Raw genomic sequence first — 72,089 nt, 5'->3', positions numbered from 1 at the left:
TGTTAATCGTCATGTTGCGTCACCGTCCATCGTGTGTGTCAATTATCATGTTGCGTCACCGTCCATCGTGTGTGTCAATGGTCATGTCGCGTCACCGTCCATCGTGTGTCAATCGTCATGTTGCGTCACCGTCAATCGTCATGTTGCGTCACCATCCATCGTGTGTGTCAATCGTCATGTTGCGTCACCATCCATCGTGTGTGTCAATCGTCATGTTGCGTCACCGTCCATCGTGTGTCAATCGTCATGTTGCGTCACCGTCCATCGTGTGTGTCAATCATCATGTTGCGTCACCGTCCATCGTGTGTGTCAATCATCATGTTGCGTCACCGTCCATCGTGTGTGTCAATCATGTTGCGTCATCGTCCATCGTGTGTGTCAATCGTCATGTTGCGTCACCGTCCATCGTGTGTGTCAATCGTCATGTTGCGTCACAGTCCATCGTGTCTGTCAATCGTCATGTTGCGTCACCGTCCATCGTGTGTGTCAATCGTCATGTTGCGTCACCGTCCATCGTGTGTGTCAATCGTCATGTTGCGTCACAGTCCATCGTGTCTGTCAATCGTCATGTTGCGTCACCGTCCATCGTGTCTGTCAATCGTCATGTTGCGTCACCGTCCATCGTCTGTGTCAATCGTCATGTTGCATCACCGTCCATCGTGTCTGTCAATGGTCATGTTGCGTCATCGTCCATAGTCTGTGTCAATGGTCATGTTGCGTCACCGTCCATCGTGTGTGTCAATGGTCATGTTGCGTCACCGTCCATCGTGTGTGTCAATCGTCATGTTGCGTCATCGTCCATCGTCTGTGTCAATGGTCATGCTGCGTCACCGTCCATCGTGTGTGTCAATCGTCATGTTGCGTCACCATCCTTTGTGTCTGTCAATCGTCATGTTGCGTCATCGTCCATTGTGTCTGTCAATCGTCATGTTGCGTCATCGTCCATTGTGTCTGTCAATGGTCATGTTGCGTCACCGTCCATCGTCTGTGTCAATGGTCATGTTGCGTCACCGTCCATCGTCTGTGTCAATGGTCATGCTGCGTCACCGTCCATCGTGTGTGTCAATCGTCATGTTGCGTCACCATCCTTTGTGTCTGTCAATCGTCATGTTGCGTCATCGTCCATTGTGTCTGTCAATCGTCATGTTGCGTCACAGTCCATCGTGTCTGTCAATCGTCATGTTGCGTCATCGTCCATCGTGTGTGTCAATCGTCATGTTGCGTCACCGTCCATCGTGTGTGTCAATCGTCATGTTGCGTCACCGTCCATCGTCTGTGTCAATCGTCATGTTGCATCACCGTCCATCGTGTCTGTCAATGGTCATGTTGCGTCATCGTCCATAGTCTGTGTCAATGGTCATGTTGCGTCACCGTCCATCGTGTGTGTCAATGGTCATGTTGCGTCACCGTCCATCGTGTGTGTCAATCGTCATGTTGCGTCATCGTCCATCGTCTGTGTCAATGGTCATGCTGCGTCACCGTCCATCGTGTGTGTCAATCGTCATGTTGCGTCACCATCCTTTGTGTCTGTCAATCGTCATGTTGCGTCATCGTCCATTGTGTCTGTCAATCGTCATGTTGCGTCATCGTCCATTGTGTCTGTCAATGGTCATGTTGCGTCACCGTCCATCGTCTGTGTCAATGGTCATGTTGCGTCACCGTCCATCGTCTGTGTCAATGGTCATGCTGCGTCACCGTCCATCGTGTGTGTCAATCGTCATGTTGCGTCACCATCCTTTGTGTCTGTCAATCGTCATGTTGCGTCATCGTCCATTGTGTCTGTCAATCGTCATGTTGCGTCACAGTCCATCGTGTCTGTCAATCGTCATGTTGCGTCATCGTCCATCGTGTGTGTCAATCGTCATGTTGCGTCACCGTCCATCGTGTGTGTCAATCGTCATGTTGCGTCACAGTCCATCGTGTCTGTCAATCGTCATGTTGCGTCACCGTCCATCGTGTGTGTCAATCGTCATGTTGCGTCACCGTCCATCGTCTGTGTCAATCGTCATGTTGCGTCACCGTCCATCGTGTCTGTCAATCGTCATGTTGTGTCACCGTCCATCGTGTCTGTCAATCGTCATGTTGCGTCACTGTCCATCGTCTGTGTCAATCGTCATGTTGCATCACCGTCCATCGTGTCTGTCAATGGTCATGTTGCGTCATCGTCCATAGTCTGTGTCAATGGTCATGTTGCGTCACCGTCCATCGTGTGTGTCAATGGTCATGTTGCGTCACCGTCCATCGTGTGTGTCAATCGTCATGTTGCGTCATCGTCCATCGTCTGTGTCAATGGTCATGCTGCGTCACCGTCCATCGTGTGTGTCAATCGTCATGTTGCGTCACCATCCTTTGTGTCTGTCAATCGTCATGTTGCGTCATCGTCCATTGTGTCTGTCAATCGTCATGTTGCGTCATCGTCCATTGTGTCTGTCAATGGTCATGTTGCGTCACCGTCCATCGTCTGTGTCAATGGTCATGTTGCGTCACCGTCCATCGTGTGTGTCAATCGTCATGTTGCGTCATCGTCCATCGTGTCGGTCAATGGTCATGTTGCGTCACCGTCCATCGTGTCTGTCAATCGTCATGTTGCGTCACCGTCCATCGTGTGTGTCAATCGTCATGTTGCGTCACCGTCCATCGTGTCTGTCAATCGTCATGTTGCGTCACTGTCCATCGTCTGTGTCAATCGTCATGTTGTGTCACCGTCCATCGTGTCTGTCAATCGTCATGTTGCGTCACTGTCCATCGTCTGTGTCAATCGTCATGTTGCATCACCGTCCATCGTGTCTGTCAATGGTCATGTTGCGTCATCGTCCATAGTCTGTGTCAATGGTCATGTTGCGTCACCGTCCATCGTGTGTGTCAATCGTCATGTTGCGTCACCGTCCATCGTGTGTGTCAATGGTCATGTTGCGTCACCGTTCATCGTGTGTGTCAATGGTCATGTTGCGTCACCGTTCATCGTATGTGTCAATCGTCATGTTGCGTCACCGTCCATCGTGTGTGTCAATCGTCATGTTGCGTCACCATCCTTTGTGTCTGTCAATCGTCATGTTGCGTCATCGTCCATTGTGTCTGTCAATCGTCATGTTGCGTCATCGTCCATTGTGTCTGTCAATGGTCATGTTGCGTCACCGTCCATCGTCTGTGTCAATGGTCATGTTGCGTCACCGTCCATCGTCTGTGTCAATGGTCATGCTGCGTCACCGTCCATCGTGTGTGTCAATCGTCATGTTGCGTCACCATCCTTTGTGTCTGTCAATCGTCATGTTGCGTCATCGTCCATTGTGTCTGTCAATCGTCATGTTGCGTCACAGTCCATCGTGTCTGTCAATCGTCATGTTGCGTCATCGTCCATCGTGTGTGTCAATCGTCATGTTGCGTCACCGTCCATCGTGTGTGTCAATCGTCATGTTGCGTCACAGTCCATCGTGTCTGTCAATCGTCATGTTGCGTCACCGTCCATCGTGTGTGTCAATCGTCATGTTGCGTCACCGTCCATCGTCTGTGTCAATCGTCATGTTGAGTCACCGTCCATCGTGTCTGTCAATCGTCATGTTGTGTCACCGTCCATCGTGTCTGTCAATCGTCATGTTGCGTCACCGTCCATCGTCTGTGTCAATCGTCATGTTGCGTCACCATCCATCGTGTGTGTCAATCGTCATGTTGCGTCACCGTCCATCGTGTGTGTCAATCGTCATGTTGCGTCACCGTCCATCGTGTGTCAATCGTCATGTTGCGTCACCGTCCATCATGTGTGTCAATCGTCATGTTGCGTCACCGTCCATCGTGTGTGTCAATCATCATGTTGCGTCACCGTCCATCGTGTCTGTCAATCGTCATGTTGCGTCACCGTCCATCATGTGTGTCAATCATCATGTTGCGTCACCGTCCATCGTGTGTGTCAATAGTCATGTTGCGTCATCGTCCATCGTGTGTCAATGGTCATGCTGCGTCACCGTCCATCGTGTGTGTCAATCGTCATGTTGCGTCATCGTCCATCATGTGTGTCAATCATCATGTTGCGTCACCGTCCATCGTGTGTCAATCGTCATGTTGCGTCACCGTCCATCGTGTGTGTCAATCGTCATGTTGCGTCATCGTCCATCATGTGTGTCAATCATCATGTTGCGTCACCGTCCATCGTGTGTCAATCGTCATGTTGCGTCACCGTCCATCGTGTGTGTCAATCGTCACATTGCGTCACCGTCCATCGTGTGTGATAATCGTCATGTTGCGTCGCCGTCCATCGTGTGTGTCAATGGTCATGTTGCGTCGCCGTCCATCGTGTGTTAATCGTCATGTTGCGTCATCGTCCATCGTGTGTCAATGGTCATGCTGCGTCACCGTCCATCGTGTGTGTCAATCGTCATGTTGCGTCATCGTCCATCATGTGTGTCAATCATCATGTTGCGTCACCGTCCATCGTGTGTCAATCGTCATGTTGCGTCACCGTCCATCGTGTGTGTCAATCGTCATGTTGCGTCATCGTCCATCATGTGTGTCAATCATCATGTTGCGTCACCGTCCATCGTGTGTCAATCGTCATGTTGCGTCACCGTCCATCGTGTGTGTCAATCGTCACATTGCGTCACCGTCCATCGTGTGTGATAATCGTCATGTTGCGTCGCCGTCCATCGTGTGTGTCAATGGTCATGTTGCGTCGCCGTCCATCGTGTGTTAATCGTCATGTTGCGTCACCGTCCATCGTGTGTGTCAATTATCATGTTGCGTCACCGTCCATCGTGTGTGTCAATGGTCATGTCGCGTCACCGTCCATCGTGTGTCAATCGTCATGTTGCGTCACCGTCAATCGTCATGTTGCGTCACCATCCATCGTGTGTGTCAATCGTCATGTTGCGTCACCATCCATCGTGTGTGTCAATCGTCATGTTGCGTCACCGTCCATCGTGTGTCAATCGTCATGTTGCGTCACCGTCCATCGTGTGTGTCAATCATCATGTTGCGTCACCGTCCATCGTGTGTGTCAATCATCATGTTGCGTCACCGTCCATCGTGTGTGTCAATCATGTTGCGTCATCGTCCATCGTGTGTGTCAATCGTCATGTTGCGTCACCGTCCATCGTGTGTGTCAATCGTCATGTTGCGTCACAGTCCATCGTGTCTGTCAATCGTCATGTTGCGTCACCGTCCATCGTGTGTGTCAATCGTCATGTTGCGTCACCGTCCATCGTGTGTGTCAATCGTCATGTTGCGTCACAGTCCATCGTGTCTGTCAATCGTCATGTTGCGTCACCGTCCATCGTGTCTGTCAATCGTCATGTTGCGTCACCGTCCATCGTCTGTGTCAATCGTCATGTTGCATCACCGTCCATCGTGTCTGTCAATGGTCATGTTGCGTCATCGTCCATAGTCTGTGTCAATGGTCATGTTGCGTCACCGTCCATCGTGTGTGTCAATGGTCATGTTGCGTCACCGTCCATCGTGTGTGTCAATCGTCATGTTGCGTCATCGTCCATCGTCTGTGTCAATGGTCATGCTGCGTCACCGTCCATCGTGTGTGTCAATCGTCATGTTGCGTCACCATCCTTTGTGTCTGTCAATCGTCATGTTGCGTCATCGTCCATTGTGTCTGTCAATCGTCATGTTGCGTCATCGTCCATTGTGTCTGTCAATGGTCATGTTGCGTCACCGTCCATCGTCTGTGTCAATGGTCATGTTGCGTCACCGTCCATCGTCTGTGTCAATGGTCATGCTGCGTCACCGTCCATCGTGTGTGTCAATCGTCATGTTGCGTCACCATCCTTTGTGTCTGTCAATCGTCATGTTGCGTCATCGTCCATTGTGTCTGTCAATCGTCATGTTGCGTCACAGTCCATCGTGTCTGTCAATCGTCATGTTGCGTCATCGTCCATCGTGTGTGTCAATCGTCATGTTGCGTCACCGTCCATCGTGTGTGTCAATCGTCATGTTGCGTCACCGTCCATCGTCTGTGTCAATCGTCATGTTGCGTCACCGTCCATCGTGTCTGTCAATGGTCATGTTGCGTCATCGTCCATAGTCTGTGTCAATGGTCATGTTGCGTCACCGTCCATCGTGTGTGTCAATGGTCATGTTGCGTCACCGTCCATCGTGTGTGTCAATCGTCATGTTGCGTCATCGTCCATCGTCTGTGTCAATGGTCATGCTGCGTCACCGTCCATCGTGTGTGTCAATCGTCATGTTGCGTCACCATCCTTTGTGTCTGTCAATCGTCATGTTGCGTCATCGTCCATTGTGTCTGTCAATCGTCATGTTGCGTCATCGTCCATTGTGTCTGTCAATGGTCATGTTGCGTCACCGTCCATCGTCTGTGTCAATGGTCATGTTGCGTCACCGTCCATCGTCTGTGTCAATGGTCATGCTGCGTCACCGTCCATCGTGTGTGTCAATCGTCATGTTGCGTCACCATCCTTTGTGTCTGTCAATCGTCATGTTGCGTCATCGTCCATTGTGTCTGTCAATCGTCATGTTGCGTCACAGTCCATCGTGTCTGTCAATCGTCATGTTGCGTCATCGTCCATCGTGTGTGTCAATCGTCATGTTGCGTCACCGTCCATCGTGTGTGTCAATCGTCATGTTGCGTCACAGTCCATCGTGTCTGTCAATCGTCATGTTGCGTCACCGTCCATCGTGTGTGTCAATCGTCATGTTGCGTCACCGTCCATCGTCTGTGTCAATCGTCATGTTGCGTCACCGTCCATCGTGTCTGTCAATCGTCATGTTGTGTCACCGTCCATCGTGTCTGTCAATCGTCATGTTGCGTCACTGTCCATCGTCTGTGTCAATCGTCATGTTGCATCACCGTCCATCGTGTCTGTCAATGGTCATGTTGCGTCATCGTCCATAGTCTGTGTCAATGGTCATGTTGCGTCACCGTCCATCGTGTGTGTCAATGGTCATGTTGCGTCACCGTCCATCGTGTGTGTCAATCGTCATGTTGCGTCATCGTCCATCGTCTGTGTCAATGGTCATGCTGCGTCACCGTCCATCGTGTGTGTCAATCGTCATGTTGCGTCACCATCCTTTGTGTCTGTCAATCGTCATGTTGCGTCATCGTCCATTGTGTCTGTCAATCGTCATGTTGCGTCATCGTCCATTGTGTCTGTCAATGGTCATGTTGCGTCACCGTCCATCGTCTGTGTCAATGGTCATGTTGCGTCACCGTCCATCGTGTGTGTCAATCGTCATGTTGCGTCATCGTCCATCGTGTCGGTCAATGGTCATGTTGCGTCACCGTCCATCGTGTCTGTCAATCGTCATGTTGCGTCACCGTCCATCGTGTGTGTCAATCGTCATGTTGCGTCACCGTCCATCGTGTCTGTCAATCGTCATGTTGCGTCACTGTCCATCGTCTGTGTCAATCGTCATGTTGTGTCACCGTCCATCGTGTCTGTCAATCGTCATGTTGCGTCACTGTCCATCGTCTGTGTCAATCGTCATGTTGCATCACCGTCCATCGTGTCTGTCAATGGTCATGTTGCGTCATCGTCCATAGTCTGTGTCAATGGTCATGTTGCGTCACCGTCCATCGTGTGTGTCAATCGTCATGTTGCGTCACCGTCCATCGTGTGTGTCAATGGTCATGTTGCGTCACCGTTCATCGTGTGTGTCAATGGTCATGTTGCGTCACCGTTCATCGTATGTGTCAATCGTCATGTTGCGTCACCGTCCATCGTGTGTGTCAATCGTCATGTTGCGTCACCATCCTTTGTGTCTGTCAATCGTCATGTTGCGTCATCGTCCATTGTGTCTGTCAATCGTCATGTTGCGTCATCGTCCATTGTGTCTGTCAATGGTCATGTTGCGTCACCGTCCATCGTCTGTGTCAATGGTCATGTTGCGTCACCGTCCATCGTCTGTGTCAATGGTCATGCTGCGTCACCGTCCATCGTGTGTGTCAATCGTCATGTTGCGTCACCATCCTTTGTGTCTGTCAATCGTCATGTTGCGTCATCGTCCATTGTGTCTGTCAATCGTCATGTTGCGTCACAGTCCATCGTGTCTGTCAATCGTCATGTTGCGTCATCGTCCATCGTGTGTGTCAATCGTCATGTTGCGTCACCGTCCATCGTGTGTGTCAATCGTCATGTTGCGTCACAGTCCATCGTGTCTGTCAATCGTCATGTTGCGTCACCGTCCATCGTCTGTGTCAATCGTCATGTTGCGTCATCGTCCATCGTGTGTGTCAATCGTCATGTTGCGTCATCGTCCATAGTCTGTGTCAATGGTCATGTTGCGTCACCGTCCATCGTGTGTGTCAATGGTCATGTTGCGTCACCGTCCATCGTGTGTGTCAATCGTCATGTTGCGTCATCGTCCATCGTCTGTGTCAATGGTCATGCTGCGTCACCGTCCATCGTGTGTGTCAATCGTCATGTTGCGTCACCATCCTTTGTGTCTGTCAATCGTCATGTTGCGTCATCGTCCATTGTGTCTGTCAATCGTCATGTTGCGTCATCGTCCATTGTGTCTGTCAATGGTCATGTTGCGTCACCGTCCATCGTCTGTGTCAATGGTCATGTTGCGTCACCGTCCATCGTCTGTGTCAATGGTCATGCTGCGTCACCGTCCATCGTGTGTGTCAATCGTCATGTTGCGTCACCGTCCATCGTCTGTGTCAATCGTCATGTTGCGTCACCGTCCATCGTGTCTGTCAATCGTCATGTTGTGTCACCGTCCATCGTGTCTGTCAATCGTCATGTTGCGTCACCGTCCATCGTCTGTGTCAATCGTCATGTTGCATCACCGTCCATCGTGTCTGTCAATGGTCATGTTGCGTCATCGTCCATAGTCTGTGTCAATGGTCATGTTGCGTCACCGTCCATCGTGTGTGTCAATGGTCATGTTGCGTCACCGTCCATCGTGTGTGTCAATCGTCATGTTGCGTCATCGTCCATCGTCTGTGTCAATGGTCATGCTGCGTCACCGTCCATCGTGTGTGTCAATCGTCATGTTGCGTCACCATCCTTTGTGTCTGTCAATCGTCATGTTGCGTCATCGTCCATTGTGTCTGTCAATCGTCATGTTGCGTCATCGTCCATTGTGTCTGTCAATGGTCATGTTGCGTCACCGTCCATCGTCTGTGTCAATGGTCATGTTGCGTCACCGTCCATCGTGTGTGTCAATCGTCATGTTGCGTCATCGTCCATCGTGTCGGTCAATGGTCATGTTGCGTCACCGTCCATCGTGTCTGTCAATCGTCATGTTGCGTCACCGTCCATCGTGTGTGTCAATCGTCATGTTGCGTCACCGTCCATCGTGTCTGTCAATCGTCATGTTGCGTCACTGTCCATCGTCTGTGTCAATCGTCATGTTGTGTCACCGTCCATCGTGTCTGTCAATCGTCATGTTGCGTCACTGTCCATCGTCTGTGTCAATCGTCATGTTGCATCACCGTCCATCGTGTCTGTCAATGGTCATGTTGCGTCATCGTCCATAGTCTGTGTCAATGGTCATGTTGCGTCACCGTCCATCGTGTGTGTCAATCGTCATGTTGCGTCACCGTCCATCGTGTGTGTCAATGGTCATGTTGCGTCACCGTTCATCGTATGTGTCAATCGTCATGTTGCGTCACCGTCCATCGTGTGTGTCAATCGTCATGTTGCGTCACCGTTCATCGTATGTGTCAATCGTCATGTTGCGTCACCGTCCATCGTGTGTGTCAATGGTCATGTTGCGTCACCGTCCATCGTGTGTGTCAATGGTCATGTTGCGTCACCGTCCATCGTGTGTCAATGGTCATGTTGCGTCACCGTCCATCGTGTGTGTCAATGGTCATGTTGCGTCACCGTCCATCGTGTGTGTCAATCGTCATGTTGCGTCACCGTCCATCGTGTGTGTCAATGGTCATGTTGCGTCACCGTTCATCGTATGTGTCAATCGTCATGTTGTGTCACCGTCCATCGTGTGTGTCAATCGTCATGTTGCGTCACCGTCCATCGTGTGTGTCAATCGTCATGTTGCGTCACCGTCCATCGTGTGTGTCAATCGTCATGTTGTGTCACCGTCCATCGTGTCTGTCAATCGTCATGTTGCGTCACTGTCCATCGTCTGTGTCAATCGTCATGTTGCGTCACCGTCCATCGTGTCTGTCAATCGTCATGTTGCGTCACCGTCCATCGTCTGTGTCAATCGTCATGTTGCGTCATCGTCCATCGTGTGTGTCAATCGTCATGTTGTGTCACCGTCCATCGTGTGTGTCAATGGTCATGTTGCGTCATCGTCCATCGTGTGTGTCAATGGTCATGTTGCGTCACCGTCCATCGTGTCTGTCAATCGTCATGTTGCGTCACCGTCCATCGTCTGTGTCAGTCGTCATGTTGCGTCATCGTCCATCGTGTGTGTCAATGGTCATGTTGCGTCACCGTCCATCGTGTGTGTCAATCGTCATGTTGCGTCACCGTCCATCGTGTGTGTCAATGGTCATGTTGCGTCACCGTTCATCGTATGTGTCAATCGTCATGTTGTGTCACCGTCCATCGTGTGTGTCAATCGTCATGTTGCGTCACCGTCCATCGTGTGTGTCAATCGTCATGTTGCGTCACCGTCCATCGTGTGTGTCAATCGTCATGTTGTGTCACCGTCCATCGTGTCTGTCAATCGTCATGTTGCGTCACTGTCCATCGTCTGTGTCAATCGTCATGTTGCGTCACCGTCCATCGTGTCTGTCAATCGTCATGTTGCGTCACCGTCCATCGTCTGTGTCAATCGTCATGTTGCGTCATCGTCCATCGTGTGTGTCAATCGTCATGTTGTGTCACCGTCCATCGTGTGTGTCAATGGTCATGTTGCGTCATCGTCCATCGTGTGTGTCAATGGTCATGTTGCGTCACCGTCCATCGTGTCTGTCAATCGTCATGTTGCGTCACCGTCCATCGTCTGTGTCAGTCGTCATGTTGCGTCATCGTCCATCGTGTGTGTCAATCGTCATGTTGTGTCACTGTCCATCGTGTGTGTCAATGGTCATGTTGCGTCATCGTCCATCGTGTGTTTCAATGGTCATGTTGCGTCACCGTCCATCGTGTCTGTCAATCGTCATGTTGCGTCACCGTCCATCGTCTGTGTCAATCGTCATGTTGCGTCATCGTCCATCGTGTGTGTCAATGGTCATGTTGCGTCACCGTCCATCGTGTGTGTCAATCGTCATGTTGCGTCACCGTCCATCGTGTGTGTCAATGGTCATGTTGCGTCACCGTTCATCGTATGTGTCAATCGTCATGTTGCGTCACCGTCCATCGTGTGTGTCAATCGTCATGTTGCGTCACCGTTCATCGTATGTGTCAATCGTCATGTTGCGTCACCGTCCATCGTGTGTGTCAATGGTCATGTTGCGTCACCGTCCATCGTGTGTGTCAATGGTCATGTTGCGTCACCGTCCATCGTGTGTCAATGGTCATGTTGCGTCACCGTCCATCGTGTGTGTCAATGGTCATGTTGCGTCACCGTCCATCGTGTGTGTCAATCGTCATGTTGCGTCACCGTCCATCGTGTGTGTCAATGGTCATGTTGCGTCACCGTTCATCGTATGTGTCAATCGTCATGTTGTGTCACCGTCCATCGTGTGTGTCAATCGTCATGTTGCGTCACCGTCCATCGTGTGTGTCAATCGTCATGTTGCGTCACCGTCCATCGTGTGTGTCAATCGTCATGTTGTGTCACCGTCCATCGTGTCTGTCAATCGTCATGTTGCGTCACTGTCCATCGTCTGTGTCAATCGTCATGTTGCGTCACCGTCCATCGTGTCTGTCAATCGTCATGTTGCGTCACCGTCCATCGTCTGTGTCAATCGTCATGTTGCGTCATCGTCCATCGTGTGTGTCAATCGTCATGTTGTGTCACCGTCCATCGTGTGTGTCAATGGTCATGTTGCGTCATCGTCCATCGTGTGTGTCAATGGTCATGTTGCGTCACCGTCCATCGTGTCTGTCAATCGTCATGTTGCGTCACCGTCCATCGTCTGTGTCAGTCGTCATGTTGCGTCATCGTCCATCGTGTGTGTCAATCGTCATGTTGTGTCACTGTCCATCGTGTGTGTCAATGGTCATGTTGCGTCATCGTCCATCGTGTGTTTCAATGGTCATGTTGCGTCACCGTCCATCGTGTCTGTCAATCGTCATGTTGCGTCACCGTCCATCGTCTGTGTCAATCGTCATGTTGCGTCATCGTCCATCGTGTGTGTCAATGGTCATGTTGCGTCACCGTCCATCGTCTGTGTCAATCGTCATGTTGCGTCATCGTCCATCGTGTGTGTCAATCGTCATGTTGCGTCACCGTCCATCGTGTGTGTCAATCATCATGCTGCGTCATCGTCCATCGTGTGTGTCAATCATCATGCTGCGTCACCGTCCATCGTGTGTTTCAATGGTCATGTTGCGTCATCGTCCATCGTGTGTGTGGTGACGACATCACTGGAAGTGAAAATGGAAATTTTCCTGGAGAATAAAATCCTTCTTATCAAGCATGCATGTCTAAATTTAACTTTCGGTTTCAATCTAGGCAAGGCGGTGCCGCGAAGAGGACAAAAGCATATGTGGAAAGCCACCATTTTTATAGAAGGCTCCGGACTTTAGACAGCGCAGTCTTCTCTCCCGAGCTGATATTGTTACTGTTTGTCCTTTCCTTTGTGTCATGTTGTATACAATATATTTCATTCAAAATAATACTCCTTTTGTCTACCGACTTTTATTCATTCTAAACAGCAACAAGCGCATAAAAGTACTCCATCACATGAGCAATATACAAATACAAAAGTATACAATGCAGGAATATATCAAACTGAAAACAAAGCACAGTAATCAGCAATGCCACTTAAGTCGCCATCTTGAATGTTTGTTTTTTTCCAGTGCTTAAACTTTATTTACAACAATCTAATCTGTTCCTTTGAAAATGTTCCCTGGTTGTTAAAATCCAGTTTGACTTTTTAAAAGGGTTTAAACATGAACACAGTATAAAGTGATGACAACAAACTACCATCAGAAAATGACATTTGCATTCATGGACTCCTAATGAGTTCGGATTTTGCTTCTTTTCACCTGCTGGACATTCCAGTCTGGCACTAGATAGTTCAGGGGGGTCCAAAGTGCTGGCCAGGGGCCATTTTTAAACGGCCTGTGGCACATCCTAAAAGTACCAATCAAAGAAATACAAATAAAATATAAAAAGTTGCAATGTTGACTCTAATAATGTTTTTTTCTCTTGCTGAAAAAATAATAATGAATCAAAATTGTCTTATGAATGATTGGCCTATTTAAGGCTCCAATGACTTCACATCAAATATTACACTTAGCAATTTTTGTGTGTGTGTTTGTCATATAAAAAACAAATTTCGTTGACAAAATGGGCATGAAACCAAAAACATAAAAGAACAAATCAAAAAAAATTGTGGATGGTTTACAAAAGTTGACGTGGCCGAGCAGGATTTCACACAAGAACTCCAATAAATGCCCTGCCAGGTATCAAAACCTATGAGGGGAGGATTATTAACATTAAGAGTCATTTTTATTCTTAAATGAATTGAAAATGGAGCTTCAGTAAAAAGGGATTTGTCATTTTTCAATAGCACACATTGTTATCATGTGTGCAGATGTTGGTTGATGCAGTTTTGTTGGAGTCGTACAAGCAAACAAAAAGGCCGATACGGATATTGTCAGTGGATCTCTAACCTGGATGGCACGCCATCAACCTGAACATTCCACATCTGCTTCCTGTCGTCTCGCTCAGGTTTCCGCTCTCAACGGTTTGGCAAGTTCACATCAAGTTTGACAAATAAGAGCAACACTCGACTATCTCCGTCAGTCACCTCTGAGGGTTAAAGTGCACCGTGGGGACATCATATACAACATCTGGCCTCCATGATATCATAGAAGGGATAAACGTGTGACGTAAACATCTCCGTGACATCATAGCAGAGATAAACGTGCGACGTAAACATCTCCATGACATCATAGAAAGGATAAACGTGTGACGTAAACATCTCCATGACATCATAGAAGAGATAAACGTGCGACGTAAACATCTCCATGACATCATAGAAGAGATAAACGTGTGACGTAAACATCTCCATGACATCATAGAAGAGATAAACGTAAACATCTCACACACTTCATGGCACCTTCTCAGGGGACCACACAACAGAAGCACAACTTATTTAGAGTAGTCTGTGTCGTGCAGGTTGACTATCAGCACACAGCCTTTATTGCAAACATCTGGCAACAAGTATGTATGAACTTTCATTTTCATTTTCTGATACGCTCACTTGCAGGGCAGTAAACTAGAAGTCACTACTCACTGCCTTTTCTGTCTTTTGACAAGTTGTGACCATCTTGCTAAGTCAAGACCAGCTCCAATAAGACCTCAGAGCAGCATGGAAAGAAAGAGTGGAGCTAAGACACATGTATAACATCTAGACCGCGTAAAAGAAGCTGAATAAAAGGTAAAAGATTGTAAATAAAAGGTCATGGAAGTGAAATAAAGGTAAAAGAAGGTGAAAAATAGACACATTGAATGTAGAGTAAATAAAAGGTTAAAAAAAAAAAGGTCAATAGGGTAAATAGAATGTACAGCAAAGAAATAAAAGGTAAAAAAAAAAGGGAATATCGAAGGTAAAACAAGGTAAAAGACGATAAAAAATGAATAGAATGTAAACAAAAATTTAAAACTGCTAAAAACAAGGTAAGACGGTCAAAGAATAATAGAATATAAATAAACTTAAATAGAAGTTAAATAAAAAGGTAAAAAGGGAATATCGAAGGTAAAAACACGGTAAAAGACGGTCAAAGAAGTCAATAAAAGGTCAAAGAAAATAAGTAGAATGTCAATAAAAGGTCAAAGAAAATAAATAAAAGCTAAAAGTTAAACAAAAGGTAAAAAAAAGGGAATGTAGAAGGTAAAACAAGATAAAAGACGTTCAAAGAAGGTAAATATGTCAATAAAAAGTAAAAGGTTACTAAAAGGTCAAAGAAGGTCAATAAAAGTTTAAAGGTTAATAACAGGTAAATCAAAGGAATATAGAAAGGTAAATAAAAGGTAATGACAAGTAGAAAAATCTTTGTTTATTTCAACTATGTTCCCCTAAAACGTGCATTAAGGCAATAAAGTTTTTATGGAAGTAGAATTGTCTCACATCAACTTATATATATCAATATGATATTAATACATATGCATATATTAATAAATATACAAATACAAATGCGATATACAAATAAATACATAATTTGTATAAATAAACACGTATTTGTAAATATATTTTTGATATTTGAAAATATATACAAATAAAATGTATAAATATAAAAATGTGACATACAAATAAATCAAGAATTTGTATAAAAAACGTGTATTTGTAAATATATTTTTGAGATTTGAATATAAATATGCTTGATTTTGTACTTGTATTGAATTTGCATATGTGGATCGCTTTTTTGCTTTTGTGTCGATGAGACATTCCTCCCACAAACCAGATGCACAAATAAATGTGACCTACACACTCCCCTGAACAACCAGCAGAGGGCACTGCAGCCAGAGCGGTCTGGGTCACAGACATGGTCAGACACTGGCGAGCCAATCAGAGGCACACTACGGAGGTCATATGATGATTGATATTTGATGATAATTTGACACACATTGCACTGGTAAGAGATCAGTATCTACATCGGGACAAGGTCATTAAACGACATTGATACAATAAAATAAGCAGCTAGCACGGTCTTTCAGATTAACTGGATAAATTAGCATTAGCTAATACAACGCTAATGTTAGCAAGCTCAGGCCTGTTGTGCGTTCTCTCTGGAAAGACGTGGATTGTTTTTGTGCAGAGAACTCTGGGCATTTTGCATATAATGCTCTGTGACCCAGACCGCTCTGGCTGCAGTGCCCTCTGCTGGTTGTTCAGGGGAGTGTGTAGGTCACATTTATTTGTGCATCTGGTTTGTGGGAGGAATGTCTCATCGACACAAAAGCCAAAAAGCGATCCACATATGCAAATTCAATACAAATACAAAATCAAGCATATTTATATTCAAATCTCAAAAATATATTTACAAATACACGTTTATTTATACAAATTCTTGATTTATTTGTATATCACATTTGTATTTGTATATTTATTAATATATGCATGTTTTAATATCATATTGATATAAGTTGATGTGAGACAATTCTACTTCCATATGTGTTATCCGATTAGTCAATTAATCGAACAAACTAATCGACAGATAACTGGACTACTAAAATAATCCATAGTTGCAGCCCTAATAAAACTACGTATATTTTAGGCCGTGTGAAACAATTTTCAGTGGTGCTGTTAAATGACAATTTTGTTTAATAAATCAGATTAATTTGGGTTAATCCTGATTACTCACAGTTGTGTACTATTAGCGTTGATGCTAGCTGGTAGTCTCCCCACAATGATGTCATACATTTTGTTTTTGTGGGAAATAAATGCTTCATTTTTCAGACAATTTGGTTTTAGTCTGAAGGTTGTCATGCATTAGATTGTGTGGTGTGGCCCCTGGAGAAGGTGACTTGTATGTAGTGTTTGTGACACGCTCATCAGTCAGTCACCAACTTTAGTCTGACCTTTCACCCGGCCAGGACTGCAGGAGCGCAGGAACCTCCAAGGATGTCAGAACTCGTCATCAGAGCTGAGCAGCAGGGTCTTCTCATTGTCCCCCCGGGTGCTGAGGTTGCTGAGGGTGCGGGACAGAGCCGGCCCTCCGCCCCTCTCCAGGGTGGACTGCTGGGTGTACTGCTGGTACGCCGGGGAGAAGTTGTGGATGGCGTCCTGGACCATGTCACCTGGGTTCATGGTCTCCTTCAGGCTGCTGGAGATGCTTTTCATTGGTGCACAGCGGCCTGACAGGGGACGGGGGGGGGGCAACTTTGAGGCAGGGGTCTTCAACTACTGACACATTAATATTGTCTTTTACAGTCAACTGGTCCTGAAAGTACCTTCTTATTGTACATTACTAACACTATTCAAATACTCATTTCGCAACTTACATATCTGCGACTAATATATGGAAAAATATTGGTTCTTTCTAGAATGTAGCGGGTGTGGCTTACTTAGCGGTGCGCTCTACAGTATAGTCGGGAAAATACAGCATGACTTCTTTTTATCACTTCAATGGCTGGGACCTTATACACTCACCAAAACCAAGGGGAGCTCTAAGGTTTTGAAAATGAAAAGATATAAAAATGGCCGCTGCATGCTTTCACTTTTCATTGTGTGGCCCTTGGTGGAAAAAGTTCCCACACACCTGTTTGAAGAGCTTCTTGTCTCAGAAGCCCAGGAAATGATGGATTTTTCTCACCTTTCCTGGTCTCTAGGGACACATATTACTGCTATGACGTCATCATTGGGAGTCATATTACTGCTATGACATCATCATTGGGAGTCATATTACTGCTATGACGTCATCATTGGGAGTCATATTACTGCTATGACGTCATCATTGGGAGTCATATTACTGCTACGACGTCATCATTGGGAGTCATATTACTGCTATGACGTCATCATTGGGAGTCATATTACTGTTATGACGTCATCATTGGGAGTCATATTACTGCTATGACGTCATCATTGGGAGTCATATTACTGCTATGACGTCATCATTGGGAGTCACATTACTGCTATGACGTCATCATTGGGAGTCATATTACTGCTATGACGTCATCATTGGGAGTCAAATTACTGCTATGACATCATCATTGGGAGTCATATTACTGCTATGACGTCATCATTGGGAGTCATATTACTGCTATGACATCATCATTGGGAGTCACATTACTGCTATGACGTCATCATTGGGAGTCATATTACTGCTATGACGTCATCATTGGTAATCATATTACTGCTATGACGTCATCATTGGGAGTCATATTACTGCTATGACGTCATCATTAGGAGTCATAATACTGCTATGACGTCATCATTGGGAGTCATATTACTGCTATGACATCATCATTGGGAGTCATATTACTGCTATGACGTCATCATTGGGAGTCATATTACTGCTATGACGGTATCATTGGGAGTCATATTACTGCATACTTGCCAACCTTGAGACCTCCGATTTCGGGGGGTGGGGGGCGTGGTCGGGGGCGTGGTTAAGATATATATATATATATATATATATATATATATATATAAGAAATACTTGACTTTCAGTGAATTCTAGCTATATATATATATATATATATATATATATATATATATATATATATATATATATATATATATATATATATATATATATATATATATACACATACATACATATTTTATTATATATATATATATATATATATATATATATATATATATATATATATATATATACACACATATACATATATATATATAAATAAAAGAAATACTTGAATTTCAGTGTTCATTTATTTACACATATACACACACATAACACTCCTCTACTCATTGTTGAGTTAGGGGTTGAATTGTCCATCCTTGTTCTATTCTCTGTCACTATTTCAGAACACACACATTATACAAATATACATTATAAAATCAATAAGAAAACGAGAGCTCTAATTTGGGAGTCTGAATTAGGATCAGAAGTTCCTATATAAACATTGCATACTCACGTCTCCATTTTGTATTGATTACTGCAGCTGTGCACTGGATTCATTCACAAATACAAACTACAACTCACAAACACTTTAGAGTTAGGCTCCACCATCAGAATGTGTACTTAAACTTATAAAGATCACATGGATATTATTCAGTGAGTTGATTCACCAAAACTAACCTGTTATACAGGAGGAAAAAGCACACAGGACGTTTCAATTGTTTACAGACTGGTCGCTCTCATCAGAATGACAAGACACTTCCGGTCTGCAGGTGATAGCATTCAATTGGGAAGAAACGCCCTACTGCCCCCTACTGACCAATGTGAATACTGATAAATGTGTAATGACAGCTCCAAAAACGAATTCAAACCACAAAATAAACTAAATAAATCAACACAAAAATGTGACACATTATGGGTGGGTCACATGTGCATGTACAACAGGCTGTCAACACGTCACTCAGGTCCTCATGGAGCTGGAGGGGGCGTGGCCTCCAGCTCCGCCTGAATTTCGGGAGATTTTCGGGAGAAAATTTGTCCCGGGAGGTTTTCGGGAGAGGCGCTGAATTTCGGGAGTCTCCCGGAAAATCCGGGAGGGTTGGCAAGTATGTATTACTGCTATGACGTCATCATTGAGAGTCATATTACTGTGACGTCATCATTGGGAGTCATATTACTGCAATGACGTCATCATTGGGAGTCATATTACTGCTATGACGTCATCATTGGGAGTCATATTACTGCTATGACGTCATCATTGGGAGTCATATTACTGCTATGACGTCATCATTGGGAGTCATATTAAAGCTAAAGTTACTGCTATGATGTCATCATTGGGAGTCATATTACTGCTATGACGTCATCATTGGGAGTCATATTACTGCTATGACGTCAGCATTGGGAGTCATATTACTGCATGACGTCATCATTGGGAGTCAGGCCTTAACAGCCAAATAAAAAGCACTTTGATGGAGATGATGGTACAAAAACTAGGCTAAGATTCCACCTACCGTACTGTCCGTAGTTGGGAAATGAGCCTTTCAGGGTAGCACAGCAAGGAAGAGAAAAGACAAAGGCGAAGTTTGAAGTCAGGAAAGGACAGACCAAAGATGAAAATAGAAAAAGACAAAGAAGAAGGATAGGCGGAGGAAGGATGAATGTCACTTACCATAAGAATCCAACCGCTTATCCATGTAGACCTTGTAGGTGAAGGCATGGCGCAGAGCAAGCGCAGCGAAGAACATCTCGATGCAGATGATGAAGTTCTGGTAACCGGCGGCGACCGTTCCCTCGCCCACAGAAATGTCCGCCGAGTTTATCTGAGGAATGGTGCCGCACTTCTCCAGGATGGCCAGCAGCACTCCTGAGGAGAAGGGGGACGCCTTGAAGGAAGGTGAGGCGAGCAAAGGAGGAGCTGCAGACTCCTTCTTACCCTGCCAGAAGGACAAGAAGATGACGGACTTGACCATGAAGAACTTGAGCACGGGACTGAAGGGGACCAGCAGCTGTCGCGTGGCGAAGTAGAAGAGGAAGAGGGCGTAGAGCGACAGACTGACGGAGAAGTTGTAGATGATGGTCACGTACAAGTAGCCGCTGGCCACACTGCAAGAGGAAGATCAGGAGAAGAAGTGCTGTATTTAACACAGCTTCTACAGGGAACTATTGGGGCTTATTCCAAAGATATTTATGGGGAAAGCTCTGTTCTGTTACTCAAAGATGTTTAGACATCCACCCTAAATGACAGACTATACACTTTGCACGCAGCAGCTTATAAAACGGTGCAGCTAATTGATACTTTTTTTCTTCGCTGACGGCCATAGTACAAATAGTTAAAAAAAAACAAGCAAATACCCTTAAAATGTGTGTTATTGTTTGTGCCATGGCGCCATCTTCTGCACAAAGTTGCTCACTGCGTCCTTCCAATTAGTGCTTTCAGCCGAAAGTAAAAGTGCCATCCGTGGCGTACCAAGCAACGTTTTACAATAGAACTAAAACAATTCTTACTTATTAAACCGTCCCATGTGTGATGTCTGTAGGAGTGTTTTCATGCATGATTGTACGTGCTATTGTGATGTAATGACGCTAGCCTCGTTAGCATTAGTGAATAATAGGCCTGGGCCGATATTCGATAAGTCAATTAACCGACGATGAATGAAAATTACGTCGGTACGTTTTCCAGCGTGGATAAATCGCCACGTGTATGCTTCGAGAGCATTCACGCTTTTTGATGGGTTTCAGGAGCTGAGCGCGTTTGTGCTATAGCGGAATGAAAAGAAGAGGGTGAATCATCTTGTCCTTCATCAAGAGTCTTGGACTCTTCGTGAGGCGGGGCAGTTCATCTTGAAGTTTGTGTTTTTAATGTGTGTGTGTTCCGCGAGAGAGATGCTCTGCAAGAGTGCTCACTCTTTTGCATCGCTTTCTGCGGCTGCAGGCGTTTCAACTACAAATACACGGTAGTAATAATAAGCGATTCAACACTCCCTACGGTTAGTATTACCGTATTAAATTAAAATAGTGGAAAAACTATCATTCTTAACTGCACTTTGAAGCGGGCGGACTGGCGCTAGCTTACTAGCTAGCTTAAATGCTAGCATGTAAACAACAGACATTAAAGTCATTCCCCAATCTAAACTTGCACAAACACATTACTGTCTAAACAAATGAGCTACAGTAAACAAAAGATTGATGAACTGGAGTGTCAAGTTGAAAGTGAAGTGAAAACAACTGATCGGCCTTTACAAATTACAATAAAAGACAAACGTATTAAAACACACAAGTGGAACAAAAAAACAAGCCAGAACAATATTAGATGTTTCCTCTGTTGTGTGGCTATTTTTTTGAGTTATTAAAAACAATACATCTTGGTTCAAATATTTTAGTGTGTGTAAAAGTACTTTTTGAGCACATTCAACAATACCACCATAATAATAATAACTGTGATCATTTTGGCCACAATAACTTTATTTAGCCATTGTAATTATTGTTTTGGTTGTGTATATTTGAGGGTTCCGCACCCTCTTGTTAACCAAGACAGAACCTATTTTATTGATTTTGGTCGAGACTTTTATCCAAGAGCAACATTTTGCTTACGGGCAGTATATTTTAGTTTTGCATGTACGACAAACACATGTTGATAGCATTTGAAATGGTATACTCTCATTATTATTATACATTGTTATTACATCAGTTTATCTGCAATAATTTGTAGGTCAATATATCGTCCAGCAAAATGTGTTATCAGCTCAGGCCTAGCCAATATACTAACAGTGTCTGTGTTAGCATTACAAACGTACAATGACATTCTTTTTGTTTAGTTTCACTTTCACAAATTCCTCAGTAAATTCACCAAAACGTCAGCGTGGAGTTATTGAGTCTGTTTAGCTGATTGGAGAGCTAGCTTGCGCAGCTAGTGGGTCCATGACCATGACTTCTGTTTTGTTTGATCGACCGTTTTACTGCCGTGTTACAGACAACGTTTGGAAACAATGAAGTTATGTAAATAAACATTTACAAAATATTTCTGTGTAAATAACTCATTTCACAACGTATATATCTGCGACTTATAGTCCAGTGCGGCTTATATATGGATATTTAATGGGTGTGCTCCTCAGTCCAGAAAATATAGTACCGGTACTTGTTTTTGAATTTGTTTTATTGGGACCAATAGCAAAATAAATATACCAGGACTATCTAAAGTGCAACCTGGTGGCCAAGTTTGGCCTGCAGTTTGTTTTTTATATTGTAGCAGGCGAGCTACTTTTCAATTGATCAAGTCGTGGGGATCTACCTCATTCATATATATCATTTATATTTACTTATTTATGAAATATATGTTTTTGTTAACAAGTTAAAGGTGTTTAATGATAATGCAAGCATATTTAACACATATAGTTAATATTGTTAAAAAAATTAAAGGTGTTTAATGATAATACAAGTATGTTTAACACATATAGTTAATATTGTTAACAAGTTAAAGGTGTTTAATGATAATACAAGCATGTTTAACACATAGTTAATATTAATAAATTAAAAGGTGTTTAAAGATAATACAAGCATGTTTAACACATATAGTTAATATTGTTAAGTTAAAGGTGTTTAAAGATAATACAAGCATGTTTAACACATTTAGATTCCTTTCTTTCATGAAGACAAGAATATAAGTTGGTGTATTACCTGATTCTGATGACTTGCATTGATTGGAATCAGACAGTGGTGCTGATAATGTCCGCATTTTCGAATGGAGGAGAAAAAAAGTCCTCCTTTCTGTCCAATACCACATGAAAGTGGTTGGTTTTTGGCATCTTATTTGTCCAGCTTCCGTACTCCTTTGTATACACTTTACAAGAAATACATTGTCGGCAAACTCCGTAGCTTGCTAGCTTGTGCACGGCAGCTTTCTGAGACTGTGCAGTCGGTCTTTGGAGTTTTGACGACAGGTACGGCGCCAGAGTCTGTTGAAATAAAGTGTTTCTCGCCTTCCAGTCGGTAATTGTAATGAGCTGGCAGCAGCCAGCGTCATCTCAGAAGACCCTCGGGTGCCGTGAATGTCAATCAAGTGACAAAAGTGACGTCATAGTGAAGATTTATGATCGCTCATTTTTAGGACTATTTTTTTAATGCCTGGCTGGTGATCGACTGACACACCCTCCGAGATCGACCGGTAGCTCGCGATCGACGTAATGAGCACCCCTGTTGTAGATTGTAAAAATAACATTAATTCAGTATTATTCCGATATGTGTAGACAATATTATTGTTCATCAGTAATATTTGTGGGTGCATACAGTATTTGTTATTGGCCCAGGCCAACTACTACTGTTGTAATTCCAGTGCAATAATGAGCACTGTCAGGCCTCTGCTGTGATTGACGTTTGCCAAGTTGTTGTGCAAACATACTTGAAATCTCCATCTTTGTACTTTCCAAAGGCTTGGAGAATGACGGTGATCACTGCCATCAGTGGTTTGACCACACAGAATTGCAGAGTGGCCTGGTTGGGGAAGCAAGAGAGAGACAAATGAAGTGGTGAACTTAGCAGGAAATAGACAAGATATAGTCATGTGACGTGATGAAAGAGACGCACACCTGCTTGCAGAACCTGAGGAAGCCGATGGAGTAGGTCTTACCCCACAGACAACATGTCCCGTACATACAGCTGGACCTGAAGGGAAGTGCATGGTTACAAAGGTGGAAGAGACAAAGGCCTTCAGCTCTTGTTGACACCAGACACCAGCAAGACCTACTCGATGGGTTTCCCCCTGATTTCCGCCATGATGGCGCTCTCGCCTCCCAGATACTCATAACACAGGCTGAGAAAGTTGTAGATGACGAAGGCTGCGGAGCACACACACACATGAGGGTAAACACGATTAATGATGAATAAACCATGGGATTGTGTTTCATTCTTTAAAGAGCAAGGAAAATGGCTGCCATAACAAACCCTTTTAGCTGGTACCACCACACTTGTCCTAATAGTAAGCTTTTTCTGTCCTAATAGTAAGCTTTTTCTAAGTAGGCAGTTGAATGCTGATTGAGTACCATAAATTCCAGACAGCTAGTTTTTTCCTACGTTTTGAACTCTGCGGCTTATAAAACAGCCACGATGTTTGTATGTAATAGCTTTCAAGAGACTTTTAAAAGGTGTTATTGTTTGTGCTATGGCGCCATCTCTTGGACGAGTTTGCTCAGTGCAGGAGTTGCAGGCTGAACAAAAGGTACTTCCTGTTCTAAAGTCTTGAATTGGAAGTAAAACAGTCTACAGCGTTTCTACTCGTATGGATTCTTCATTCATCAGTCCAAGCAACGTTTGAAAGTTTTACAATATAACTAAAACTATTCTTACTTACTAAAGTGTCCCATGTGTGATGTCTGTAGGAGTGTTTTCATGCATATTTGTACCTGCTATCGTAATGTAATCGAGCTAGCCTTGTTAGCATTAGCTAATGTCTGACCATGTTTACAAGTGTCTGTGTTAGTATTATTAACTCACAATGGCATTCTTTTTGTATTATTTCACTTTCACAAACTCCTCAGTAAATTCACCAAAACGTCAGCGTGGAGTTATTGAGTCTGTTTAGCTGATTGGAGAGCTAGCTCGCGCAGCTAGTGGGTCCATGACCATGACTTCTGTTTTGTTTGATCAGCCATTTTACTGCCGTGTTACAGACTAAGGTATGTAAATAAACATTTACTAAATATATATGTGTAAATAACTCATTTCATAACGTATATATCTGCCACTTATATTCCGGTGCAACTTATAGAAGAAAAAAAATTAAATTCCGTGGGTGTGGCTTATATACCAGTGTGCTCTATAGTCCCGAAAATACAGTCGATATAAAAAGTCCAAACACCACCCCTAGAATGTAGTATTCTAGGGACGACTTTTAGAAGTCAGATCCTTCTATCACCGGATTACAGATCAAATCCACATACATCTTCGATCCCCTCAGGCAGGAGGCTGCGGCGCTTTCAGACTAGGACCACCAGACTGAGGAACAGCTTTGTTCCGGAAGCTGTTAGACTGCTGAACTCTGATGGTGCTCTGTAGCAATGGACACCCATTTCCTAGCCCTCAACCCCTGAACGAGGAACACTTAACTTGCTCACATACACATATATATATATATATATATACATATATATATATATATATATATATATATATATATATATATATATATATATATATATATATATATATATATATATATATATATATATATATATATATATATATATATATATATATATGCATACATATATATATATTAATATATATACATATATATTAATATATATATATATATGTGTGTACATGTGTGTGTGTATATATATATATATATATATATATATATATATATATATATATATATATATATACATATATACTGTATACACACATGTACATATACATACATACACATATATACATATACATCTATCCATCCATCCATTTTCTACTGCTTGTCCCTTTTGGGGTTGCTGGGGGTGCTGGAGCCTATCTCAGCTGCATTCAGGCGGAAGGCGGGGTACACCCTGGACAAGTCACCACCTCATCGCAGGGCCAACACAGATAGACAGACAACATTCACACTCACATTCACACACTAGGGACCATTTAGTGTTGCCAATCAACTTATCCCCAATATATTCCAGTGCCTCAGACTGGAAGTCTCTCCAGAGAGTGGTGAGGACGGCAGAAAAGATCATCAGGACTCCTCTTCCTCCTATCCAGGAGATGGCAAAAAGCCGCTGCCTGACCAGGGCTCAGACAATCTGCAGAGACTCCTCCCACCCCCACCAAGGACTGTTTTCACTGCTGGACTCTAGAAAGAGGTTCCGCAGCCTTCGTAGCAGAACCTCCAGGTTCTGTAACAGCTTCTTCCCTCAGGCCGTAAGACTCTTGAACGCATCATAATTAAATTATCCCCTCAATTTACCCCAAAAATGGATTAAGTGGCTGGAATATAAAGACAATATAACATACATCCATAAACGTGGATGCATATGCAAAAGTGCAATATATTTATCTGTACAGTAATCTATTTATTTATATCTGCACCTTATTGCTCTTTTATCCTGCACTACCATGAACTAATGCAACAACATTTTATTCTTATCTGTACTGTAAAGTTCACATTTCAATGACAATAAAAGAAAAATAAAATAAATAAATATATATATATATATATATATATATATATATATTTATGAATATAAATATTTATTTTACATGCTTTCGACCCCTGAGCAAATTGCCCAGGTCAAACAGCATGGACACTTTGATCTATGCCTACATTTGATGACACAACAATGACAACTACAGACAATGACATAATCATCATGTTATGTCACAAATTCTGAAAGTATGCGTAGCAAATTCCGAGAAAGAAGATGCACTATCGACCCAACAACATTTTTTCTTGCCACAAGAGCCCTTTCAGTGTCCCTGCGGATTTGCGTGCGGTTGCTAGGAAACAAGCTGGCCCTCTCCTGCCATCTCCAACGCCTTGCAAAGAAATGATAATAAAGCCTGAAAGCAACTGTACACCACTTGGCACTGTGACACCACAACAACTACTTACTATCTAGGAGAAATATGCACACTGGAACACAACAACGTATGGCATCATCCCAGCCAGAAGCAAAAATAAAGTCGTTTATCAGCTGAAGACACGATCCACTCACCTTCGTAACAGTCTCGAACTGTGTCGAAGTACACGTAGTACTCCTCGTTGGTGAAGAACAGAAGGCTGAGCCAGGAGTCAAAGGCGTAGATGGGGACTATGAAGAGGATCCTCACGATGTGCCGCTGCTCGTTTGGAGAGCTGTAGTAACGTAGGTGCATGTAGATCTGAGTGGAGAGAATAGATGATATGCATTTATGACATCTGTTGACCTTTAACATCACTAAGCAACACTGGCTTCACTTCTACAAAGACACTGAAGGATTATTGCAGAGGTGTCCAAACCTTTTGACTGCGGGGCCACACTGGGCTAAAGTTAACTTCATATTCATATTTATATATATATACAAACCCCGTTTCCATATGAGTTGGGAAATTGTGTTAGATGTAAATATAAACGGAATACAATGATTTGCAAATCATTTTCAAGCCATATTCAATTGAATGCACTACAAAGACAACATATTTGATGTTCAAACTGATAAACTTTTTTTTTTTTTTGCAAATAATCATTAACTTAGAATTTCATGGCTGCAACACGTGCCAAAGTAGTTGGGAAAGGGCATGTTCACCACTGTGTTACATCACCTTTTCTTTTAACAACACTCAGTAAACGATTGGGAACTGAGTAAAAATTGTTGAAGCTTTGAAAATGGAATTCTTTCCCATTCTTGTTTTATGTAGAGCTTCAGTCGTTCAACAGTCCGCTGTCGCATTTTATGCTTCATAATGCGCCACACATTTTCGATGGGAGACAGGTCTGGACTGCAGGCGGAGCAGGAAAGTACGCGCACTCTTTTTTTACGAAGCCACGCTGTTGTAACACGTGCTGAATGTGGCGTGGCATTGTCTTGCTGAAATAAGCAGGGGCGTCCATGAAAAAGATGGCGCTTAGATGGCAGCATATGTTGCTCCAAAACCTGTATGTACCTTTCAGCATTAATGGTGCCTTTACAGATGTGTAAGTTACTCATGCCTTGGGCACTAATACACCCCCATACCATCACACATGCTGCCTTTTGAACTTTGCGTCGATAACAGTCTGGATGGTTCGCTTCCCCTTTGGTTGTCGAATATTTCCAAAAACAATTTGAAATGTGGACTCGTCAGACCACAGAACACTTTTCCACTTTGCATGAGTCCATCTTAGATGATCTCGGGCCCAGAGAAGCCGGCGACGTTTCTGGATGTTGTTGATAAATGGCTTTCGCTTTGCATAGTAGAGCTTTAACTCGCACTTACAGATGTAGTGACCAACTGTATTTAGTGACAGTGGTTTTCTGAAGTGTTCCTGAGCCCATGTGGTGATATCCTTTAGAGATTGATGTCGGTTTTTGATACAGTGCCGTCTGAGGGATGGAAGGTCACGCTCATTCAATGTTGGTTTCCGGCCATGCCGCTTACGTGGAGTGATTTCTCCACATTCTCTGAACCTTTTGATGATATTATGGAGCGTAGATGGTGAAATCCCTAAATTCCTTGCAATAGCTGCTTGAGAAAGGTTTTTCTTAAACTGTTCAACAATTTGCTCAGGCATTTGTTGACAAAGTGGTGACCCTCGCCCCATCCTTGTTTGTGAATGACTGAGCATTTCATGGAATCTACTTTTATACCCAATCATGGCACCCACCTGTTCCCAATTAGCCTGCACACCTGTGGGATGTTCCAAATAAGTGTTTGATGAGCATTCCTCAACTTTATCAGTATTTATTGCCACCTTTCCCAACTTCTTTGTCACGTGTTGCCGCCATCAAATTCTAAAGTTAATTATTATTTGCAAAAAAAAAAAATGTTTATGAGTTTGAACTTCAAATATGTTGTCTTTGTAGCATATTCAACTGAATATGGCTTGAAAATGAATCATTGTATTCCATTTATATTTACATCAAACACAATTTCCCAACTCATATGGAAACAGGGTTTGTATATACGCACATTATATACATTATATATATATTAAAGTTAAAGTAGCAATGATTGTCACACACACACTAGGTGTGGCGAAATTCTTCTCTGCATTTGACCCATCACCCTTGATTACCCCCTGGGAGGTGAGGGGAGCAGTGAGCAGCAGCAGTGGCCACGCCTGGGAATCATTTTGGGTGATTTAACCCCCAATTCCAAGCCTTGATGCTGAGTGCCAAACAGGGAGGTAATGGCTCCCATTTTTATAGTCTTTGGTATGACTCAGCCTGGGTTTGAACTCACAACCTACCCACCTCAGGGTGGACACTCTAACCACTAAGTACACGTGTATGTACACGTACACGTACACGTACACACACACACACACACATATATATATATATATATATATATATATATAAATATATATAAGTATATATATATATATATATATATATATATATATATATATATATATATATATATATACACACACATATATATATATAAATATATATAAGTATATATATATATATATATATATATATATATATATATATATATATATATATATATATATATGTATATGTATATATATATATATATATATATATATATATATATACACACACACACACACACACAGTACATACATACATATACATATACATATATATATATATACATATATATATATATATATATATATATATATATTAGGGCTGCAACTAACAACTAATCTGATACTCGATTAATCTGTCGATTATTACTTCGATTAATCGATTAATAATTGGATAAAAACACAAACTACATTTCTATCCTTTCCAGTATTTTATTGAAAAAAAACAGCATACTGGCACCATACTTATTTTGATTATTGTTTCTCAGCTGTTTTTAAATGTTGCAGTGTATAAATTAAGGTTTATAAAAAAATAAAATTTTTAAAATAGCCTCTGCGCATAGCATATATCCAACGAATCGATGACTAAATTAATCGCCAACTATTTTTATAATCGATTTTAATCGATTTAATCGATTAGTTGTTGCAGCCCTAATATATATATATACCGGTATATATATATATATATATATATATATATATATATATATATATACATACATATATATATATATATATATATAAACACACATATATATATATATATAAACACACACATATATATATATATATATATATATATATATATATATATATATATAAACATATATATATGTGTATATATATAATATAATATATATAATATATATATATATATATATATATAAACACACATATATATATATATATATATATATATATATATATATATATATATATATATATATATATATATATATATATATAAACATATATATATGTGTATATATATAATATAATATATATATATATATATATATATATATATATATATATATATATATATATATATATATATATATATATATATATATATATATATAGTATATAGTATATAATGTATTGTCAGAATATTCCGAATGCCGTGTTTACATGAAGCATCTTTATTCCGGTTAAACTTTTAATCCCATTAAATGTGTCCATGTGCACATAACTAATGAAACAGATCAACAAAAACGGGGAGAGTTTTGTCTAGACTTTTTACGCTTTGACTGGACTTTGTGCAAACACGTAAAAAACAAAAGAGTAAATATTGGATCACTGCCTCTCTGCAAGGTGTGTTTAGGCTAAGCCATACTGTGCTTTCATCACTTCTATTGAAAAGCAGCAGACAGCAAAGGCACAATGTTCCACCTTCCAGGATATCAGCAACAACAACAAAAAAGATGGTGACTGACGAACTCCAGCTGTGGTCCAAGGGACTAATAATACAACTTAACATAAATACAAATTCAATACAACTATTACAATTCACGCTGACAGGGATTTTGTACCCTGGTCCCCTTTCTTGTTCAGACAGCAGCACAATTAGCTATCTCGTCAGTGGAAATGTTTCTGCTCCATTGATGTACAACTGTATGCTTTACCAACTTATGTTCAAGCAACCCATCAGAAACAATATCAACATTAAAAAAATTAGGAATATGTAAGAAATGATTCATAAAGTGTAAGAAAAAGAGTGAAAATGTAAACAGAGAAACCTGAGAAGAACTATTGTCTGCAGGTTTAGTGGCAGGAGGTTACAGCTGTGCTCTAAAGGGTGAGCTAAGGCGGTGTGGTGTTAGCGCTCTTGCCTTGCATCATGTACAGACCACATTGGTCTGACTACAGTCCCTTTGGAAACATCCAAAAACAGACTTTTCACTCACTACAACATGTCCACGCACTAAACGAGTCTTGATTATAATCCTACATGGACGTGTTTGTACCTGCTGACAGGTGATGAGCAGCGCCGTCCACACAAAAAAGCCGGATATGGTCTGGGCAGTGGGGGTCATGAGGAAAAAAGGCTGATCCGGTGTGACCAGCGGGGTCTCTGGTATCCAGGAGGAGTTGGACCCCTGGGGGGCCATGGTGGCGGAGCCTGCGGGGGAATCGTTAACCAGCCTCGCCGCCGAAGGGGGCGTGTCCCGCCACAGCCGACTCATCTACAGCAGGACAGGAAGTAGGGAAGAAATAGGCATGAACACACAAAAGGAAGTAAGGATGTTTTTGTCTTTTTCAGTAGATTTGTTTGTGGCCACAGGAAGATTTGTTCAAAAACACATTATGACGGGACTGACGGGAGCTGGTGGTGCTACGGAAGGAAGGAAGGAAATATATTCACAGCGCACTCATGCGTGAGCCTTTATCAAAATAAAATGTATGTTTTGTCATTATAAATACTAATTTTAGGATGGAATTATTTATGAATTTGTACGTCATTCGGGTGATGTTTATTTGTTGTTTACTTTTGAGTTTTTTTTAGTCTGCAGTGTGTGTGTGTGTGTTGTTCCGATCAAATGCATGAACTTTCATAAAAATAAATAAATCATAATTTCATGAAATGAGCAATAATTGAATGATTAAACAATCAATGACATATAGACTCCAATGATTGAGTAATGTCAAGTGTTTCCACATTAAATACATGAATGCAGGGCTTCTTTTCTCTTCAAATCCACCTAAAATATGACGGTGCCATCTTACGCTAACTGGCTTGAGCGTGACGTTAATATCTATTCAAATCAGTAGTCTATCAATTATTTATATCAGAAACCCTTTTATATCTATCAATATCACTTGTATATCTCTTAATTATTTGTATCAATAACCGTTTTATCAGTTTATCTATTAAAACAGTTTTATATCAATTATTTATATCAACAACTGGTTTATTATATCCATTAAAAGCAGTTGTATATCTATTAAAAACAGTTTTATATCGATCAAAATATATATATATTTAAAACCGTTTTATCTCTGTTAAACATAGTTTTGTATTAAACATATTATATATGTTAGAAACAGTTTTATATCCATCAAAACAGTTTATCTATTAAAAACAGTTTTATAACTAATCATTATTGTTTATATATATTAAAACCAATTTTATATATATATATTAAAAACTGTTTTATATCTATTAAAAGCAGTTCTATATCTAACAGTGATTATTTCTATCTATTAAAACAGTTGTATATCTATTAACAACAATTTTAGCGCTGTTAAAAAGCAGTTGTATATCTATTAAACAGAATTGATTTACTACCATGGATCAATTTAAGTGGACCCCGACTTAAACAAGTGTAAAAACTTACCAACACGCCGGATTGTAGTCAGCTGGAGGCGTGTCTTAATGAAATTAAACAATGGATGTCCGCTAACTTCTTGCAACTCAACACTAAGAAAACGAAAATCAATCAATCAATCAATCAATGTTTATTTATATAGCCCTAAATCACAAGTGTCTCAAAGGGCTGCACAAGCCACAACGACATCCTCGGTACAAAGCCCACAAATGCTGATTATCGGTCCTGCTAAACACCGACATTTATTTAATAATACCACCTTAACATTTGACAACCAAACAATTACACAAGGCGAATCAGTAAAGAATCTGGGTATTATCTTCCACCCAACTCTCTCCTTTGAGTCACACATTAAGAGTGTTACTAAAACAACTCTCTCCTTTGAGTCACACATTAAGAGTGTTACTAAAACGGCCTTCTTTCATCTCCGTAATATCGCTAAAATTCGTTCTATTTTATCCACTAGCGACGCTGAGATCATTATTCATGCGTTCGTTACGTCTCGTCTCGACTACTGTAACGTATTATTTTGGGGTCTCCCTATGTCTAGCATTAAAAGACTACAATTGGTACAAAATGCGGCTGCTAGACTTTTGACAAGAACAAGAAAGTTTGATCATATTACGCCTATACTGTATATACCTTTATATACATATATACTTATATATATACCTATACTGGCTCACCTGCACTGGCTTCCTGTGCACTTAAGATGTGACTTTAAGGTTTTACTACTTACGTATAAAATACTACACGGTCTAGCTCCGTCCTATCTTGCTGATTGCATTGTACCATATGTCCCGGCAAGAAATCTGCGTTCAAAGAACTCCGGCTTGTTAGTGATTCCCAGAACCCAAAAAAAGTCTGCGGGCTATAGAGCGTTTTCTATTGGGGCTCCAGTACTATGGAATGCCCTCCCCGTAACAATTAGAGATGCTACCTCAGTAGAAACATTTAAGTCCCATCTTAAAACTCATTTGTATACTCTAGCCTTTAAATAGACCCCCCTTTTAGACCAGTTGATCTGCCGTTTCTTTTCTTTTCTCCTCTGCTCCCCTTTTCCTTGTGGGGGGGGGGGCACAGGTCCGGCGGCCATGGATGAAGTGCTGGCTGTCCAGAGTCGGGACCCGGGGTGGACCGCTCGCCTGTGTATCGGCTGGGAACATCTCTGCGCTGCTTACCCGTCTCCGCTCGGGATGGTTTCCTGCTGACCCCACTGTGGACTGGACTCTCACTATTATGTTAGATCCACTATGGACTGGACTCTCACACTATTATGTTAGATCCACTATGGACTGGACTCTCACTATTATGTTAGATCCACTATGGACTGGACTCTCACACTATTATGTTAGATCCACTATGGACTGGACTCTCACACTATTATGTTAGATCCACTATGGACTGGACTCTCACACTATTATGTTAGATCCACTATGGACTGGACTCTTACAATATTATGTTAGACCCACTCGACATCCATTGCATTCGGTCTCCCCTAGGGGGGGGGGGGGGGGGGGGGGGGGGGGGGTTTACCCACATATGCGGTCCTCTCCAAGGTTTCTCATAGTCATTCAAATCAACGTCCCACTGGGGTGAGTTTTTCCTTGCCCTTATGTGGGCTCTGTACCGAGGATGTCGTTGTGGCTTGTGCAGCCCTTTGAGACACTTGTGATTTAGGGCTATATAAATAAACATTGATTGATTGATTGATTGATTGGGGTGTTACCATTTAGTGGTCAATTGTACGGAATATGTACTGTACTGTGCAATCTCTAAAGTTTCAATCAATTAAACAGTTTTATATCTATTATTAAACAGTTTTATATATATTATTAAACAGTTTTCTCTTGGTTAAAAACAGTTGTATATCCATCAAACAGTTTTATATGTATTAAACAGTTTTATCTCGGTTACAAACAGTTGTATATCTATGAGAGTTTGAAAAGGGACAAGCGGTAGAGAATGGATGTCCTCACCTGCTGTGTATGCAGCACTTTGTCAATATTAGACGCCAAGATGGATGAACGTCATCTCCAGTGAGTCCCACGCGTGTTGAAGAGCAGCGGCCAGCTGTGACGAGCCCACTTTCAAACTTTGCATCGCGACATTCATGCCAATCAATCCTCGCTGTTTGCTAAAATGCTAAAAGAACATTTTCATGCCAATGAATCCTCGCTGTTTGCTAAAAAGCTAAAAGAGCTAACGTTAGCTCGCCGTGCTAGCTTGATGTCAACCAAACACAAACAGGCTTTTAGCAGAGCGGCGTCACAACAAAGCACGAACCACGTCAACTACAAAGAATATATTGCGATTTTCTTGTCGCGATAAAAGTCACGATGTCGTCACGTCGTCGTCGTCACATCAGCAGCGATGTAGTGCGCGCCGCTGCTAGTCTCACATGTGTGCGCATGCGCATCGGGCTGCAGGGAGGCCACGTCATACCGCAAGAATGACGTCAGAGGTGCTGCCCTATGGTCCTTTTCTGTGGCTTTATTACGGAAGCTTCTAGGTCCAAAAATGTGCGTTTATACAAATTCAGCGCAGAAATGTTCGCCAGACACTCACTTCCGGTACATTAAGACTGAAAGTTCATGTTCGTCTCAGCACCAGCCAATGAGGTGTGAAGTTTGCAGTCACGTGACACAAATATCATGACAATATTCTATGAAAACGAATATTTTTACTCACTGAATTTAAAATAATTCAATGCAGAAAAATTCAGTGAAAAAAAATTGTTGAATGTAAAAAAAAATCTCAGTGAAAAAAAAATTCAGTGAATAAATATTCACTATAAATAAATAAATATAATGTAAATAAATATTCAGTGCAGAAATATTCGTCGCTTCAAAACTCAAGACCCACTTATTGTAAATTAAGACCGAAGCAATCGATCCTGTCAGAACCAGCCAATGAGGTGTCAAGTTTGCAGTCACGTGGCTCAAAACATAGTACTTCTTCTGCATTTACTTTTCTCACACTGAATTTAAAATAAGCGTAAAAAATGTGTTGCAGTAAAATTCAGTGCAGAAATATTTGTTGCTTAAAAAGCCGAGATTAATTTCCAGTAAATTAAGACTGAAGCAATTGAACCTGGCAATGGAAAATAATGTATGACAACGAACATTTTTCCACAGAATTTTCACATTGACCTTTAAAACTTGATTTGAAAAAAAAAAATTCAGTGAATAAATATTTGTTGCTTTTAAACTCAAGACCCACTTTCAGTAAATTCAGATTTAAGGAATCAATCCTGCCAATGAGGTGTTACGTTTGTAGTCACGTGACACAAATATTACGACAATATATATGACAACGAATATTTCTACACTAGCTTTTTTTTTGCACTGAATTGCTATATACTATTTGTCTAAAAATGTGTATACAAAATACTGTGTATAAAAAAATTAAAGGCAGAAAAAATATCTGTAAAAAAATGTGTTGCTGAAAAATTGTGTGAAAAAAGTTGTTTGATTAAAAAAAAAAAAGTTTAAAATTGTGTGTGAAAAAAAGTGTCTAGAAAATTTCTAAATTCAATGAAGAAATATTCATTAAAAAAGTTAAAGTTAAAGTAGCAATGATTGTCACACACACACTAGGTGTGGCGAGATTATTCTCTGCATTTGACCCATCACCCTTGATCACCCCCTGGGAGGTGAGGGGAACAGTGGGCAGCAGCGGTGGCCGCGCCCGGGAATCATTTTTGGTGATTTAACCCCCAATTCCAACCCTTGATGCTGAGTGCCAAGCAGGGAGGTAATGGGTCCCATTTTTATAGTCTTTGGTATGACTCGGCCGGGGTTTGAACCCACAACCTACCGATCTCAGGGCGGACACTCTAACCACTAGGCCACTGAGTCAGTACTTACTTCAAAAGTCACAACTCACTTCTGGTCAGTAAGACAGAAGCGCCTCATTGGCTGGTTCTGAGGCAGGATCGATTGCTTAGGTCTTAATTTACTCCAAGTGAGTCTTGAATTTTAATATTTCTTCACTGAATTAATATTATACCATATCTTTTTACACTTTATTTTAACAAACTTAATTTTCAAAAAATTTTTTAGTCAATGAAATTGTAAGCATAATTTGATTCCGTCCACAAAATTAAAATGCAAACAATCCATTGCTTTTGTAACAAAGACACAAATGAAGCTCCATTCTGGACATAAAAATGTAAGTACTGCAGTCAAAGACAGGCGAGGAATTACAACTAAAAAAAAGTAAGCAAGATTGTGAGATTTGTTTTTATTACTTCATAAAATATACACAAATACTGTTGTAAATAAAATGTTAAAAGAACTGTACAAGATATCAGTACACAATACATGAAGTAAAATTACCCCCCCCACACACACTTCTACTGTACACCGTTCCAATGCCACTGGGTCATGGCGCTCATTATTTACACGTCCCTGCCATGGAGTCAGTGGGACGACGTCAACGTCACAGGAGGTGAAAAATCAAAAGGGTGACATGAATATATGGACATATTTCTACAAGGAATATAGAAGGTGAGAAAGTAGTTAACATATGTATAGCAGACTCATTCTCTCAGCACACACCTACATATATACCGGTACATACATACACTCTTTCCAAAGTAGTTCACTTACATACAGTAGACTCATTCTCTCAGCACACACCTACATATATACATACATACACACTCATGACCCAGCTGGCAGAGCAATAATTCACCTCCAAAATGTAGTACTTGAAATATCTAAAATTCAGAAGCCTTCCCCAATTTAAGTCATTAGTTTGTGTTTGTTTCTACTTTACATCTTAAACACAAAACACATTTTGGCTTTACATTAAAAGGTAAAAAAATATTTACAATGTCAACGCAAAAAACAGACAAAAAAAAAAAAAAAAAAAAAAAGGATTCCCATCCCCCTAAAAATCGTCCCTAACAGAGTCCGCCAACTCCACTACGCCCCCTAGAGTTGACATTTTTAAAAGCACACTGAAAAAAAACAAGAGTTTTAAAACGGGGGGGGGGGGGGGGGGGGGGGCAATGGTGTCCGCTCCTTCCCCAGGGACCTGGCCTTGGGACTTAGGGAAATAGGACACGCACATAAATAAAGACGTAGACATGACAGCACAAAAGGGGTGAAGGGGCAGCAAGCAGCACATAGGAAATAAAAACAAAACCTCATTTTAATGGTGACCTTTTCCAACCATTTCTACTAAGTTTTAAAACAACAACTTCCTTTTGCCTTTCTGTCCTCCCACACCAGCTCGGTAGGAGGAAAGAACCACGGGGTGTTAATAATAATAATGTCCTAGTGTCACTCCTTTTCTTCTTGAGTTGCCGTGACGACCATCCAGGGACTGACAAAAGGGTTCCGTAAAAAGGTCAGATGCTGGGCATGGTCAAAAGTTCTGTTGGCATCCATCTTGTCTGCAACAAAAGGTGTGATGAGTGGAGGTGTCATGAACACGCAGGCTAATTGACAAGTCACCTGGCCATGGTCTACTTCCCCAGGTGCTCAAACGGCATGCTGACCTGCAAGGCGAGCAAAGGAGTTTTCATCAGTCAAGGTCTGCATCACACTTCTTCTAATTGAAGGAATTATCTTCACTGATGCAGTCTTCATTTCATACATTCTAAATGTTTGTTTACTTTTCCCCCAAGACCTATTTTCCCCGGACTAAAATAGAACAATAATGAATCACAACAAATTCACGTTGACGAAAACAATGACAAAATTAACTGACAATTTAACAAACTAATAAAAACGAGACAAAAATGTTTTAATTGTGTTCTTAGGCGGGTGGGACCAGTTGGCAAACAAGACTACATCATATGGATGTAAGGATAAACGGCAAACAAGACTACATCATATGCATGTAAGGATAAACGGCAAACAAGACTACATCATATGCATGTAAGGGAAACTACCGACCGGTGTCCCACCTTCCCTTTATTTCGAAAATCCTCGAAAAAATTGTCGCACAGCAGCTAAATGAACACTTAGTGTCTAACAATCTCTGTGAACCTTTTCAATCCGGTTTCAGGGCCAATCACTCTACGGAGACAGCCCTCGCAAAAATGACTAATGATCTACTGCTAACCATGGATTCTGATGCGTCATCTATGTTGCTGCTTCTTGATCTTAGCGCTGCTTTCCATACCGTCGATCATAATATTTTATTAGAGCGTATCAAAACACGTATTGGTATGTCAGACTTAGCTTTGTCGTGGTTTAACTCTTATCTTACTGACAGGATGCAATGCGTCTCCCATAATAATGTGACCTCGGACTATGTTAAGGTAACGTGCGGAGTTCCTCAGGGTTCGGTTCTTGGCCCTGCACTCTTTAGTATTTACATGCTGCCGCTAGGCGACATCATACGCAAATACGGTGTTAGCTTTCATTGTTATGCTGATGACAGCCAACTCTACATGCCCCTAAAGCTGACCAACACGCCGGATTGTAGTCAGCTGGAGGCGTGTCTTAATGAAATTAAACAATGGATGTCCGCTAACTTCTTGCAACTCAACGCCAAGAAAACGGAAATGCTGATTATCGGTCCTGCTAAACACCGACATTTATTTAATAATACCACCTTAACATTTGACAACCAAACAATTACACAAGGCGAATCAGTAAAGAATCTGGGTATTATCTTCCACCCAACTCTCTCCTTTGAATCACACATTAAGAGTGTTACTAAAACGGCCTTCTTTCATCTCCGTAATATCGCTAAAATTCGTTCTATTTTATCCACTAGCGACGCTGAGATCATTATTCATGCGTTCGTTACGTCTCGTCTCGACTACTGTAACGTATTATTTTGGGGTCTCCCTATGTCTAGCATTAAAAGACTACAATTGGTACAAAATGCGGCTGCTAGACTTTTGACAAGAACAAGAAAGTTTGATCATATTACGCCTATACTGTATATACCTTTATATACATATATACATATATATATATACCTATACTGGCTCACCTGCACTGGCTTCCTGTGCACTTAAGATGTGACTTTAAGGTTTTACTACTTACGTATAAAATACTACACGGTCTAGCTCCGTCCTATCTTGCTGATTGTATTGTACCATATGTCCCGGCAAGAAATCTGCCTTCAAAGAACTCCGGCTTATTAGTGATTCCCAGAGCCCAAAAAAAGTCTGCGGGCTATAGAGCGTTTTCTATTGGGGCTCCAGTACTATGGAATGCCCTCCCGGTAACAATTAGAGATGCTACCTCAGTAGAAGCATTTAAGTCCCATCTTAAAACTCATTTGTATACTCTAGCCTTTAAATAGCCCCCCTGTTAGACCAGTTGATCTGCCGTTTCTTTTCTTTTCTTTTCTCCTCTGCTCCCCTTTTCCTTGTGGGGGGGGGGGGGGGGGGGGGGGGGGGGGGGCACAGGTCCGGCGGCCATGGATGAAGTGCTGGCTGTCCAGAGTCGGGACCCGGGGTGGACCGCTCGCCTGTGCATCGGCTGGGAACATCTCTGCGCTGCTGACCCGTCTCCGCTCGGGATGGTGTCCTGCTGGCCCCACTGTGGACTGGACTCTCACTATTATGTTGGATCCACTATGGACTGGACTCTTACTATTATGTTGGATCCACTATGGACTGGACTTTTACTATTATGTTGGATCCACTATGGACTGGACTTTTACTATTATGTTAGATCCACTATGGACTGGACTCTCACAATATTATGTCAGACCCACTCGACATCCATTGCTTTCGGTCTCCCCTAGAGGGGGGGGGGTTACCCACATATGCGGTCCTCTCCAAGGTTTCTCATAGTCATTCACATCGACGTCCCACTGGGGTGAGTTTTTCCTTGCCCTTATGTGGGCTTTGTACCGAGGATGTCGTTGTGGCTTGTGCAGCCCTTTGAGACACTTGTGATTTAGGGCTATATAAATAAACATTGATTGATTGATAAACAGCAAACAAGACTACATTGTAGGGATTTACTAAATATTTCTGTGTAAATAACTCCCTTCACAACTTATTTATCTGCGACTTATAGTCCATTGCGACAAATAATGGACACAAATTCTCTAAAACTTAGTGGGTGTGGCTTATATATTATAAACTGGAAAAATCGATACATTGACTCCCCTGAGTTAGATTGCTTTAGTATTGTGTTATGAGAAGATATAATCTGATGAGATGGGACAGTACTAGACTTGCCGGTGTAAGAATCCAAACCAAAGTGGTTATGAGTGTTTTTCTCACCTGTGACGTAGAAATCCTGGACTGGTCGTGACGTGCGGTGAGGTCAGAGGACGAGACGTTAGCCGGAGCCCCACGGTGGAGCCGCATGCTCACCTTCCTCTCCCTCTCCGCACGAGAGATGGCGCGAGGCGACGTGTTACCTGAAATAACGCAGAACCTTGACATCCCAGCAGGTCAAAAGTCCCATAGGCGGGAACAGGTTCCTTGGGAGACCTTGGTCATGCAGGGACAAACTTACCAGACTGCTGCACCCGTGAGGCAGGGTTAGAAACCGCCTGTTCCGGTCCATTTCGGACTCTGCCGGCAGGTCCAGGGTTAGGTCCTGGGGGCAGGCCTCGTGCTGCAGAGCCCTTGGGCGCCACACCGATCCGATCGTCCCGCTCATCTCCAGTCCTCTTTTCCCGTTCCCCGTCTTCAGCTGTCCGAGTGGCACCCTGCAGGTCAAATGAGCCATTGTTAAGTCTCAATCACATTGTTTTCCCCTCAGCACTCCACTTCATCAACTTACGAATTTGAGCATATTCCAGTCAAAGACGTAATCGTAAGAGAAGCCCTGCCGGTGGAAGAGGTTTCTGAAGAGCTGGCGCAGGTAGGAGTAATCGGGCTTGTCGTCAAATCGAAACGATCGGCAAAAATTGAGGTACGTGGAGAACTCGTCTGTAGAAGAAGAGAAACACAAACAAAGAACTTCAATATAACGACACTTACAAGGGTATCCTAGCAAAGAACTTCAATATAACGACACTTACAAGGGTATCCTTTGTAAAGAACTTCAATATAACGACACTTACAAGGGTATCCTGGCAAAGAACTTCAATATAACGACACTTACAAGGGTATCCTGGCAAAGAACTTCAATATAACGACACTTACAAGGGTATCCTAGCAAAGAACTTCAATATAACGACACTTACAAGGGTATCCTTTGTAAAGAACTTAAATAGAACGACACTTACAAGGGTATCCTTTGTAAAGAACTTAAATAGAACGACACTTACAAGGGTATCCTGGCAAAGAACTTCAATAGAACGACACTTACAAGGGTATCCTGGCAAAGAACTTCAATATAACAACACTTACAAGGGTATCCTAGCAAAGAACTTCAATATAACGACACTTACAAGGGTATCCTGGCAAAGAACTTCAATATAACGACACTTACAAGGGTATCCTGGCAAAGAACTTCAATATAACGACACTTACAAGGGTATCCTAGCAAAGAACTTCAATATAACGATACTTACAAGGGTATCCTAGCAAAGAACTTCAATATAACGACACTTACAAGGGTATCCTTTGTAAAGAACTTCAATATAACGACACTTACAAGGGTATCCTAGCAAAGAACTTCAATATAACGACACTTACAAGGGTATCCTAGCAAAGAACTTCAATATAACGACACTTACAAGGGTATCCTTTGTAAAGAACTTCAATATAATGACTTACATTGGTATCCTAGCAAAGAACTTCAATATAACGACACTTACAAGGGTATCCTAGCAAAGAACTTCAATATAACGACACTTACAAGGGTATCCTAGCAAAGAACTTCAATATAACGACACTTACAAGGGTATCCTGGCAAAGAACTTCAATATAACGACACTTACAAGGGTATCCTAGCAAAGAACTTCAATATAACGACACTTACAAGGGTATCCTAGCAAAGAACTTCAATATAACGACACTTACAAGGGTATCCTTTGTAAAGAACTTCAATATAACGACACTTACAAGGGTATCCTTTGTAAAGAACTTCAATATAACGACACTTACAAGGGTATCCTAGCAAAGAACTTCAATATAACAACACTTACAAGGGTATTCTAGCAAAGAACTTCAATATAACGACATTTACAAGGGTATCCTTTGTAAAGAACTTCAATATAACGACACTTACAAGGGTATCCTAGCAAAGAACTTCAATATAACGACACTTACAAGGGTATCCTAGCAAAGAACTTCAATATAACGACACTTACAAGGGTATCCTTTGTAAAGAACTTCAATATAACGACACTTACAAGGGTATCCTTTGTAAAGAACTTCAATATAACAACACTTACAAGGGTATTCTAGCAAAGAACTTCAATATAACGACACTTACAAGGGTATCCTTTGCAAAGAACTTCAATCGACGTGGACATTTTCTTCTCACTGATGCGCTCATACTTCTGTCTCTTGGTGGCAGCCTTGAGGCCCTGCCATGGCAAGGAGCCCAGGTTGAAGTACATGAGGACGTAGCCAAGGGACTCCAGGTCGTCACGTCTGGACTGTTCTGTAAACATCCACAATGGTCAGAGCGCCAATAAAACATAAACCAATGCGGCCCCCGAGTCAAAAAGTTTGGGGACCCCTGATTTAGAGCTTTCAATATGGAGTGAAATTACTCAAAATTGTTTCAAACTGAAAAAATGGTTTCACAAACTGAAAAAAATGATTTTATAAACGTGTAACGGTACGTGTATTTGTATTGAACCGTTTCGGTACGGGGGTTCCGGTTCGGTTCGGAGGTGTACCGAACGAGTTTCCACACGGACATATTAAGTAGCGTACCGCACGTTGTGTAAACAATGCACACTGAGGCACAACACACGGCATGCTAGCAGCGACCAGGCTAGGACAACATGTAAAAGCCAGAGCTGGAAGACCCTCCTGCCTCGTTAAGATCTCCCGTTTGGGAACACTTTGGCTGCGTGATACAACAATGGAGGACGGAGGTTTGCCGACATTGTTCAGCAGCTGCTTCTGACAACACGTCAAACATGCTAACCCATTTGAAGCGTCACCACCACATTCAAGCAGCCTCTCCTCGGCGAGTCAGGCAGGGCTAAAGCAATAACAAATGTTTTTATAGCAGCAGATTTAAGACCATATTGCATTAAAAACTAGATTTTGAGCCACTTCTATGGTGGAAGAACAATGAGCCCATATATCCTCTTACTGCCAAGTTAGCCAGGCTGGGGGAGAAAGAAAAGTTCATCTGAGGCTGAGTTGACTTGAAACTGTTTAATGTTGCACTTTTTATATGTAGAAGAAAAGTGTTGTCATTTTATTTAATCTGAGCAATAACTTGAGGCAGTTTAATGTTGATTAACACGGACCCTGACTTAAACAAGTTGAAAAACTTATTGGGGTGTTACCATTTAGTGGTCAATTGTACGGAATATGTACTGTACTATCTACTAATAAAAGTCTCAATCAATCAAAAAAAGCACTTTATATGTAGAAAGGTTTTGTTAAGAAACCATTCTGAGCCTTATCTTATTTAGTTTTTATTTTATATATGTTGACCACATGAACCCTGGCAATGGACCCTGTGTGTATATGTATGTTGTTCCATTGTTTACAAATTTAGTAAATAAATAACCAAAAAATGTATACGGGTATATATATATATTTTTTTACTGTACCGAAAATGAACCCAACCGTGACCTCTAAACCGAGGTACGTACCGAACCGAAATTTTTGTGTACGGTTACACCCCTAATAAACACACTAAAGGATTTGCAAGTAGAACATTTTTTTCTCTAAGTTAATACTTTTGTCACAATTAAAAAAAATGTTTCACGCACACAGACAGGAAGAAACCATAGTTTGTGAAACATTTTATAGAGTTTTGCCAGTAATTTCCCTCCATATTTCAACCGTACAAAAGTGCCGTACAGTCGTCTAGCCTTCCACAGCGTGTCTACTTGAAAGGATTCTTTATTCATCACTCCAAGCAACGTAAGTTTAATATTTTTAAATAAGAATCAAGTTTTAAAAATACATTTCTAGGCCATTTCCATGCAACCGGAAGGAGGTTTTCTAACCTGTAACCGGTTTTGAAAGTTACATTAAAACTATTGTTCGAGAATCTGTTTGACTCAAGAATGGAGAATCGATTCTGAATGGAATTGTCACACTATGAATCAGAATCCGATTGAATCTTTAGGTGCCTAAAGATTCACAGCCCTAGTTAAGACTAAGTATTGTACTTATAACACACCAGCTGTTTGATTGTGATGTGCATCTTAGTTGTAGTTTACATTAAAAATGTTAGTGTTGAAAGTACAATGTAAATTTGGCTAATGCTAGTCAGTAGCATGACAATGGCAAAGCCAATTTATTATTAGCATTAAGCTAGCACATTTTTTTGAAAAGTGGACCCTTGCTTAATTTACGTTGCAGCGCTTAAGTCAAATTTCTTTGTTGGCATTGAAAATTGCAACAATTACCTGACCAGGGGTGTCCAAACTACGGCCCGCCGGCATCTTCAAATTGGCCCGCGAGACAAACAATTGGACCGGGAGCAGTGTATACATATATAAATATTTGATGGTCTGAGTGCTGCTATCTAGCGGCCAATGAAAGTAACTCAGTCATTTATTGTACTTTTCAAGTACTGAAAGCATAGCAATTACTTCTATGACCCAATCCAAACAACCTTCCTTAGTCACAGTGCAGAAAAAAAAAAAAAATCAACCAGCCCAAAAATTCAACACAACCTGTTCACTGAACTTTGTGGGGGTTATGAAAAAAATCCAAACATAAAAAAAATAGAAATTACACCCATTACAAGGAATAACGGGAAAAATGCTAAACACTCCACACTTGGCACACTTTAACCGCTTGATTAAAAAACCTTAAGGAGGTCGTCAAGGAAGTAAAAGTAGGAATTCAACTTTCACATACTCTTAATATCAAATAATAAATTAAAAAATATATACATATAGATATACATTTATTATACAAAGTTACTTTGCATGCAGTCCGCTTTCGCCCCGCGGCCAAATTTTTTAAACCCAATGCGGCCCCCCCCCCCCCATTCAAAAAGTCTAGACACCCCTGTTGGCTAAATCTGCTTTCAGTGCTGCTGGAGTGATCGCCAGGTGCCAAGTAGGGAGAGCCTCCCAAGTTGGCAACAGGGTGTGACGTTAAGCGCACTGAAACATGGCACCGTTGGATTTGAGGTGAATCGGCGCCTGGTAGGACCGGCCGGATTCGGTCGCTTCCAAAAAAGTACCAGATTCAGTACCTTGCCTAGTTGCTCCACATTTTTACATTTTCCATTCTTGTTCGCAATCTTCCATGTCCTGACAAACAAGGATACACAGCAGACAATGCACGTTCGAGGACAGGTCTAGACCACATCCCAGGTATGTAGCACAAGTTCCAACAATGTCTTTGTCAGATCATAAGTAATTCAGGTTGGTGTCTGAGGAGCATGTGCGCCTTACCGATCCCAAGATGCGTGTTGATGGAGGCATATCGTGCCGTGCCGGTCAGGTTCTTGTTCTCCCTGTAGGGGATGTGCTGGTGTGTGCGGGCGTCGCGGTATTTTTTGGCCAGCCCGAAGTCGATGATGTACACCAGGTTGCCCTTCTTGCCGAGCCCCATCAAGAAGTTGTCGGGCTTCACATCGCGGTGAATGAAATTCTTGGAGTGGATGTATTCGATACGACTTATCTGAAGGACAAGGCACACAAAAGGAGGCGGACCTTGTCAGTCTGCAGGATGTATACACGTAGACCATGACTTGGTCTGTACTTGGGACCTCAAGCAGGGATATTCAACTACCGGTACCTTGTTTTGGGAGCCAAGGACTTCTTTCTCCACTATTATTCTTATTTTGTATATTCCTGAGAATTGGACAAAGGAGCTACTGCAAAAAAACAGCTAGTCAAAGATCATCTATACAACAGCGCTCCAGTGTTTTTAGTCTTGTGTCGCCAGTTAATTAACCGTGCTTTAAAGTCAAACTAAACTATTTCAGCAACCGTCTTAGGGGTAGTTAGCTTAAATGCTAGTAGAGTGTAACCTCTATATTGAAGCTAATTATATATATATATATATATATATATATATATATATCATTTATGACACTGAAAGACTTGCAAAGTTTGCAGATACATAGATACGATCAAAATAGTATCAATCTGACAGATATTCCTGAGCCATTGTGAGAGAGAATGAGGAAGCCAGTCACGTGATCCCGTGACATAGAGGAGAAACCACAGATCCCTTCCCCATCAACAACAATGTTAATCAAGCAGACTTTGTGAGAGCCGACGACGATTACTTTTAGAAAAATTATGATCCAGTACTTTATAATTTTGAGCCTGAACACAGAGGATGAGCAACATGTTTTAGAAGCCAAGTAACGAATGTAGTTATATTGTAACATTATGGCATTAGCAGAATTGCTAGGTGCTAAACATACAAACTAACAATAACAAACAATAATAATACAAATACTGTAACATTTCCACTCTCACTTGGATGCCAACCGACGGGACACTCGCATAACTCAGTTTAGATGAAGAATTAACCACATACCTCAAAAATGTTTTAAAAAAGTGGTGCCGCAACAAGCCTGTGATGTGAAAGTGGACCAGTCTGTGGGTCTATAGCCACATTTGTCTAAAAGCAGGTGAGAGATGCATGAATTATAATCTAATATTTACTTTTAGCAAGTTTGAGACCAAGCAGAAATAGCTTAGTGAGTCAACAGTAGCAGCATAAGCTAGCATTAGCTCACTGCTATCAATGCGCCACTAAAATAGTCAGTCTGTGCTTATAATAACAATATCATTCCTATTTGATCCATTTTCAGGTCAGGACATGGAGTATTGTTGGTGTTTTCTGGATGTGTTAGTGTATAATGAGAGAACATTTGATTTGCATTGTATTGTATTTCTGTTAACTGATTTGTAAAAAAAAAAAAAAAAATTACTCAAAAATATGGCTTTTAAAAATCCAGAACAATATTTAATGTTTTTTTCAAACAATCATATAGCATCAATGCATTCCTTTTTTTATATATACATAAAACTTGGTTAAACTATTTCAGTGTGTGTATAAACACGTTATGAGCACATTCAACAATATCGTGCTATAAAATGTTAATAAATGGGTTGTACTTGTATAGCGCTTTTCTACCTTCAAGGTACTCAAAGCGCTTTGACACTACTTCCACATTTACCCATTCACACACACATTCACACACTGATGGAGGGAGCTGCCATGCAAGGCGCTAACCAGCACCCATCAGGAGCAAGGGTGAAGTGTCTTGCTCAGGACACAACGGACATGACGAGGTTGGTACTAGGTGGGGATTGAACCAGGGACCCTCGGGTCGCGCACAGCCATTCTCCCACTGCGCCACGCCGTCCCTATAAATATTGTTACATCCCGAGTCAGCAAAGACCTTAACAGGCTGCATATCAAAGGATTATTGTATGTGAATTTATCTGTGGCATTGTGTGGCTTTATTGTGACACTGGAACAGATTATTTCCATCTCTATTCGCTCCTACGGGAAAGCATAATCCGGACAGATCAGAGGTTGTCCGGTGGCGACAGATTGTTTGCACAACAAGCTCCACTCTATTTGCAACCCACAACACAGGACCATTTGGACACCTTCAAACGTCTACAATACGGGTGGATAGAACATTACTGAAGAAGAAGAAAAAAGGCTAAGAGAAAACAAATGACAAAGACAACATAAAATGGCTGATGCATGAGTTAGGTGATATGAAACAAAGCCTAAAAGGAATTCATGAGCAAATTAGCAAACAGAAGTAAGGGTGTAAATTCTTAAGGTTTTTACCATTCCATTTTCACTTCTGTGTAACGATAGCATTTTTTTATTGCTTCTTATTTGGGGAAAAATAATAAACAGGTTGATAAGCATCAACTTTTTAGCTTAGAAGAAACATCAACAGTGAGGTCTTGAGAGACTCACATGGGAGGTCCTCAAAAGAATATTTGTTGTGAAAATAATGAAATAGTTATTTACACACATTCTCATTAACATATAAACTAAAGTGATTATTTTAAAATAATACGAGCTGACCACTCAAAAGCCAAACTAGGTCATTGAGTGGCAAGTCAAACAATAGAACTGTGTTGTGTATTTCTGCAACCATCCATGTCAGGACTGTCCTTTTTCCAGCATACGTACAAATGAATTGCTGCAGGGGCCACTTTGACACATTTTGTGCTTGAAAGATACTAAAACCAATACAATATATGCTAAAATATCTGAACACGACATCCTCACTTAGCTTGTGTTGCAGCAATAAAGCATATTGTACGCAATTCTAAATGAGGCATTTTTAAGCATAAAAATGACTAAACAAAATTAATAATTAAAAAAATATCAATACTGCAGTTAGGCCATTAGAACAGACCAAAACATATCAGACCGTGCTGTTCAGTACCGTGGCCACTGATTGGCTCAGCCTCAGACAGCATTACTAACATCAGCATGCTAACTTTTTTAGCCCATTTTGCAGCTGAGCACCTCAGTCATTCATAACTTAGTACTTGACACATGCTAAATATTAGCATGCTAACATTTTTTTTATTTATTTTTGCATGCATTTGCTTCAGAGTCATAACTTGGTACTTGACGCATACTAAACTCTTAGCATGCTAATGTTAGCATTTGCGTTCAAATTACACATTTCAGCATCCACTATCCTATTTTTGTGTGAAATGTTCTAACATAGCATGTGTTTATTTTGTCTTAAGAATGTGGGCTGCCAATGTCCCTGAGGCCGCACTTTGGACACCCCTAATCTATACTGGGGCGGTATAGCTCGGTTGGTAGAGCGGCCATGCCAGCAACTTGAGGGTTGCAGGTTCGATCCCCGCATCCGCCATCCTAGTCACTGCCGTTGTGTCCTTGGGCAAGACACTTTACCCACCTGCTCCCAGTGCCACCCACACTGCTTTAAATGTAACTTAGATATTGGCTTTCAGTAAGGATAGGCAATCTTTCTGACCAATTAGAGTGTCTTTGCTGTGGAGGACCGTGAGCCAATCAGACACGCTCTCCTCATGTAATGTGTGAGAAGCATTCATTTTTAACATTTACAGTTAATAACTGCTTGTACAATGAATAATAGCAGCAGGCAACGTGCTGACATTGTCACCGGTGGATAGAAAAACGTGTCAATCGTTCAAAGTCATCACATACTGTGCGTGCTAATGTTACTAGTACTATCTGGTATTATTATCTAGTGTGCAAGTTATTATTACTACCATCTAGTGTGCAAGTCATTATTACTACCATCCAGTTTGCAAGTTATTATCACTACCATCTAGTGTGCAAGTTATTATCACTACCATCTAGTGTGCAAGTTATTATTACCATCTAGTGTGCAAGTCATTATTACTACCATCCAGTGTGCAAGTTATTATCACTACCATCTAGTGTGCAAGTCATTATTACTACCATCTAGTGTGCAAGTTATTATTACTACCATCTAGTGTGCAAGTTATTATCACTACCATCTAGTGTGCAAGTTATTATTACTACCATCTAGTGTGCAAGTTATTATTACTACCATCTAGTGTGCAAGTTATTATCACTACCATCTAGTGTGCAAGTTATTACTACTACCATCTATTGTACAAGTTATTATTACTACCATCTAGTGTGCAAGTTATTATCACTACCATCTAGTGTGCAAGTTATTATCACTACCATCTAGTGTGCAAATTATTATTATTACCATCTAGTGTGCAAGCCATTATTACTACCATCCAGTGTGCAAGTTATTATCACTACCATCTAGTGTGCAAGTCATTATTACTACCATCTAGTGTGCAAGTTATTATTACTACCATCTAGTGTGCAAGTTATTATTACTACCATCTAGTGTGCAAGTTATTATCACTACCATCTAGTGTGCAAGTTATTACTACTACCATCTATTGTACAAGTTATTATTACTACCATCTAGTGTGCAAGTTATTATCACTACCATCTAGTGTGCAAGTCATTATCACTACCATCTAGTGTGCAAGTCATTATTACTACCATCTAGTGTGCAAGTTATTATCACTACCATCTAGTGTGCAAGTTATTATCACTACCATCTAGTGTGCAAGTCATTATTACTACCATCTAGTGTGCAAGTTATTATCACTACCATCTAGTGTGCAAGTTATTATCACTACCATCTAGTGTGCAAGTCATTATCACTACCATCTAGTGTGCAAGTCATTATTACTACCATCTAGTGTGCAAGTTATTATCACTACCATCTAGTGTGCAAGTTATTATCACTACCATCTAGTGTGCAAGTCATTATTACTACCATCTAGTGTGCAAGTCATTATTACTACCATCTAGTGTGCAAGTTATTATCACTACCATCTAGTGTGCAAGTCATTATTACTACCATCCAGTGTGCAAGTTATTATCACTACCATCTAGTGTGCAAGTCATTATTACTACCATCTAGTGTGCAAGTTATTACTACTATCTGGTGTGCAAGTTGCCCTGTTGTTGTCCTTTCTCGTGAAGAACCCTCCAGCGTTGTGCCGCACGGTGACGTCATGCACGCCCACAGGAATCGATAAAGGAATCGTTAGCAAAGCCAACAAATGACTCCCAGGAATTGAAACACTGGGAACTAGTTCTCCCCAAGCACCTGTTTTCTACTCCCATCCCTGGCGACATAAAGTGTTTTACCTCCTCATGAAAGCCTCACCATTTGGTCTGCCAGAAGCAGGACGGTCTTAAGGCTGAACTTGCGCGAGCAAAAGTTGAAAAGATCCTCAAGACTGGGACCGAGAAGCTCCATCACCATCACGTTGTAGTCTCCCTCTGCGCCGCACCACTTTATGGAGGGAATACCCACTAAAATGAAGAAATACACAGTCAGCGTTCAACCTAATACAGAACTAAAGCTAAACATCGGGGCAAACGCAACACAACTGTTATTGTTTGTCCTAATAAATGTTACAAACGTTACCTCCTCCTTGCATCATCTTGTAGAACTTGCTCTCAATGTGCAGCTGTGGGTGTTTGGTCTTCACACACTCAAGTTTGATGGCTACTTCTTCACCAGTGGCAATATTAGCACCTGAAGAGATGAAAGGAAACAAAACTACTGAGATCCGTGGCAGGGTCATCTATAAAACTGTGCGTGGAATTCTGACAAGAAAAAAAAAGACATTTAAAATGAATTAGCCTCCATTTATTCAATTGAATAAAGTGGAACCTTGATTTGCAAACCCCTCTAGTTGCAAACTTTTCAGGTGGCAAACATTTAGATCGAGCCAAACCTTGTCTCTGTGTACAAATGCTTCATTGCTTCATCAGTGTGCCGCTGGAAGCCTTAGGGGGCTGCCATTTTGATGACATTAATTTCTGTGCAGTACAAGAAACAAGGGGCACTGCCATTTTAAAGAGGCGGACCCCCTACGTTGCATCCTGATTACACGGTCATTGCTCTTCAGGGCTTCAGCCTACGTTTCTTTTTTGCCACTCACCAAACAATGTCTATTTCAATACTCAATTTGGATGAAAAAAAGCCAACAAATAAGCCTGAAAAGGAGGGATTAGCTGTGGACTTAAAAATGCAATACATATACATTGCTCCTTTTTATGTTGTTTTTAATTGTTGTGTCTGTTTAAAGCAAAGTAATTACCTGTTTTCTGAACCCTACTTAAAATTACCTGACTGTTACAGAGTCTGTGGTGGTGATACTGACTATTCTGTTTTCTCGTGAATGTAGATGTCGTTTGTATGTATACACCATCCTGTCTGGGGACTACAGGTAGAAATTAGCCTTCGGCTAAAACCTGACATTTTAAATATAAAGAATTGAATTGAAAAAACTATTAGCGAGAAGTACAGCAATGGCGTATGCCAGGGCTATTCAACTACATATGAAGAGGGCCGGAGATTCTAGAGCCCAAGGGTTTAGGGGCCGGACATCAAAATGTGGATGTTTTTTTTTATATATATATATTTTTTTTAGAAAGTGTTTCCGCAGGTTCTATTTCGTTGAGACTGCGTTTATTTACAAAGTAAACACGTCGGCTTTTACACTGCACTGTCAGTAAACTCATTATTCTGCCCTCGCTACTCGTTTCCGGCATGTGCAGATAGTTAACAGCATGAAGTTTTGACGATTGATGTTCCTTTTTAAAATAATTTTTTATAAAAAGTCTTCCTTTATTTAGATTTGTAAGACTGAAAATATAAACATTACAAAAGCATAACAATGTACATTGTGTATTTCACATAATGTTCATAGTGTATGTTATATAAATAAAATAGAAGGTTTAGTGTTAATACACAGCAAACATTGCACACATTTGGTTGCCTACTCAGTGGCCTAGTGGTTAGGGTGTCAGCCCTGAGATGGGTAGGTTGTGAGTTCAAACCCCGGCCGAGTCATACCAAAGACTAACAATGGGATTCATTACACTCAGCATCAAGGGTTGGAATTGGGGGTTAAATCACCAAAAATTATTCCCGGGCGCGGCCACCGCTGCTGCTCACTGCTCCCCTCACCTACCAGGGGGTGATCAAGGGTGATGGGATGCAAAGAATAATTTCGCGTGTGTGACAATCATGGGTACTTTAACTTAACACAATTAAACCTAAGGTGTCAAATTGGTCAAATTCAGCACATTGAACCAGTTTTGATCGCCAGAGTTAAACAGCCAAAAACAACACTGCCACAAATACAAAAGGCATAAAAGTCAGCAATCTCAATACATTCATACTTTGTTGTCCAGTCGCTGTTAAGTCAGATTTTCGCAAAACATTTTTTTCCATCTTCTTCTCCTCACCCACTGCTGCTTCATTGTCACACATATGCTTCCTGCGTACTGCATACATGAGCAACTCTAGTTTGAATGCTTTCATAGAGCCTATTTGGGTAATGTTCAGCGGGCCAAACAAAAAGCTTTGGCGGGCAGCATGTGGCCCACGGGCCGCCAGTTGAGTAGTACTGGCATATGCATTGCTGACACACACACACACACACACACACACACACACTTTTGATTCATTAGCACCACGAAACTATACTAGTACCGGTATACCGTACAACAACAATTGGACAGCATCAGCAAATAGGATATGTACAAATATGATAGTAAAAGTGATAGCAAAGAAGCAGTTAGTGAAGTAAATATTAGTAACACAGAAATGACAATGCACATTATTACACTACAACTGGAGCAATACAAATACCAATAGAAATAACACTATTGATAATGAATAATAATAATTACCTTAATTATCAACAATTGTTTCAAATGCAATAATACATATATGTAATAACTTGAATTACAAACTAAAGCAGATAAATGGAGGGGAAGAAAGAAGTGAACTGTATTAACCTTGTAGATTGTTCTAGTAAAATAGGTTAAGCTTTGTCAGTGTGCCGTGTGTTACCCAGTTTGAAGCTGTGTTTTGATACGCATACGCAAACTTTCGGCCCTGCTTTGGACTCTATACAAGCTTCGTAAATGACACTTCAGGTTCCAGGATGTGACAAAAAAATAGCACAATTGTGTCCATTTCAACTTACCAAGGTATATGTCTCCAAAGGATCCACTTCCTATCTTCCTCCCGAGCCGATACTTGTTCCCCACTCTTAACTCCATGATTGCAGGCAGTCACTGGAATGAAAAGGACACAGATGATTAGTCTTCCTGTACTTCCTGTTGTCACAAGAGCGAGCAGTGGTGTCCAACCAAGTGGTGGAACAAGTCAACATTCCTAGTGACACGTGGACACATTGATCCAACACAGTTGGGAGCGCTGATCAGCAAACAGCTGTCTGGCCTGCAGTCATGCACAAAAAGATTTGTAGGGGTGGGGCGCTTGTAGTGAGATCAGCAAAAACCAGGAGGGGAGGGGGATGAAAAAAATAAAAAATAAAAGTGGGCTCGACAGAAGAAAAAATAGGACTATGGAGACTTGGCACACATAAAAGTGGTGGGTTTCATTTGCTGGGATGTAACTGCACATGACGCTGGGGCATGATCATCATTTATTCAGCGCTCGCTACCACGCCACATTTTCCCGCCCTTGCACTGTAGCAAGATCACGAGAGAGGGAAGGCAGCTGTGGCGTGCTGGCTGGATTCATCAGTTACTCCACACACAGAATGTTCCTGCAGAGCCAGACGTTTGCTTCCTCGCCACGGAAACAAACCGTGCCTTATGAACGTGTTGACTTGCTCCAAATGTGGTGCTGCTGCTGCACCGTCAAAAGTAGACTTCCAGTCAGGCACCAGCTTTTCCTGGAACTGAGCGCACAAACATATTGATGGGACATCCATTTCCCTAAACCTTCAAAGCTCGCAGATTTTTTCTAAAAAAGCTATGATTTGTTTCAGAAACATAAAAACTGCAACATGATGGAATGTAATTATTCTCCAATAAACAAAAAAAGGTTGGCTCATTGGCCTGTTGCACCCTGGACATCCCTGGTTTATTAAGCAGCACTATGTAACTTTTCAACTTACTACTTTCATGACTTTTGGGACAATACATGGACTTCCAACTAGTTGAATGACACCTCTGTCATGGCCTCAGGGAGTCTGTGTCGCTCTCACTGGCACTGAGCGAACCCTGCCACGCAAAATACTACAAATGTGCTGACTTGCTTTACGGCATAGGTCACTCCCCCTTTTCCCATTCGTTAAAAACACGTGCGAGCGCCCACGTGCCGCCAGAAAACTAAAAGAAGAAGAACGCCTTCATGCAATTAGCGCTATCATGGCCGAAGCTACAAAAGAACCAAAGAAACAAAAAGTTTTGTCTGAGGAGACAAAAAAGATAGATCAACATATTCTGCTCTTTTCCTGCTTAACTAGTAAGTGACTTTCGATGCTCAAATCAAAATGCTAATCGGAAATAAATAGCCACCAGCTTGATAGTTCGCAGTTCCACACTAATTCTTTCAAAAAGAATCTCCCACTGGACTTGTTTTGCTTCGGACTTGCATCTGCCCCGATACATTCTTGCTAGTGGCATCATGCTTGTAGCACAATCCAAAATCATTTCTTGAGGGTGTCTGCTATTTAACATCAGCATAGCCATTAGAGACAGAATATTTGTGACGATACAGGGCTCGAATTTTAACCTCAGCATTTTCCGCGACCGCCTTTGTGATTTGCTTTAATGCCCTGAAAATGTACCAACATTTACGGCAACAACATGCCGTGACCGCCCTTGATTTTTACTTGTTGATGGAGTAGGGATGTAATGATTAACGGTATAATGATAGCATACCTGCCAACTTTTGAAATCAGAAAAACCTAGTAGCCAGGGTCCAGGGGCCGCAGGCCCCGGTAGGTCCAGGACAAAGTCCTGGTGGGGGGTTCCTACGCCCCCCGACGCAAAAATGATTATTAGCATTCAGACAGGTTAAAATGTTGCTAAAACCATCACTTTTCTATCAGTCACAGTGACTTTTCAAAACAAAAATATTACAGCAAAAATCATATGGGTTGATTGACATGTTTATTCTGTAAGCTAACTTCAATAGTTTGAAATTATTTTGACAGTTAATGCCAGTTATCCTGTCAACCTTTCACAAGACTTCAATTTGTTCATTGAAAGTATAAACACTTTTTACAGTAAACAAATGGTAAAACAGTACTAAACAATTCCATTAAAAAAAAAATGGTGTCATTATTAACTTTCTGTCCAAGCTTGTATAATCTACTGCCTTGTTCAATTGTAAAAAATATTCTGTGCCTAAAATTCACATTTCTATCACAATTATCATACTGTAAACATGGTAAGCTAACTTCATTAAAATTAATAGTCCTGTCAATAGCATGGAATTACAATTCAAATGTAGTTTTTTTGTAAGCCTTTCAAAAGAATTCAAAATATGAAAAATGAATGAAAATTAATTTAAGCCATCAGACACTTGAAAAGTGGCACATCACATCTCTAATGTAATCATTTGAACTTTTCAACATAAATAGCACTGCAAAAATATTAAGGACATACTTCTGTATTTTGGTAGTTATGCTGTCAACATTTAACAAGATTTCTTCAACTTGGACTTGAAAGCATAAATAGTATCAACACTTTTAACAGTATAACAGTACTAAACAATTCCAATAGATAACATTGGTGTCATTACCTTTTTGTTTGCTCAATTATTGCCTCCGTAAATAAAACTTCGGCATTTATCACATCCAAAGAATCTGTTTGGGCGACGAAAAACGTTGAAAGTTTTCCACTTGTATCGCTAGCAACGGCATTACACTTGTGTTTTTTTGTCCCAACGTGGTCTTTTACATCGCTAATTCCTCCGTGTCCGATCGAAAAATCTTGTCTGCACAAGGTGCAATTCGCGTAGTTTTCACCCTTTTTGGAACGGATAATTATTCCCGGATAGGCTTTTGAATATTCTTCACGGAATGACTGCAGTTTTCTTTTCGGTTTAAGACTCGTATGCGATTTTTCTCCGGCTGATTCCATGATCGTTCGCTCGTTTGGAAACAATGGCCTCGTGCTTGGCAGCGGTGCTATAAATAGCCTCGCGCATGGCATTCGGAATGGCTCGATAGGAAGTTACGGGAAGCAGTGTCGATTGTCATTGTTGTTACGCGATTTCGTGAATAAAACTTTAAAAAAAAAAAAATTTTTTTAATTAATGAAAAACCGTATTTTTTATCACTGCAACCGTAACCCGGAATAGGTTGATGAAAACCGTACTAATTATGGGAAAACCGGAGTAGTTGGCAGGTATGTGATAGACAGCGGTAAAATTCCAGACGGTTAGTAATACAGTGAACATTTTTATTTACCGAAAAGCCGCCATTTAGTAATGCATTTTAGGCAGCTGCTTACTTCCTGAATACTGAAGCGCCGCAGAGTCTGCACATGCGCACTTGAGCCGTTCAGTTTGGGAAACATGGCGGCGACTCCATGGACTTGGTTTTGAAAATGTTCCCTCCGAGCTAACGGAGCCGATCTCTTCGTTTCAATGGCTTCTACTTCTGTGGAGTCTCGGTGTGCCATTAAGAGCACAAGGAGGAGAACAATATTTCATGTTGCAGTTTCATTTTGAATGTGCAGCTGGCGTCCGTCCGTCAGCTTCTGGGACTGAGAGTTAGCAAGCTGCAGGTGAATGTTGTCACAACTTGTTTAGAAAGTCTGTAGTTTGTTTACTCCTCCTTTATTTAACTGCTAACTTTGTTAGTGTTCCAATAACATCAAATGTTTTGTCTTCTCGTCCAATTGAACACTGGCTGAGTTGTCCGGGTGGCACAAAGATTGTGTGTTGGATATGAGGTATCACTCTTTATTTTTGTTGGCCAAACTGTTGCACTGAAGTACATGGTTGTTGTTGACCAACAACAAAGCTTGTTTATTTGACTTCATCTTCATGAGCCAAACTGCCTTGTCTTTTATATTGATATCAAAAAGTAAACACCATGTTTTTTTTACATTACCGGTACTTGTTTTTTTTTCATTCCACAAAGTAATTACTTTAAAAACCATTCATGTGACATAGCATTTTGTTAATATTTTATGGTGTATAATTCCTATATGACATTTCTACCCAAACTCTCAATGAGCTGTCCTAATACAGCATGTACATGTACACACATTAGAACATGTACATGTACAGAACTTTAATAATACCTCTCTCTATGAAAATGTAAAACTAGAAATAAAGGCATCATGTAAGAACAAATCTGACAAGCTGATACTATTAATGAACAAAAACACAAATATTTTTCTTTAAATATATAGATCTAGAAGAGTAGAGAATTTTTATGAGATATTACAAATGACAATGTTCACACCCAACAATGTTTTACCAAACATAGTGAATAGTCATGATTATTAAATGTGATTCCAATATTGATAAAAATATTAAAATTATTATTTTGTCCATAATCGTGCAGTCTTATGTATAAGACTGGAACTCATATACTAACACTATTTTTATCTATATGGACAAAAAGTGCAGCTATGTCATATATGCCATCTTGCGTATTTTTCACATTTATTTTTATTTATTTCTAGTATGATTTTGTTTCTGCCATTTTACTTTGTTTATAATGCTTGTGTTGCTTTCATATGCACATTCAGTGTTCTACTTGAGGTACATATATACATTTTGATGGTTAAATTTGGTCAAAGGTGCGGTCTATAGTCTGGAGAAAACAGTATATTAACTCCCCTGAGTTACATTTCTTGAGTCTGTTTAGCTGATTGGAGAGCTAGCTTGCGCAGCTAGTGGGTTCATGACCATGACTTCTGTTTTGTTTGATCAGCTGTTTTACTGCCGTGTTACAGACACCGTTTGGAAACAATTAAAAGTTATGTAAATAAACATTTACAGAATAATTTGTGGCTAATATATAGAATAAACTATATTTTTCTAATTTAGTGGGTGTGGCTTATAAACTGACACACTCTTTAGTGCAGAAAATACAGTATCTAGTGTTAATATCAGAGTTTTACGTCTGGGGTGCGGCTAATGAGACTGCACCAGCGATGCTACTTTTTACATCACTTCAAAGGAACTTTATGGTGGGCATGAACGTCAACATCCCTGCAAAAATAATTTTACGGTGGGCATGAACGTCAACATCTCTGCACAGACAAGACCACAATAGAAGCTAAATCAACAAAACACAAAGAGGAATTGGTGCCAAAAAAGGGGAAGAGAAACTTCTTTGTTTGGGTTAAAAAAAAAGAAGTCAAGACACCGACAATTTGCAAAAAAAAACAAGCAGCTAGCACATCTATTATTTTCTGTCTCGTGAAGACACGACAAGAACAGTGCAGACTGGGTAAAAAGGCGACAAAGCGGCGGCGTTATCTCCAAACCAGAACGTGATGAAGATAAAAGACAACATTTCACGTGAAAACAACTTTAAAAAGGTGAGGCCACAGCCCCCCTCCCCCGCCCTGCTAAAGACACCTGCCTTTGTGCAGGTGATGGATTGGGGTTGATAAAAGGTGAGGTTTCATTACACCAACAGGGTATCTCATGGTTTGCGGCCACCGATCTGATTTAGCAAGGAACATTTTTCACAAAGTGACACAATAAGTGACATAATCTAATTACTTGCTGCAGGATCGCTGACAGCCAGCTGGAGATCAAATCCATCTGATTTTGGTTGGAATATGGTTCTGGTTTCAGCCCAGCAGAATCTACACCCAATTATGCAACATAACAATAACCCGTCTGCACGATTCTGTTAGGTTAGTGGGGGCGCTTGGGGCAGTAACACCCCAAACTGGGAGAGTGGCTCCAACAGATCCCAGGAACAACATCAGTCCAGAAGAGAGCTGTCCTAGGAACAGCCAAGATACTGTGCAGAACCCTCAAACTCCCAGGCCTCTGGGAGAGGACCCGAGCTTGAGGATGACACAGATACCACCCCACCGGGGTGAGAAGGAGATTTATTTATTTTTTTAACCGATATAAAAGACTTGATACGGGTTTCAGCCATATTGCCCAGCCTATATGAATGTATTGACAAGTTTAGAGGGGATAAATAGGTCAGGAGGAGTTGAAAGTGAGTCATGCTGCATCATGTGCCATCAGCAGGACAACAATGGCTACTAGGGTGACTATTTTGTCACTGATTCTTCTAAATATCATAAAGAAGCCCTGAATATAAACATAAATATCGGCATCACCAACTTGTACTTGTTACTGCACAGTAGAGTACAAAAGGTAAGTGTCATACCGTGATAGTCAACACTTTTACAACACAATATGAAATATATATACACATCTTACTGTCAGTCTCAACACTTTTACAACACTATGAAATTAATATGCATGAATATACATCTTACTTTGCAACGCCTCTCCCGCAGCTGTCATAGTCAACACAATATAAAAATATATATACGGTACATAAATACACATCTTACTTTGCAGCGTTAGCACTATTTAGGAGGAGCAACTGGGTTGTGCTGGTCAAGAGTTAAAAAGGTGAACTTGTGTATGTGAAACCTTTGAAAAGCCGTAAAGTGTACATTGGAAGCTAACATATTAGCTATATAGTGCAGAAATATGGGGAAATAACTACAAATGTGCGCTACATTCGTTAACCGTGTTACAAAAAAGATCAATTAGAGTCGGGAACCTTTTTGGCTAAGAGCCATGAAAGGCAAGCTAATTTAAAATGTATTTCTGTGAGAGCCATATAATATTTTTTAACACTGAATACAACTAAATGCGTGCATTTTTAAGTAAGACCAACATTTTCAGAGTATTATTCTTTTCAATAACATTGTTATTCTAAAGCTAACCAATAATAAATAAAATGCTTCTTACCATTAATGCGACTTCTTGAACAGGTGCGGTAGGAAACGGATGGATGGATTAAAATGCATGAGAATGTTTTATATGTTGAACGTTTTATTTTAACACTGTGATTACCAGCGGAATTATTCATTAATTATCGTGTTAAGCAATGTCAGCTAAGATTGATCTGAGAGCCAGATGCAGTCATCAAAAGAGCCATAGGTTCCCTACCCCTGAATTCTTTCTTTTCTTTCTTTAGTTTATTTGGAACATGAACACACTTACATCATAATACATCACACAATTTCATATCATTTCATTTTACATCATGCCCGAAAAGGAGTAGGAAGAAGCAAAGCTTATTTAATCCTACCCCTTTCCCACTTCAAGCGTTTACAAATATATAGAATCATTTACTGACCTTTTTATATAATAAAATAACATCTATGAATTAGTATACAACAGTTTTGTAATATGTAATTAATTAATTCAGTCATTATTAACATACTGAGATGAAGAATATCTTATTTTCAATAAGGTTGAAAGTATTTCTCATAATTCTTCTTTTTTGTACTCTGTAAGCACTATTATTTTGAACAACCTCTTAAACTGGATCATATCAGTACAATTTTTAACTTCTTTACTTAATCCATTCCATCATTTAATTCCACATACTGATATGCTAAAAGTTTTAAGTGTTGTACGTGCATATAAATGTTTTAAATTATTTTTTCCTCTAAGGTTATATTTCTCCTCTTTAGTTGAGAAGAATTGTTGTACATTCTTTGGTAGCAGGTTATAGTTTGCTTTGTACATCATTTTAGCTGTTTGCAATTTTACCAAATCACCAAACTTTAATATTTCTGACTTAATAAATAAATGTTCTCTATATCCAACATGATGTATTATTCTAACTGATCTTTTTTGTAACACGGTTAGCGAATGTAGCGCACATTTGTAGTTATTTCCCCATATTTCTGCACAATAACTCAGATATGGTAACACTAGCGAGCAGTAGAGAATATGTAGTGATTTTTGGCCCAGGACATATTTTGCTTTATTCATTATTGAAATGTTTTTTGCCACCTTATGTTGTATGTTTTGTATATGAGATTTCCAGTTCATTTGATCATCTATTAATACTCCCAAAAATCTAGTTTCTTTTACCCTTTCTATGTCTACTTCGTCTATTTGTATTTGTGTATGATGCTCTTTTCTACTATTACCAAATAGCATTATTTTAGTTTTACTGAGATTCAAAGATAGTCTGTTTTTGTCAAACCATCTTTTTAATTTGTTCATTTCTTCTGTTATTATTTGTATTATCTTCTGTGTGTTCTCTCCTGAACAGAAAGCAGTTGTGTCGTCCGCAAATAAAACCAACTTTAAGTCCTTCGTAACCTTACAAATGTCGTTTATATAAAGATTGAACAATCTTGGTCCCAGTATTGATCCCTGGGGTACACCACAGGATATATCTAGCCGTGTTGATATATTTTCACCCATCTTTACATATTGCTTCCTGTTGGTTAAATAACTTCTTACCCAATTCAATACCAAACCTCTGATGCCATATCGTTCTAATTTTCGTATTATAATTAGACTGATATATAATGTTGGGTATGGAGAACTTACAAACACTTTATTTATTGACTCAAAAATATTAAAGTTTGATGATTTGGTAAAATTGCAAACAGCTAAAATGATGTACAAAGCAAACTATAACTTGCTACCAAAGACAACAATTCTTCTCAACTAAAGAGAAATATAATCTTAGAGGAAAATGTCATTTAAAACATTTGTATGCACGTACAACCCTTAGAACCTTCAGCATATCAGTATGTGGAATTAAATGATGGAATGGATTAAGTAAAGAAGTTCAACAAGATATGATCCAGTTTAAGAGGTTGTTCAAATGAATAGTGCTTACAAAGTACAAAGAAGAAGAATTAGGAGAAACACTTAATAAGATATTCTTCATCTCAGTATGTTAATAATGACTGACTGCATTATATATTACAAAACTGTCGTATTACTCATTCACGGATGTCATTTTACTATAAAAAAAAAAAAGTCAGTAAATGAATGTATATATTTGTAAACGCTCTGAAGTGGGAAAGGGGTAGGATTAAATAAGCTTTGCTTCTTCCTACTCCTTTTCGGACATGATGTAAAGTGAAATGATATGAATTGTGTGATGTGTTATGTTGTAAGTAATTGTGTAATGTGTAAGTGTGTCCATGTTCCAAATAAACTAAGGAAAGAAAAGAACACGGTTAGTGTTGTGTTAGCCACCGAGCTAACACTGTTAGTGTTGTGTTAGCCGCCGAGCTAACGTTACTTGAAGCGGGTTCGCTACGACGGAAACTCCCGAGCCATTTTCTCCACATTTATTAAATAATCTTCACGTTTACTTGAATATATTCGTCACATTTCCAGGTAAAACCGCACCCTAGTTATACGATGTTGATGGACATCCACTCGCCCCCCCCTCCCCCTACGCTGCTAAGCCGTCAATAGTGGACTCTCTCTCGGCCGCGGCGGGTGCCTTTTTCCCCCCTGCTTTCCCCGGCTCCCGAACCCACCTCACGCCCAATATTGGCCTCGTAGGGGAGCTGCTTGCGCGGAGGTTCTGTCCCTGTGGTTGTCAGGCGGATGGGTGCCTTGGTGGAGGAGGATGGGAGCGGATTGTGGCGGCGCTCATTCCCCCAGCTCTTAGCTCTGTCGTCGGCCGCGCTCCCTGCTGATGGTCCCTGAGAAGCTCCGGTGGCTCTGGCGAGTGGCGGCCGTCCTCCGCGACTCTGTCTCCTCCTCTGCTCGTGACGTCACTACCCGGATGTCAAGGCGCGGGTATTTAAGGAACGACGCGTGCGTCTCAGCCCTTTTATACACCACTTGTGTATTTGCGTTATGGCGCTCATCTTGATAAACAATGCTTTGTGTTGTTGCGCTCATGTCGACGTGGAACTACACGTCCGCCTTTCATCTCTTTCTTTGGACACCATAGCGATGTGCGGGCGGGGAGATACTGAAATGTCGGCACCTACTGCCGATACCAGATCTCGACGCTCAAAATTGTCGCTCCTCAAATCAATATATCGATTCTTTAGTCGATCTGAGATCATGTGTGGCATTAACAGCAGCACTGTGTACAAAAGTTACTTTGACTTTTTTGGCGTTTGAATTTTGTGAACGGAATATTTTTGACAATTTCATTGAATACAAATTTGTGTGCAACATTTGTGTTTTTAATAAATTCAGTTTGTTAAAATATGCAATTTTAAAATTGTGTGTAAAAAGTCGGTGTAAAAAAAAATCTGTGTAATTAATACAGAAAAATTATGTGCATAAAAATCAGTTTAATAAAAATTCTGAGTATAAAAATTCAGTTTGAAAAAAATTATGTGTAAAAAAACTCACTGTAAAATCAGTTTGAAAAAGCTTCAGTGTAAAATAAATTTGGTGTAAAAAAAAAATCTGTTTAAGAAATTCAGTGCGGAAATATTCTGTGTAAAAATGTAATGTACAAAAATTTTGTGTATAAAAATTCGGAATAAAACAATTACATTTTAAAAAGATCAGTTTAAATACGATTCAGTGTAAAATAAGTTTGGTGTGAAAACTAAATCTGTGTAAAAAACATTCAATGCAAAAAAAAATCAGTGTAAAAAATTAATGCACAAAATTTTTGTGTATACGAATTCAGAATACAACGATTCAGTTTAAAAAATTCAGTGTAATTTTTTTTGAATAAAAATTCGATTTTGAAAAAATCAGTTTAAAAAAGATTCAGTGTAAAATAAGTTTGGTGTAAAAAACTTTTTTTGCGTTTGAATTTTGTGAACGGAATATTTTTGACAATTTCATTGAATACAAATTTGTGTGCAACATTTGTGTTTTTAATAAATTCAGTTTGTTAAAATATGCAATTTTAAAATTGTGTGTAAAAAAATCAGTGTAATTAATACAGAAAAATGATGTGCATAAAAATCCAGTTTAATAAAAATTCTGAGTATAAAAATTCAGTTTGAAAAAAATTATGTGTAAAAAAACTCACTGTAAAATCAGTTTAAAAAAGCTTCAGTGTAAAATAAATTTGGTGTAAAAAAAAATCTGTTTAAGAAATTCAGTGCGGAAATATTCTGTGTAAAAATGTAATGTACAAAAATGTTGTGTATAAAAATTCGGAATAAAACAATTACATTTTAAAAAGATCAGTTTAAATACGATTCAGTGTAAAATAAGTTTGGTGTGAAAACTAAATCTGTGTAAAAAATATTCAATGCACAAAAAAATCAGTGTAAAAAATTAATGCACAAAAATTTTGTGTATACAAATTCAGAATACAACGATTCAATTTAAAAAATTCAGTGTAAAATTTTTTTGAATAAAACAATTCGATTTTGAAAACATCAGTTTAAACAAGATTCAGTGTAAAATAAGTTTGGTGTGAAAAAAAATTAAATGCAAAGAAATTCAGAATAAAACAATTCAGTTTAAAAAAATCCAGTGTAAAAAAATGTAGGTTGAAAAAAATTCATTGTAAAAACAAATGTGTAAAAAATCAGTTTAAAAAAGCTATGGTGTAAAAAGATTCAGTGCAGAAAAATTATTTGTTTGTTTAAAATTTTATGTACAAACATTCAGAATAAAACAGTTACATTTTTGAAAAATTCAGTGTAAAAAAGTTTAAAAAGTGAGCTAATATTTGCAAAAAATAAAGTTTCTCAGTGTGAACATGAAATATCTTGTCTTTGCAGTCCATTCAATTGAATATAAATTGAAAAGGATTTGAAAATCATTGTATTCTCTTTTTATTTACCATTTACACAATGTGACAACTTCACTGCTTTTGAAGGTAGAAACTAGCAACCCTTTGATTGGTCAGTCTGTGGCCACCAGTGGAAAAAGTTTGGGCACCCCTAGCTTATGCTGAAAGAGACAAACGACTCAAAGCGTGCTTACAAGCCAATACTTTCATCTTTATTCATCTTGTTCTCATTTAAATAAAACTTTCCTCTGTAAAATCTCAAAACAAAAACACTGAACAGGAGTGTCAAAGCCTGTCTTAATTTAAAACAAAATACACAACACCAGAACATTAAAAACAAACGGGAACTCTTGTTTTTTTTTTTCTGCATTTGTAAACAAACCAACCCCCCACCCACCCACCCCCCCGTCCAACACAGTTTGATAAGATTTGGCATTTCCAGGTTTTTTAACGCTCATGCCTTCATCCGTTTTGTGTCAATAAATGTTCTTTTTTTTTCTTAATTATTGCAAGTTGAAGGATAAAAAGGTAACTCCACTACAAAAACAACTTCTAATAAGAGGGAAAAGCATTAGTGCCATATTCTTAACATCTTCAGCAGGTATAATGAACAACATTTGTATAGACCTTCTGTATAGTAAGCAGCCTTCCTGCACTTCCGACAGGTAACACACACACACACACGCGCTCACTCACACTCACTCACTCACTCACTCACACACACACACACACACATACAACAGTGGTGGTTGAATCCACGTACTTGGTCTCAGTGCCGCTCACACAGGTGTCCATACAGCGGGAGCGATACTGTACGCAGTATGACACGTCAATGCCACAAGTCAACATTTAGCGTTGCCACGGTAACAAAACATGTTTAAGAGAGAACAGATTGCGCAAGATCAAACAGTAGGAGGTCAGCGTTTATGAAAACAAAATGACACTTTTCCTTATTCCCGCCGTAGAAAGCGGAACGAAGGCGCTAAGACGTGGTCAGAGCGGCTTGCATGTTGGGACTTCTGTCAGGAGGCCACAAAGCCAGTAGTTCAGCATGTTGGTGGACCACCACAGTGCCCCCCCCCCACAAATATGTCCGCTTCTGCTGTGTGAATGGAAATAATGTTGTGTGCACGTGACAGTCCGCTTGTTTCTTTCTCACTCACTTTTCAAGTCGAAGCAGTTTGAAATCTTCATGTGGGAACTAAAAAAGGCTGTGAACATCCAACAGTCCCTGCGTTGAGTTCTACTATGTGTGTGTGTGTGTGTGTATATATATATATATATATATACATACATATGTATTTATATATACACACACGCATACATATGTATATATACATATATATGCGTGTATATATACACATACATACAGTATATATATACATATATATGTGTATATATATACATACATACATACACACACACACACACACATATGTATATACACATACATATATGTGTATATATATATATATATATATATATACACACACACACACACATATATATGTATGTATGTGTATATATATACACACACACACATATATATATATATATATACACACACACACACACACACACATATATATGTATATATATATATGTATAATAGCTTAAGTCTGGCCACAAGAATGTGTGTAAGCATGTCTCACATTTCTGATATGCAAACATGAATCTATGATGTGTACTAGTAGACCAGGTGATGCAACTATGATGTGTACCAGTAGACCAGGTGATGGATCTATGATGAGTACTAGTAGAGCAGGTGATGCAACTATGATGTGTACTAGTAGACCAGGGTTGATGTGTACTAGAGCAGGTGATGTGTGTGCAGTATCAGTGAAGGTGAGATCCACTACATGGAATCGGCTCCTCCCCCCAGCAGGTCACCTGGCAACAAAGCAGCAGGACTGTCCATTTGTTGCCTTTCCTCCATGTGCGGCGCCCCCCACAGGCTGCTGCCATGGTAACCTGGGGTCATGCCCCCCCAGAGTCCTGACCTGGCAGACTCCGCCCCCCCGACACTTCCCCCTGCTCCATTAGTGCTCCACTGGGAGAAAATCCCCAGGCCGGGTCCTTGGGCCGAGGGGGGTTCCGAGCAGCTACCGGTACCGTCCAGGCTCTGCCAGCCGGAGACGCCGGGACCCCCCGGCCCGCTTTCGCCTCCGACGCCGGCGTCCCCGCCCGAGGTGGCGCTCACTGCCGCTCCCTCGCTTCTTGGAGAGCTAGCCCCACTCTGGGTCATAACGGCGCCGGTTCCAGACGAGCCGGGAGTCACTGCCTTCCCGGCGACGGTCCCGTCGGTACCCGCGGCCTGGCAATGTGCAAAATAGTGAGCCACTTCCTCCTCGCTCAGGAACTCTGCCAGGATGGTGGTGTTGCCGAGTACACACCTGCACAGGAAGACAAGGTTTGCTGCCAGTCAATAAGTTGCCTCTCAATACATGATGACGACTCGCGGAATTTACAGACTGTACAACCGGAAGTAAAAGTGCCGTTCTGCTTTCCAGCCGTCCATAGCGTTTCTACTCATATGGATTCTTCATTCATCAGTCCAAGCAACGTTTGTAAGTTTTACAATATAACTACAACTATTCTTACTTACTAAAGTGTCCCATGTGTTTACATGCATTGTAATGTAATCAAGCAAGCGTCGTTAGCATTAGCTAATATGCTAACAGGTTTACAAGTGTCTGTGATAGTATTATTAACTTACAATGGCATTCTTTTTGTATTGTTTCACTTTCACAAATTCCTCAGTAAATTCACCAAAACGTCAGCGTGGAGTTATTGAGTCTGTTTAGCTGATTGGAGAGCTAGCTTGCGCAGCTAGAGGGTCCATGACCATGACTTCTGTTTTGTTTGATCATCCGTTTTACTGCCCTGTTAGACACCGTTTGGAAACAATTACCGTATTTTCCGCACTATTAGCCGCACCTAAAAACCACAAATTTACTCAAAAGCTGACAGTGCGGCTTATAACCCGGTGCGCTTTGTATATGGATTAATATTAAGATTCATTTTCATAAAGTTTTGGTCTCGCAACTACGGTAAACAGCCGCCATCTTTTTTCCCCATAGAAGAGGAAGCGCTTCTTCTTCTACTGTAAGCAACCACCCGCCCCCGTAGAAGAAGAAGAAGAAGCGGATATTACGTTTCATTTCCTTTGTGTGTTTACATCTGTAAAGACCACAAAATGGCTCCTACTAAGCGACAGGGATCCGGTTCATGAAAAGACGCAATCTCTCCATCCGCACACGGACTACTATTTCACAGCAACTGCCTAAAGACTTTCAAGAAAAGCTGGCTACTTTCCGTGCATATTGTAAAAACAAGATAGCTGAAAAAAAGATCCGGCCAGAGAACATTATCAACATGGACGAGGTTCCACTGACTTTTGATATTCCTGTGAACCGCACTGTGGATACAACGGGAGCACGTACGGTGAATATTCGCACCACAGGGAATGAGAAGTCATCCTTCACTGTGGTTCTAGCTTGCCATGCTAATGGCCAGAAACTTCCACCCATGGTGATATTCAAAAGGAAGACCTTGCCAAAAGAGACCTTTCCAGCCGGCGTCATCATAAAAGCTAACTCGAAGGGATGGATGAAGAAAAGATGAGCGAGTGGTTAAGGTAAGTTTAAGTTTACGCGAAGAGGCCGGGTGGCTTTTTTCACGCAGCTCCGTCCATGTTGATATACGACTCCATGCGCGCCCACATCACGCTGGTTTTTAATATATTATTAAAGTTTGACTGACCTATCTGACTGTTTTTTTGACATTCCTTTAGCGCAGTTAGATGCGGCTTATAACACGGGGCGGCTTATAGGTGGACAAAGTTTTGAAATATGCCGTTCATTGAAGGCGCGGCTTATAACCCAGGGCGGCTTATGGTGCGGAAAATACGGTAATAAACATTTACAGAATATTTCTGTGTAAATAACTCATTTCACAACGTATATATCTGCCACTTATATATGGAAAATGTATTTTTTTCCTAAAATTCATTGGGTGTGGCTTATATAACGGAAAATATAGTTCGGAAAATACGATAATAATGAATTAAACAGGCTTTTATTTAAGATGAACTAAAATAGCTTTTTTTTTTTAAATCTTTGATATTGCTTTCAGAACAGCAAGCACTGATAATAATACTTGATGTGTGGAGGATCATTTGTCTCTTTATCCTCAAAGCTGTTTTTTTGCACACTGAAGTTTTTGCGTTTGGAATTTTATGAACTCTATTTTTCCATTTTTACATCAAACTGTGCTGACAATTTCACTGAATGAAAATGTGTGAGCAAAATGTGTGCGTTTAAAAATTCAGTTTGTCAAAGTACAGCGTATTAAATATTCAGTGTGAAATTTAGTGCAGAAATATTTGTTGCTTCAAAAGTCAAGAGCCACTTCCTGTACATTAGGACTGAAGCGCCTCATTGGCTGCTTCTCAGACAGGATGGTCATGTCATGTACTGTATGTATACTGCATTGTTGTTTACATGTCATGTATGTATACTGCATTGTTGTTTACATGTCATGTATGTATACTTCATTGTTGTTTACATGAAAAACTACAATTGATCTATCTATCTGTGTTCATACTTTTGACTATTATTGATTATAAAGTAAGTATATATGATTGTGTTGTAGATCCACCTACATGTGCAGTGCACCCTGGGCCTTGGCCGCCTCGTGACGACTGCTGTAGCGAATCAGAGCGCTGCCCTGGGTAAGGCCAAGGTGAAAGGTCAACAGGGGACCATGCTGCATGCAGATAGTCTTCAGGGTGGAGCCATCGATCTACCAGGAGAGAAGAAAGTGGTGATTGTAACCCCTGCAGTCATCCACAAGTCAGAGGTCAAACTCACTTTAGGTGGCCCTCAAAAAGCCTGCAAATATGCCTCAATGTTTTCTTTTTCTTACAAACAAAACCCTTTTTTATTATGGGGAAAAGACAAAATATGTGTTATTTCCAAAAATGAGTTGCAAAGTGGAATACATTTTCGATGAGGTAATTGGACCCTTTAACGGAGCAATAAGCCATAACAAAACCGATTTTGATGCATTATTATTTCTGGAACAATGACAGTTTTTTTTCCCAAAAACAGACTTATTTTCTATTTTCAATGCTTTAAATTTGTCAACAGCTTTAGACCTACCCATAGATATACATACATGTTTGATATAAATGTATGTTTTTTTGTTTGTTTTATGCTATTTTTGCTAAGAAAGCAAAAAAAAACCTATTGTGACTATAACAATCTACAAGGTTAATGTAGGTTGCTTCTCTTTCTCCCCCTCCATTTTTTCTGCATTCTTTCGTATCTCAAGTTATCATTACATATATGTATTGTTGCATTTAAACAACTGTATTGTTGATAATAAAGGTACATTATTGGTATTGTTCATTATCAATAGTGATATTTCTATTGGTATTTGTATTGCTCCATTTGTAGTGTAATAATGCTCATTGTCATTTCTGTATTATTATTTATTTCACTAACTGCTTATTTGTTATCACTTTTACTATCATATTTGTACATGTCCTATTTGTTGATGTTGTTCTATTGTTGTTGTTGTTTTTGTCTCTCTGTCTAATCCTTATCTTGTCTCCACAATTTCCCCCTCTGTCTTCTTTTTTTTTCTCTTTCTATCCCCTCCTGCTCCGGCCCGGCTGCACTAAATGATAATATAAATACATTTAATAAAGTCAAATACAAATAAGGCAACAAGAGAAGTATCCTACACTTCTCTTTTGTAAAGTCAATGTGAACAGCCGACATGGGCATCTACATCTACTATATGATTTGCCTGAGAAGCTGGACAGGACAACAACAACAACAACAAAAAACAAAAACAACAAAAAAAAGCCAAAAAAAGCAAAATAATTATGAAAAAAAACACAAAAATATGCTATATTTCCCAAACATGAGCTGCAAAGTGGAATATTTCAGATGAGGTCATTAAAGCCTTTAATAGGTTAAAAAATGCATTTTAATGCAAACTTGTTTAACAATAACATTTTCTTCCAAATACTCACACTATTTCTCCTTAGACAAAAAATAGACATGACCAAAAAAGTGTTACTAGTAAGTCATATTATATATATATTTTTTTTAACTTTTAATGCTTTTTTTAAAAAAAACACAAAATATGCAATATTTGCAAACATGAGTTGCAAAGTGTAATACACTTTAGATGAGGTATTTACGTATTACCTGTGTTGACGCCAAAACAAACGTAATCAAAAACTACTCCACTGTTCAGCACTCAGGTGTGCTCCCTCCCTACCTGAGGTGTCAGGTTGCTCAGCAGCAACCAGGAACTGGCTCTTGATGCCATCCCATCGCTCCAAGAAGTGCCTACCAAGTAGAGGGAAACACATTCCATGATACTGCACAAAGTACCACAGGGTCACATGTACCTGGCCCAAATCTGGAGTCTTGACTGAGACCGCCCACTCCCCATGCCCGGGCTATCCGCGGGCCCACACTTCCCCAAGGAGAGGGTGTGCCCTGTTTCTGATTGGTTAGGCCAGGAGGGGGGCGTGGCAGCTGTGAACTGTTGCGATTGGCCTTCCACGACTTGTTTTGTCCGATGGGCACCGGGGGCCAACTGGGCTTGTATTCGGAGTACTTTCCTGCGGG

At 40.6% G+C, this 72,089-nt stretch overlaps 3 protein-coding genes and 1 long non-coding RNA gene across 9 annotated transcripts in view; all 4 read right to left on the bottom strand.

The window, feature by feature from the left end:
* Nucleotides 1-15,996: 15,996 nt before the first annotated feature.
* On the bottom strand, nt 15,997-34,801 carry LOC133615688 (transmembrane protein 184B-like). Of its 2 annotated transcripts, XM_061974460.2 has the most exons (10): nt 34,383-34,801; nt 31,042-31,260; nt 26,771-26,936; nt 23,824-23,914; nt 23,666-23,741; nt 23,479-23,570; nt 20,017-20,186; nt 19,753-19,947; nt 19,595-19,621; nt 15,997-16,851 (listed from the first exon to the last, which is right to left on the bottom strand). In XM_061974460.2, exons 2-10 carry the CDS (start codon nt 31,258-31,260, stop codon nt 16,622-16,624), a joined length of 1,266 nt encoding a protein of 421 aa, XP_061830444.1. In that variant the 5' UTR covers nt 34,383-34,801; the 3' UTR covers nt 15,997-16,621. The 2 variants fall into 2 exon arrangements, with proteins under 2 accessions (XP_061830444.1, XP_061830445.1); XM_061974461.2 differs by lacking the exon at nt 19,595-19,621 and having other exon boundaries at nt 16,013-16,851; nt 34,383-34,798.
* Nucleotides 34,802-36,633: 1,832 nt separating this feature from the next.
* On the bottom strand, nt 36,634-37,402 carry LOC133615692 (uncharacterized). The gene is made up of 2 exons (XR_009816744.1): nt 37,047-37,402; nt 36,634-36,965 (listed from the first exon to the last, which is right to left on the bottom strand). It is a non-coding gene; the product is annotated as an uncharacterized lncRNA (long non-coding RNA).
* A 6-nt stretch (nt 37,403-37,408) lies between these two features.
* Nucleotides 37,409-63,531, bottom strand: LOC133615691 (casein kinase I). Its single transcript, XM_061974465.1, has 11 exons — nt 63,254-63,531; nt 53,950-54,040; nt 51,372-51,482; nt 51,108-51,256; nt 45,838-46,066; nt 42,723-42,893; nt 41,121-41,269; nt 40,851-41,046; nt 40,613-40,752; nt 37,869-37,912; nt 37,409-37,807 (listed from the first exon to the last, which is right to left on the bottom strand). Exons 2-10 carry the CDS (start codon nt 54,023-54,025, stop codon nt 37,880-37,882), a joined length of 1,254 nt encoding a protein of 417 aa, XP_061830449.1. The 5' UTR covers nt 54,026-54,040; nt 63,254-63,531; the 3' UTR covers nt 37,409-37,807; nt 37,869-37,879.
* Nucleotides 63,532-66,962: 3,431 nt separating this feature from the next.
* Nucleotides 66,963-72,089, bottom strand: part of LOC133615693 (trinucleotide repeat-containing gene 6B protein-like) — a 42,699-nt gene continuing 37,572 nt past the window's right edge. For 2 of the 5 annotated variants that reach the window (XM_061974467.2, XM_072915824.1), the window contains exons 16-19: nt 71,867-72,082; nt 71,734-71,804; nt 70,103-70,242; nt 66,963-67,832 (exon numbers count right to left, since the gene is read on the bottom strand). In XM_061974467.2, coding sequence (XP_061830451.1) covers nt 67,295-67,832; nt 70,103-70,242; nt 71,734-71,804; nt 71,867-72,082 — 965 coding nt within the window. In that variant the 3' untranslated portion in view covers nt 66,963-67,294. The remainder of the gene's footprint in view (nt 67,833-70,102; nt 70,243-71,733; nt 71,805-71,866; nt 72,083-72,089) is intronic. The other 3 variants (XR_012051109.1, XM_072915823.1, XM_061974466.2) reach the window with 3 other exon arrangements.

Source organism: Nerophis lumbriciformis, linkage group LG22 (genome assembly GCF_033978685.3).
Source record: "Nerophis lumbriciformis linkage group LG22, RoL_Nlum_v2.1, whole genome shotgun sequence".
Classification (NCBI taxonomy): Eukaryota; Metazoa; Chordata; class Actinopteri; order Syngnathiformes; family Syngnathidae; genus Nerophis; species Nerophis lumbriciformis.
Note: the sequence above shows the minus strand (reverse complement) of the source record. Positions and strands in the feature narration are given on the sequence as shown.

What these genes read in the sequence shown, in the direction of transcription:
- LOC133615688 (XM_061974460.2), bottom strand. Translation starts at nt 31,260, where the DNA reads ATGAGTCGGCTGTGGCGGGACACGCCCCCTTCGGCGGCGAGGCTGGTT. An exon ending in TGCTCATCACCTGTCAGCAG is followed by an intron (nt 26,937 to 31,041) that starts GTACAAACACGT and finishes CTCTCCACTCAG; the next exon opens with ATCTACATGCACCTACGTTA. An exon ending in TCCCAACTACGGACAGTACG is followed by an intron (nt 16,852 to 19,594) that starts GTAGGTGGAATC and finishes GTCCCCTGTCAG; the next exon opens with GCCGCTGTGCACCAATGAAA.
- LOC133615691 (XM_061974465.1), bottom strand. Translation starts at nt 54,025, where the DNA reads ATGGAGTTAAGAGTGGGGAACAAGTATCGGCTCGGGAGGAAGATAGGA. An exon ending in TGCTTCTGGCAGACCAAATG is followed by an intron (nt 46,067 to 51,107) that starts GTGAGGCTTTCA and finishes CTTGTCCTTCAG; the next exon opens with ATAAGTCGTATCGAATACAT. An exon ending in TCTTTGCAAAGGATACCCTT is followed by an intron (nt 41,270 to 42,722) that starts GTAAGTGTCGTT and finishes CTTCTTCTACAG; the next exon opens with ACGAGTTCTCCACGTACCTC.